The 72,089-nt window shown below is 37.4% G+C and overlaps 4 protein-coding genes across 5 annotated transcripts; 2 read left to right on the top strand and 2 right to left on the bottom strand.

The window, feature by feature from the left end:
- Positions 1-22,116: 22,116 nt before the first annotated feature.
- LOC145113128 (uncharacterized protein At2g39795, mitochondrial-like) lies at positions 22,117-24,045 on the top strand. The gene is made up of 3 exons (XM_079049252.1): positions 22,117-22,434; positions 23,099-23,421; positions 23,579-24,045. The coding sequence occupies exons 1-3, from the start codon at positions 22,192-22,194 to the stop codon at positions 23,736-23,738; spliced, it is 726 nt and encodes a 241-aa protein (XP_078905378.1). The 5' UTR covers positions 22,117-22,191; the 3' UTR covers positions 23,739-24,045.
- Positions 24,046-24,412: 367 nt separating this feature from the next.
- On the bottom strand, positions 24,413-26,582 carry LOC145116774 (Golgi SNAP receptor complex member 1-1-like). Of its 2 annotated transcripts, none has more exons than XM_079053095.1 (5): positions 26,314-26,582; positions 25,855-26,085; positions 25,017-25,184; positions 24,746-24,863; positions 24,413-24,611 (listed from the first exon to the last, which is right to left on the bottom strand). In XM_079053095.1, the coding sequence occupies exons 1-5, from the start codon at positions 26,350-26,352 to the stop codon at positions 24,415-24,417; spliced, it is 753 nt and encodes a 250-aa protein (XP_078909221.1). In that variant the 5' UTR covers positions 26,353-26,582; the 3' UTR covers positions 24,413-24,414. The 2 variants fall into 2 exon arrangements, with proteins under 2 accessions (XP_078909221.1, XP_078909222.1); XM_079053096.1 differs by having other exon boundaries at positions 24,750-24,863; positions 26,314-26,581.
- A 14,247-nt stretch (positions 26,583-40,829) lies between these two features.
- LOC145114756 (glucosidase 2 subunit beta-like) lies at positions 40,830-49,594 on the top strand. The gene is made up of 5 exons (XM_079050843.1): positions 40,830-40,879; positions 40,965-41,024; positions 49,290-49,298; positions 49,383-49,434; positions 49,532-49,594. Exons 1-5 carry the CDS (start codon positions 40,830-40,832, stop codon positions 49,592-49,594), a joined length of 234 nt encoding a protein of 77 aa, XP_078906969.1.
- A 2,893-nt stretch (positions 49,595-52,487) lies between these two features.
- LOC145117518 (two-component response regulator ARR12-like) lies at positions 52,488-55,050 on the bottom strand. Its single transcript, XM_079053804.1, has 6 exons — positions 54,955-55,050; positions 54,678-54,853; positions 54,059-54,211; positions 53,648-53,941; positions 53,013-53,572; positions 52,488-52,767 (listed from the first exon to the last, which is right to left on the bottom strand). Exons 2-6 carry the CDS (start codon positions 54,805-54,807, stop codon positions 52,675-52,677), a joined length of 1,230 nt encoding a protein of 409 aa, XP_078909930.1. The 5' UTR covers positions 54,808-54,853; positions 54,955-55,050; the 3' UTR covers positions 52,488-52,674.
- Positions 55,051-72,089: the final 17,039 nt, after the last annotated feature.

Below are 72,089 nucleotides of genomic sequence, written 5' to 3'. Positions count from 1 at the left end.
TTTCTGAATTTCCCCACGCGGACAGTATTCTCGCATTAACATGGCATTTAAGTTCTCCCAGCTTATCGAGTTAGCCACTACAAGAGTCAGTGACTTAACATGGCCATTCCACCACGTTCAAGCTCTATCCGAAAAGGTACAAGCAACGAATTTGACCTTGCTGCTCTCAGGAAAGAAGCAGATTTCGAAAATTGCTTCTGTCTTCTCAATCCATTCACTTAATGCCATAACTCCCCCAGTCCCGTTAAAGGTCCTGGGTTTGGCATTCGAAAAATCTTTATAAGTGCACTCTCGTGAGTGCCCATGACTCTCGCCATGGTTAGAAGGATTTGTACCAGCTCCCGACCCACTAGCACCAGGAGTATTGATATGAGACATGGCAGCCGCTACAGCCGCCGTGACTGCCGCTTGGAACATAGCAGCATCGAACTGAGGAGGTGGTGGCGGAGGTGGCGGAGGTGCTTCATTAACAGTGTTGTCTTGGATTTCTACGAGGAGGCATCTTTTTCTATAAAAGTCAAAAAATACAAAGATGGTAAGATATCAAGAGTGAATATGAATTTTGATATCTCTGAACTAAAACATATAGTTCAACATGAATCTTGTAATGAATTGGAAATAGAAGTCTACGACAAGTACAACTTGTAATAGAATGATATGAAATTGAATGGTTATTTTTCAAAGAGTATGAAAATGCATGTCGATTAAATTGGCATATTGAATACATAAAGTCTGGAAAACTTGACCCTAAACAGGTCTACAATATACCAAATTCTGGGAAAAACATTGACATCATACTAACCTACTGAAAATGAAATTTCCGTGGTCGTTCTGAAAAGCATGAAAAATAACGCTAGAACCTATCTGTAGACTTAAACTATAACCAAAAGAGTGAACAGGAAACGAGTGGAGCATCTCCTACTGGCGACGGGTATCACTTGGACGAAACCTCAACTCAGCCAGCTGACGCTCCACAGCAAGCAGATGTCTTTCATACACTGTCAGGCGTGCTCGGAGTTCTATGACTTCAGCTCGAGTTTCAGCTAATTCTTGCAGCAGAGACTCATTGTCTCTCGTAGCTCTCTCGCGAGCATCTTCAAGACGACGAATGCGGACTGTATTAACTCCCGCATTGGCATCAACTTCCATGATTCGGTTGATGGCTGTCCTACCTTGTATTTCATTTCGAGCAACCCTGCGGACCAGAATTGGCAGGACTCTGTCTGCTGAGCCTCCTTCGCTCAGGTTGTAAAAGCTTCTGTCTCCGTTGTATGGCATAGGTTGACCCTGCTCTTGACTCCATGTTTCCAAGCTTTCCGCCCACAGAGGCGTCGGGCCTTGAAAAGTCGGACGAGGGTTAGGATTTTGGGCAACTGGTGGTGGATTATAGGCTTCTGATTCGGAATCATTGTCTTCAGGAAAATTTTCTGCAAAATCATCATCTAAGGGAATTTCGTGATTTTCTTCTGGCTCTGCATCTTGTCCTTGACCGGGGAAGTACGGGTCTCCAAGTAATTGAAATCCAGCCATTGTTATCTAAGCGAGAATAGGGATAAGAGATATAGAATATAGTTAGTAACGATAGATTAAGGATACAAGTTTCTACGAGAGAGACCTACAGTTAACAAGTAATGTATTATGTATGACTTGTTCTAGGTAGTACTATAACTACAAAGTGTATACTAATTATATATAACTTGAGTATAATCGACCTTCGATTAAATGACCTGGCTCTAAAGCCACAACCAAACAAGGAACATGAAATGAAGCTAGATCACTTATTCTAAGTCTATATAACTTTTAATTATATATAACTGTGATATACCCTTAATATTTATAGTTCTACCCTCAATCGTTCTATTGTTTTCACATGTTTGTTATTAGTATATAGTGCCTAAAATACCCCTATAGTATTTTAATCTTTATGTTCTGTTCTAGAGTTCTTCTGAATATGTATAGTTGGTAAGTTTTAGACATGTCGCAACACCACTATCACTCCCAAACACATGTTGGTCATATCTCAAATCAATATAGTTGATCAGGCTATATTAATCCCAGATATGATTACATAACTGCTCAGGTTTGACTGTAATGTCCAACATCCAAATACTTTTAAGTTCTTATGACTATGATATTGTACTTGTAGGTATGAGTGTTAGTATACTTCTTGTAAAAATACTTAAATTTTTAAAAAGTATACTTGTAGTCAGAGCTCTTAGCCCCAAATGTATTTATGGTTTGTATATCTTTTATGGATTGATATACTGAGTTCACTATAAACAATGCTCTGATACCAATCTGTCACACCCCCAAACCAGACGGCGGAAACGTCCGGGGGTGGAGGACTTCATTTGTATTATCACAACACATGCATTATAGTAATCAGAGTACAAACAACCACTGTATTTAAAAAGTATAAGTATTTACATGTGTTTCATCATAGTATACTGAAACCAAATAGTTATACAAAATAAGAAGACAAGACATAAATAGCTCCATCTTCTCAAAAGCTCGGGGAGTACTTGTCTACTGGTTCCCTGAGAATACAAGTAATTTGAAAAGAGAGTATCAACATATAGTTGAGTGAGTGCATAAGTATTTATGTTTGAAAGAATGTTTTCTGTTTCTTGAATATGTAAATTGTTCCAGAAAATCCTATATTTTCTGTTGTATATGAAAAGTAGTTTTAGTTACATAAAACTGTTCTATTTGTAAACCAATGTTCTGTATTTGTAATCCTTTTGTAAACTTGTATCTGAGAGTGTGTCTGATTTCATCAACTGTTATTGTAAACTGTAATGTAATACTGTAAACTGTATTTTGTAAACTAGTACTTTGAAAATGTACTTAGGTTTAGTTATTTATACATTAACGTAATGTTAATATCTTTTACATGAGTTATTATAACTATACTGCCTAGATGGCCTGACCCAACGCTATGAATGCGCTGAAAACTATTGATAACAATTTGTCACTTACAGGCGTGTATTCCTGACTGTAGCTAGCAGTCCGAGTGCGGGGTTGTCAATCCCAATATAGATCTATACACACATTGTTTCGATCCCCGACTGGAGATTCTAGTTATAATGTCGGGACTTTACTATATTGTTTAAATGAATTAAACAACCTATACCACTTGACTCATAAAAGCATATATACGTTACATGTATAATAGTTATGAAAACCCAATCATTCTGAAATAAATGATTGATAGTATGTTCTTCAATTAGTATTCTTAACATGTATCTGAAAGATGTATATCCTTGATTAGCTTTGAATCAAACTTTTATTCTTGTAAAACAATGTACTCTAGTATACTTGAATTGCGAATTAATGTTTTGTGAATCATAAATTATACCTATTATAATTTATATGTACTTTCTGAATTGATATCGAGTATTCATGAATGCAACCCCTTGCTCAACATGTTACAAAGGGTAATTGAACTTAATGAACTAACTTTTATACTTGTATACATATACAAATATATATAAGTAAAATTTAAATGACACTCGGACAAATAACTGATAGTTGTAATCCCACATCCAAACAAGGAAAAGGAACCAAAGCGGGTTATCAGTCCTAAGCCTTTTAAATCTTATTTATATAAATATAAATATATACATATATATATATATATATATATATATATATATATATATATATATATATATATATATATATATATATATATACTAGTATGATTTTTGGGAGAAATATAAGTTTATAAAAGCATTTAAAAGAAGTTTAATATTTTGAAATATATTTTGGTGACTTGATGTCATTTTGAAACAATCATTGAAAAACCATTTGAATTGATGATAACTTAAATCCATTTCGAGTAAAAGGTCGAGGTAGGATGCTAAGTGTCAAGTGAAGTCTTGAACACAACGGATCCTATTAAGCATATAATGATACGTATATTGATATAATTAGTGTTTATACAACTAATTATGCTAAGAAACCACCTTAGGGACTAGGAATCACTTAGATTGAAGTGTATCAATCACATGTGATTGCTCTAAAGGGGTTTAAGGCCACACAAAGGTGTGCACGGCCAATGTGTATACGGCCCTTGATGTGTACGTCCATGGAGTGTACGGCCGTACACTCATGGGAAAACATGCAAATAGAGGATGTTTGATCCTTGGGAAAACTAGTGTGACAATTGCACAACAAGAGGATGGACAAAACTATCATTTTGGAAGGTTTTGAGGTGTGTACGGCCACACCAAGTGTGTACGGCCATACACCCTTGATGATCTTGAGTCAGATGATGTTTTAAGGCTTTGAATCAAGTGTTTAACATGTCTAACTAGATGATAGAAGGAATACTCACACTTTTGAAGGCTTCTAAGGAGTTCAAGGCTCAAGAACAAGTGTGTGTTCTTGGTGTTCTTGGTGAAATGGATGAAGATTTGAAGATCTAACCAAAAGAGAAGATTTCATGGATGAAAACATGGATCTTTACTAGATAAAGCCATATATCAACAATTCAATGAAAGGAACACTTATATCTTTGAAGATTAAGGTGTAGAACTTGATGATAGTTGAGAGAGAATCGGTTTTCTTGAGGTGAAAGTGTGAAAGAGTGTGAAGAAATGAAGGAAAAGTGTATATATACATTTGGGTTCATGGCCACCCTTGGGTGTACGGTCGTACACCCATGTGTACGGTTGTACACTCCTGTGTACGGTCGTGCACATGTGTACTACCGCTACTGCTAGAATGCCTTGTTATGTTCTACTATATGTACTATCGACGACATGATTAAGTGATTACACTACTCATGGAGTCGTTACTCTGTCGTATTTTACATCATTTCATGTATGGTATGCCTTAGGTAGGCAAATTTTCATGTACTAAAAAGATTTTCATTAATGAAAAAGGCTATATATTTTTCGCATGATGTTGTATTTTGTTATGTGTTCTCCTACTTTTATTACATATTGATTCTATGCACTCACATACTCACGCACAACCGAACTCTCAAAACCGCTAGTTACTCAAGGATCTCGAAACCAAAATAATCTATAAACCCTATGGACAGACTTAAAAATTCGTGCAAAAACTGCGATTACCTACTACCGTAAATACATCATAGGGATGTAGATGGAAACAATGTGAATCATACGACAAAACGCAAAATTTATAGAGTACAACCAGGAATGACGATCGTTACTTACGATCTGGCTTATCATCATGCAGCAGGAAAATGTCATCCCACGGAAATAACAAGCACACCCGCGAGACACCGATCATGCAGATGAACTCTGCTACATTCCAAGCTGTTGTAACAGCGGCAGTAACCATTGCTATGGCACAACTCAACGCAAACAACACCAATAGAGGTGGAAATAGCATCGACAACTCCAGCCGAAGAAACGAGCATGGAAACCAACGAGTGACAGCTTGTCAAGGCACTCCAAACCCCAAGCTTAAGAGCAAGAAGTGAAAGTCTGGAAGTAAGAGAAAGGGACAGCCAACTCAAGGTTCCTCGAAGAAGCAACATGTTGTTGCTGTCCATGCGACCATGACACCTACTACATCAACACCAGCGAGACCATATGCTGGAAGCCTTCCAAAATGCAACAATTGCAATTTCCATCATAAGGGAGCCTGCCAGAAGCCGTATTGTAATAGATGCAACCGAAAGAGTCACACCGCCAGATACTGTAGAACTTATCCACAACAGAATCAGTAGCCAAACAACAACAACAACGACAATCGCAACAACAGTAACAACAACATCAATGTTGGGGCCAGTCACACCTGCTATGAGTGTGGAGGAACCGTCCATTTCTGACGCAATTTCCCCAAGACTAACAATCAAAGGGCAGGAGGATCAGGAAGGGTCCTAACCCTAGGTCAAGGCGAAGCAATTCAAGACCCGACGGTTGTTACTGGTACGTTCCCACTTAACAACTCTTTCTCTTGCATCTTATTCGATAGTGGAGCTGAGCGAAGCTTCGTTAGTAACAAATTCAAGCACTTACTAAAACAACAACCCCAGAAGCTAAACGAAGCCTTCACGGTGGAGATGGCTGATGGGAAAACCGAATCAACCTAAGATATTTATGTAGGGTGCACCTTCACACTAAACCACCATTCATTTCAAATAGATTTGATGTCATTAAATATTAGGAGTTTTGATGTGATCATCGGCATGGATTGGTTAAGCCCCCACCGTGCCAATATTATGTGCCACGAGAAGGCCGTTTGCCTTCACCTCCCCAATCACGAAACTCTAATAATCTATGGTGATAAACCTGGCACCAATCTTCGTCTTATCTCGTACATCGAGGCACAGAAGTGCATGCGCTAGAAGAACTATGCGTTCCTCGCTTATGTTGTAGATGAAGCCAAAGAAGAAAATCAACATTAAAGACATCCCAATGGCAGGCGACTTTCTGGATGTATTTCCTGAAAACCTTACGGGAATACCCCTAGAAAGACAGGTTGGATTTCGAATCGACCTCATACCAGGAGCCACATCAATTGCCAATTCACCCTACAGGTTAGCTCCCGCCGAAATTCAGGAGTTATCCAGTCAATTAAGAAAATTGTTGAACAAAGGATTCATCGGACCAAGCTTCTCACCCTGGGGAACTCCGGTCTTGTTCGTCAAGAAGACGAATCCTTCAGAATGTGCATCGATTTTAGGGAATTGAATAAGCTCACTATCAAAAACCGATACCCACTCCCTCGGATTGACGACCTATTTGACTAGTTTCAAGGAGCTAGTTACTTCTCCAAAATAGATCTAAGGTCCGGTTATCATCAGCTCCGAGTCCGAGGAGAGGACATTCCAAAAACTGCTTTCCGAACTCGATACGGACATTTCGAATTCATTTTGATACCCTTCGGTCTAGCGAATGCCCCCACGGTATTCATGGACCCTACGAACCGAGTTCTCCCAACCATTCCTAGTCAGCCTTTTTAATTATTTTCATCGATAACATACTCGTCTGCTCACGAAGCAAGAACAAAACACTGTCAACACCTACGACTGGCCTTGAAGGCATCAAAGCCGGAGAATATCGCGAAGGAAGCACTGTGTGGATGGGATAAAACTCTCGAAGTCAAAACATGAAGCTTATTGTTATAAGACTTGAATTGGGCGCTATCTGGGTGATCGTCGATAGGTTAACCAAATCTGCCTATTTCCTGCCAATAAATGAATCAAACAAGACGGAAAGATTAACATGGATCTATATCAAAGAGATCGTGAGACTCCAGGAAGTACCAGTATCTATTATCTCGGGTCGGGATAACGGATTTACTTTAGAATTTTGACAGTCACTTCAGAAGGCTATGGGAACACAACTACACATGAGCATTGCTTACCACCCTCAAACTGACGGTCAAAGAGAACGAACCATCCAAACACTCGAGGACATGCTCTGAGCTTGTGTGAATGATTTCGGCAAGTCATGGGGTACCCAAATGCCCTTGATTGAATTCTCATACAATAACAGCTATCACACAGGTATCAAGGTTGCTCCATTTGAGGCCTTATATGGTCGCAAATGCAGATCGCCTCTATGCTGGGCTAAGGTGGGTAACACCCAGCTGGAAAAAGGGCAATCACCAAGCAGCACACTTGCAGGACCAGAAACCATTCGCGAAACGACAGAGAAGATAATACAAATCAGAACTCGACTTCAAGCATCACGAGACCGACAGAAGAGCTATGCTGACAAACGGCGAAAACCTCTGGAATTCCAAGTCAGAGACCGGGTACTATTGAAAGTCTTTCCGTGGAAAGGAATGATTTGCTTTGGGAAATGGGGAAACCTAAATCCGCGATACATTGGACCGTTCGAGATTCTTGCCCGGATTGGTCCAGTGGCTTACAAGCTACAGCTACCTGCCGAGCTCAGCAACGTACACCCCATGTTCCACGTCTCGAATCTGAAAAAGTGTCTATCAGATGAAACTCTTGTCATTCCCCTAGAAGAGATCGAGATCAATGAGAATCTCTTGTTCGTCGAAGAACCAGTCGAGGTATTGGATAGGGAAGTGAAGCGTACGAAGTAGAGCCGCATTCCGATTGTGAAGGTTCGATGGAACGCTAAGCGTGGACCGGAATTCACATGGGAACGCGAAGACCAAATGAAGCAAAAGTATCCTCACTTATTCTCTTCTTCATAATCCTAGCTTTCAAAAGAATTTCGGGACGAAATTCCCTCTAACGGGGGGATGATGTCACAACTAGCATTTTAGCTAGGAAATTATGTACTCATGTAAACATCATCTATTGTGATACATGTAATTCTTGTTTGACATCATGCACTATACTCAATCAATGACAACTAACCTAATCAAGATTCACAAATAAAGTTCAAAACTCTATGCAAAACATTTCGGAAAGTCAATTGGGAGTTGAAAACCCTAAAAATCCCGGTTTAAGTTCTTTATGGACTAGGATTTTCTTAAATGGGCTCTAAATGGACCCAATTCATAAATCTATAATATTTTGGACCATTTGGGTCTACAATGATTCATTCTAACCCTAATGGGCCTTATTGGGCCATAAATGAATTAGTTAGCCCTAATGGGCCATAAACCCATTCCTTTATACCATATTGGGCCGTGAACCATCCTAAGGTCCCAATGGGCCGAAAAATATTATTAGGCCTATGAAATTCGAACTAAGCCTAGAATGGGCCCAAACTATCTCATTCTTATTTCCTTGGCCCAAATCTCGGCCCAATACATACATATATATATATATATATATATATATATATATATATATATATATATATATATATATATATATATATATATATATATACATATATATATATATATATATATATATATATATGTGTGTGTGTGTGTGTGTTAAAAAAAACAAAAAAACAAAAAAAGAAGATTAAGGGAGGATTAAGGAGAAGATGACAACTCACAATTACATACCATATATCTATAAACTCACATACATCCATAAAACCTATTACCCTCCATGCAAAAATCATTCTTTTTCCCTCTTCTTATTACTCTCGGCCGAGAGCAAGAACAAACACACACACACACATCTTCAAACTTTTCTTTCAAACACTCTCTAAGAACTTCTTCCTCTCCTCCATATTCTCGCAAAGTTTGTGGGTGTCTTCAAGAGAGATTTTCATTTTAAATCATCAATCCTTGGTAAGTCCTTATATATCCAAGTTCTACAACTTCATTTTTATGTTAGAACACTCCTTCTAAACAATTATTTGTGATCATACTCTTAGAAACTTCCTAAGTTCGAAAATCACTCAAGAAAGCTTGCTAAAGGCCAAGATCTCTCCATTTCTTCTTCAAAACCGAGAACAACAAGCAAAGGTGAGTTCATACCCCCCTTGTTTTCGGTTTTATCTTGTTTTTGGGGGAGAATACAAGGCACCATGTGTTAGATCTATATATTTGTGCATGCTTATGTGTGTTTTCTTGATTTAAGTTGTGATTATGTGATGAAACACTATAGATCTTGAAAATCTCTAACCAAAAGTAGTGGTTTTGTAAACTAAAACACTTCATATAACTTACTATAAAGATGAATGTGATATACATGTAAAGATCCTTAAGGAACTTAACAATCTTGAAAAAGGGACCATTTTTGGCACATAAACAAAAAGTTGAGGTTTTTAGTTTATTTTCGAATTTTATAAGGGTCACAAGAGTCATTTTCTTTTTAAAAATGGGTCTTTATGATATTTATGACTTTAAAGGGGCTAAAAATAAAAAATTTCGCATAATGGGCCATAATATGGGCCATTACGGTTTCATTGGGCCTAAAATGTAAAAATCTTGATTTTTATGGATAAAATTGTCATTTGATACAAATTTGAGCTAAAAATGTAAATTTGTGGAATTAGGGGCTGAAAATGACACTTTAATAGAAATTGGACCAAAACTGTTATTTTTATAAAATTGGGCCGAAATTGTCATTTTTATGAAAAATGAGCTGAAAATGTAATTTTTGTAGAAATGTGTCGAAAACAGCAAAATTTATATATTTGGGCCAAAAATATTCATTTAGATGTATTTGGGTTAAAAATGTTAAATTATATTTAGTTGGGCCGAAATTGTAAATATTTATGAATTTTGGGTCGAAAGTAAAATTTTAACCAGAATGGGCCACAAATGGTCATTATATTTGAATTAAGCCCATAAATTGAAGATTTTTAGTCTTAAGGGATCTAAAGTGTCAAATTTTCCAAAAATGTGACTAAAATGTATATTTTCGGTCTAGTGGGCCAAAAGTGTCACTATTACAAAAATTAGATATTTTTGTTGTCTTGGTAAACCTCGAGCTAAAATAAACAACGAAATAATAACGAATGGACGAAATACATCGATAACAATTTTTATTGGGCCTAATACTCTCGTTACATGGCCAATGAGCCTTAAGAGCCCATTTAAGTGTATATTGGGCCTAATAGTTTCCATGACATGTTTATTGGGCCTTGCGGCCCATTTACATGTTAATTTGGGCATGAACTATGGATCACATGTTTATTGGGCCTTAGTGGCCCATTTACATGCCTATTGGGCCTAAATTACCCTTTACATGTTTATTGGGCCTTAGTGGTCCATTTACATGCTAATTGGGCTTTGGACTGAAAATCACATGCTTAGTGGATCTTAGCTATACCTCTACATATTTATTGAACTTCATATATTCATATACATACTTTTGGATTTAAAAGCTTAAAACATACACGTAAACATTATACTTGGTGAAATACATTACTCGTGAACAAGTTGAGAATCTAGTGAGATTTGTCGGTTGACACCTTTGAGTATATGATCGTAGCATGTAGTTATAACCAGAGTTTCCTGGAGGGAGAGCGGGAGTTTGTGTATAGATCTATACGGGGTGACCCCCCACGCCTTAGCTGTTCGCTACAGCTAGACTAGGCCAGTCTAGGGCGACAAACCTTACCTACATCAAAACCAACGCATGAAAACGCCAAGACAGGCGAATTAGTCATTATCAAGCATGGTTGTAACGGCTTACTTAGAGACTAACTTCATCAAAGATTTCGGTATATTTATACAAATCTTGACTATACTAAAAACATACATCGATACACGGTCTTGGGATTACGATACTTTTGTAAGCAGAAAATATTGGATTTTCTGGGATAAATACATTTATACACTACCTTCTACTTACAACAGAAAATACAGGATTTTATCTGGATTACATTTTTGTTTATCTATACATTCCAAAAGCAGCAAACACACATGCATTAATACTTGATTTTGACACATTACTTTCAAACTACTTTACAGAAAATATCGGATTTTCTGGTGTTTTACGAACCATACAAAACTTTTCATTCAAACATGTTTATGAACTCACCAACATTATATATGTTGACGTTTTCAAAATAACTTGTATTCTCAGGGACTCGTTGAGCAGAAGAATCAACAAGAATATGGGATTTTGTTTTGTGTACTGTTAAACATCATACATTGAATGTTTTGGTCATGTAATTTAAAAGATTGTACTCGATGGAAACAATGGCAGTTGTATTATATTATGCATGGTGATGATGATGTTGATGGGTTTTAGGTACAACAAATAAACTAGAAAACAATTCCTAAGTTCACATGCAACCTACTTTGGATCTATGTTTTAACTATTGAACATACAACTTTGAATTGCAAAACAAGAACCCTAGAGGAGAGAGGCTAATTTCGAAATTAACAAACTAGGGTTTAGGGTTTACATACCTTTCAATTGCTATAGCAAACAATTGATATTCCCTTGATCTTGATCTTGATCTTCTTGGAAGCTTTAGCACCACAAGTGTAATGCCTCTAATGGAATCACACCCAAACTAGCAAGAAGGAAAGTAGAAGAAGAGAGGGGAGAGGGAGTATGCAAAATCTCGGCCTTAGGGTTTCTTCAAAAGAAAGAGTACCCCAAAAACATGAACCAGGAGGCTCCTTATATAGCTGAGGGATCTAGGGTTTAAGGGAAACCCTAGTTATCCTTTGCTTAGGGCCTAAGCAAACCCAAGGGCCTTATCCAAGCCCCTATGGACGAAATTATTAGGGTTTCCCCTAAAGATTTCGTCCACCCTCTTCCAAGGGGGTTCTAGAGCCTTCCACTCAACTATTAGATAATTGCAAACTAGTCCCTGCACCTTATAATTAATTCTTTTAACCCCAAAATCAATTCTGATTAATTTCTGGCTAACAATTAATTAAACATAATGATTTCTAATTAATATATTAATCCAATCACATATTAATAAATCATTTATATATATATTAATTTATTAATCTTATAAATTAATATCTCTCCTTTCATAATTTCCTTGTCCAGTTGCTAGGTTGAGGGCAACCCAAAAGGACTGTGCTGCTATCAATTCAAGTACATACCAATTATAGTTATGGGCTTAGACACCTAATCCAACAGTCTCCCACTTGGATAAGTCTGTAACTATAATTGCTAGTATGCCTTCTAAATTAGACCAGCAAATTGTAGCTTCCAAAAAGCTGCTGCCGAACTCTGACCCAGTCAGTTACGTGTCCTAAGATAAGTGATCATATAACCCTTCGTTCTGCTTGATATCCCCAGACAAAAGACATGGAATGTAATCAATCTGTTTGTCCAGAATCTATGTTTCCCGATTCCTGATTTGTGATGATGTAGGACTTCTAATTGAACACATCAATTTAGTCTTGGCTGGGCCCAGCACATAAGTCAACATCAAATCATCGAGGGGCCCACAGATATCGCTTTTCTTGTTAGGGCAAAAGGAACGAATAAACGTTGACTCATATGCTTGTATCTTTTACTCATCAAATTATGCATGACAATACGTTTTATAACACCAAGTTACTGATGCGTTTTCGTATCACCAATGCATAACCGACTTGTAAATTACAACTCATATATCTTCGTTTCAAGATTATAAGATATTATCGTCTCAGTATTACTCGTGATGAATTCCATGAAGTAATACTCTGAGCGAGGGTTTATCCAATACTCAAATCTCAATTTCTGAGTACTCATGAACGTTGCAGCAATTCTATTGCCATGTCTATCCTTAGACAATCTGCAATCCAATTCATGACAGTCTTAATTCACTACTTACTTCCAAGAGTACGAGCGACTGTGGAGTTTGAATAATCTCATTATTCAGGAAGTAAAACATGCAAAAATGAAACACAATAATAAACAATTGACAAAAGGTAGTAGCCAAACTTATAAATAATACTTTATTATTTAATCACCAAAAGTCAATTACATTTACTTTGTTACAAGTTTCAAAAACTAATCTAACTACTAAAACTAATATCATCTTTCAGTCCTATGCTCCGAGCATGCTGAATATGCTTAGCCCTACTCAGACCCTTTGTGAGAGGATCTGCTGGGTTATCTTCAGATGACACCCTCTTTACTATAAGATGGCCTTCTTCTACTCTATGTCTGATGAAATGGTACTTTCTGTCGATATGTCTGGTCTTACCATGATCTCTCGGTTCCTTTGTCAAGGCAACCGCTCCTTCATTATCGCAGAACAGTTCCATAGGCTCCTGGATGGTTGGAACAACTCCGAGATCTCTGATGAAGTTCCTCAACCAAGCTGCTTCTTTCGACGCTTCACTCGCTGCTATGTACTCTGATTCACAAGTAGAATCAGCCACCGTATTTTGCTTGGAACTCTTCCAAGTAACTGCTCCTCCATTCAGTAAAAACACCCAGCCTGACTGAGAACGGAAGTTATCTCTATCCGTCTGAAAGCTGGCATCACTGTAACCATCTACTCTCAAAGTATCACTGCCACCAAGCACAAGGACCCAGTCCTTTGTCCTTCGCAAATACTTGAGTATATTCTTAACTGCTATCCAATGAGCTCTACCTAGGTTTCCCTGATAGCGACTGACCATGCTCAAAGCAAATGCCACATCAGGACGAGTACATGTCATAGCGTACATGATCGATCCGACAGCGGAAGCATAAGGTACACGACTCATGTCATCTATTTCAACATCTGTACTCGGGCATTGAGTCTTACTCAATTTGGTATTGCTCTGGATAGGTAGCTCTCCCTTCCTGGAATTTTCCATACTAAACCTCTTTAGTACCTTATCCAAGTATGTGCTCTAACTAAGTCCAATTAGTCTCTTCTTTCTATCTCTCAATATTCTAATCCCAAGAATATAGGCAGCTTCTCCAAGGTCTTTCATGGCAAAACACTTTCCAAGCCAAGACTTAACTTCTTTCAAGGTTGGAACGTCGTTACCAATGAGTAATATGTCATCGACATACAACACCAGAAAAGTTACTATACTCCCACTAGCCTTGATATACACACAGAACTCATCTTCACTTCTAGAGAAACCAAACTCTTTGACTTTCTCATGGAAGCAAAGATTCCAACTGCGAGATGCTTGTTTCAATCCATAAATGGATTTCTCAAGCTTGCACACTCTATTGGGGAACTTTGCATCAACAAAACCCTCTGGCTGACTCATGTAAACATCTTCAGCCAACTTCCCATTAAGGAAAGCAGTTTTGACATCCATCTGCCAGATTTCATAATCATGAAAGGCAGCTATGGCGAGCAATATCCTAATAGATTTAATCTTAGCCACTGGCGAGAAGGTCTCATCATAGTCAACCCCTGGGGTTTGAGTGAAACCTTTTGCAACCAGTCGAGCCTTGAATGTGTGCACATTTCCATCCATGTCTGTCTTCTTCTTGAAGATCCATTTGCACCCAACTGTCTTACGACCTGGTGCACTATCAACCAAATTCCAAACTTGGTTGTCATACATGGACTTAATCTCGCTGTCCATTGCCTCTTTCCACTTGGAAGCCTCTGGGCCTGCCATTGCTTCCTTATAAGTGACTGGTTCATCTAAGTTTACCAGTGTTCTGTCACTTATGAATGTGTCACCATCTGAAGTAATATGAAAACCATACAACTCAGGTGGCACACTCACCCTAGTGGATCTTCTAAGAGGTAATGAGTTATCGATTGGTTCAACAGGAATTGTTTCCTCTGGTTTAGTGCTAGTGTCATCTAAGGTTCCTTCATTGGCTGACTCTTGAATTTCTTCAAGATCAATAGTGCTCCCACTGTCCTCTTTGAATATGAGCTCTCTTTCAAGAAAGACTCCTCTTCGTGCTACAAAGACCACGTTCTCACTAGGCCTGTAGAACAAATAACCAAAAGACTGCTTTGGGTAACCAATGAAAACACATTTCTCACTTCTAGCTGCTAGCTTGTCGTGAGTCTCTCGTCTTACAAAAGCTTCACAACCCCAGACTTTAATATGTGCTAACGAGGGAACTTTCCCTGTCCACATTTCGTGAGGTGTTTTGGCAACCTTCTTTGTAGGGACAAGATTGAGGATGTGGGCGGCTGTCTCTAAGGCATACCCCCAGAAGTGAATAGGAAGCGAAGCCCGACTCATCATAGAACGAACCATGTCTAACAAGGTTCGATTGCGCCTCTCAGCTACACCATTTAACTGTGGTGTCCTAGGAGGAGTCAATTGTGAGACTATCCCACATTCTTTCAGATAGTCGTTAAACTCGATACTAAGATACTCCCCGCCTCTATCGGATCTAAGTATCTTTATCTTTCTGCCCAATTGATTTTCGACTTCATGCTTGAACTCTTTGAACTTTTCAAAAGTTTCTGACTTATGCTTGATCAAGTAGATATATCCATATCTGCTATAATCGTCAGTGAAAGTCACATAGAATCGATTAGCATCTCTTGTAGTTGATCTGAAGGGCCCACACACATCTGTGTGTATGAGATCCAACAGACCTTCACCTCTTTCACAAGACCCTGTGAATGGTGATCTTGTCATCTTTCCCAAAAGACAAGATTCACACATATCATCTGATTTTAGGTCAAATGATTCCAACACTCCATTCTTTTGGAGTTGGGCTATGCGTTTCTTGTTAATGTGTCCAAGACGACAATGCCACAAGCATGCCTTGTCTACACTATTAGACAAGTCAATATTAAGTACACTATTTCCTAGGCTATCAACACAAGTCACTGTTTCATACACACCATTACAAGGCAAAGCTTCAAACATAAAAACACCATTCTTATAAACAGAAATTGAACCATTCAAATCATTAAAAGAATATGTAAAACCTTGTCTGAACAATGCATGAAATGAAATAATGTTTCTCGTCATCTCAGACGAATAACAACAATTTATTAAATCTAATCTAACATCATTACTAAGCAGAAGCTGATAAACTCCGATCTTGGTTACTGGTGAAGACTTTCTGTTTCCCATGATCAGGTTTATCCTTCCTCGCTCTATCTCCTCACTTTCCTTTAGACCCTGCAAATCAGAACAGATATGAAAACCACATCCTGTATCAAGGACCCATGAACGAGAAGATAATGAGTTATTAGCAGAAATAGTGTAAATACCTGTCGAAGATGGCTTCACTTTGCCATCCTTGATATCTTGCAGATATTGTGGGCAAGATCTCTTCCAATGCCCCTTTTGGTTGCAGTAAAAGCAAACTGCCTCTTTTGGATCAGAAACATGGGGAGTGGAACCATTGGGCTTAGCCTTTGGGCCATTACTAGATGACCCAGCTTGAGCCTTGCTCTTCCAGTTTTGCTTGGGAGGACCTTTCCTCTTTTTCCCCTTTCCCTGTCCAATAGCCAAAACAGGGGCACTCGTAGGTGTGGAGGGTATACTTTTACCCTTCATCCCTGCCTCAGCTGTCTGCAACAAGTTGTGCAATTGGGCCAAGGTCTGCTCAGTATTGTTCAAATGGTAAGTTAGAATAAACTGACCATAACATTCAGGAAGTGAGTTCAAGACCATGTCAATGGCCAATTCCTCATCAAAGTGAATGTTGAGCTTGACCAAACGCTCTATGTAGCGTTGCATTCTTTGCACATGTGACACCACCGACTCCCCATCTTTCATCTTGCAAGCCATGAGTAACTTGACTACTTCAAACTTTTCTTGACGAGCTCGCTTATGGTACTTTTCCATAAGGTCCTTGTTCATCTTGAAAGGCCAGTAGTCCTCATAGTACCTCTGCAGTTCTGGGGACATAGTTGCCACCATGATGCATGCCACTTTGGTAGCATCATCGTAATGTTTCTTGTAGGCAGCAAGATCTTCAGGAGTAGCCTCATTCTCATCAAGCTCTTTGAGCTCCTTTTCAAGAACATATTCTTTGTTCTCGAAACGAAGAGCCATCTTGATGTTGCGCATCCAATCGTTATAGTTTGAGCCATCCATAACGACTTTGGAGCAGATATTGAGCAAAGAGAAGTTTTGGTTGGAGGAGGACGAAGCAGAAGTGTTTCCAGGAGTAGACATCTGAAAAGAAAGAAAGTTTTAGTTAGATTTCAAGATACCTTAATAAAATAACCCAAAGATATAATATCAAGGTTAGGATCCAACTATGAAGATTCACAACTTAGAAATGGGATGCCGAGATCCAAGTGCAAATTTCATAAAGGTAGGTGAATGACGATTCACCAATTCCACCATTAGACGAAACAAACGAAGTGAAATTCCTAATTCTTTTGAGATACATTGAAACTATTCAATGGCATGTTTTGATCTCAGATTATGCTCTTCTATTTGTGACTGGGATGCCAAGGATCACAAACAAGATGTGAATAACCATGCAAATGTGCTTGGTAACCTCATTTTCTTTATCATTAACTATTGATGTGCTGGTAAACCACACACGCTCCATCAAAATGACAATTGTGAGATACCCATTACTACTCTTTATTAGTGCCTTTTAGTGTGCTGGTTAACCACACACGCTCCACTAACGACCAATAAAGCATAATGTGCAATTTCATGGATTAGCATACTTTTCACATTTTTCCTAAAGTAACTAGAGTTGGGATTTTGAAAAATAATGTTCTAGTACTTTCTTTAATATCATTATACTTTTAATGAGAAGTAGTTGTCCTATCAAATCCGTTCTGCTAACGACCCTCCACTAATCAAGGAAGCGGTGGGTGAGAGTGGACACCCATTCAACTACCATTTTATAGGCAGTTTCCTTATACCCCCCTTATAGATTAGCTTCGTGAATGAGGCATACTAGCGATTTGACTGACCATATTCTTATACATATATAATATTAAACTTTTAATTATAATATATATATAAGGTGTGTTTTAAAACATTTTAAAACTTCAAGGGTTTATAAATTTCGAAATTTAAGCTATTAAATTTAAATTTAAATAAACCAATTAACTAGATTTAATATTTATCTTTTAATTAACTATTAATCAAATTATTAAATCTTGTAAGGATTATCTAATTAAATTAATCCATTAATTTAATCCTAATCCTTATCCCTTTAAATTTCGAAAAATAGGGTAAGGATAATTATCCAATTAATCTAATTAAGTAACAATTATCCAAAACAAGAAACCCTAAAACTTCTAAGCAAATTTCGAAATTTACAAGGGAGGAGGCTAGGGTTTTCAAAACCCTAACCCTAATTTCGATTAGGGTTCTTTGGAGGCTAGGGTTTTCGAAAAAACCCTTTGATCCAAAACCCCAGAAATCGAAAATTTGGCCTTTAGGGTTTAATAGCTATAAACCCTAATTTGCAATTCAACAATTGTAGCAATTCAATTTAAAACAACAATGGCTCTGATACCACTGATGGGTTTTAGGTACAACAAATAAACTAGAAAACAATTCCTAAGTTCACATGCAACCTACTTTGGATCTATGTTTTAACTATTGAACATACAACTTTGAATTGCAAAACAAGAACCCTAGAGGAGAGAGGCTAATTTCGAAATTAACAAACTAGGGTTTAGGGTTTACATACCTTTCAATTGCTATAGCAAACAGTTGATATTCCCTTGATCTTGATCTTGATCTTCTTGGAAGCTTTAGCACCACAAGTGTAATGCCTCTAATGGAATCACACCCAAACTAGCAAGAAGGAAAGTAGAAGAAGAGAGGGGAGAGGGAGTATGCAAAATCTCGGCCTTAGGGTTTCTTCAAAAGAAAGAGTACCCCAAAAACATGAACCATGAGGCTCCTTATATAGCTGAGGGATCTAGGGTTTAAGGGAAACCCTAGTTATCCTTTGCTTAGGGCTTAAGCAAACCCAAGGGCCTTATCCAAGCCCCTATGGACGAAATTATTAGGGTTTCCCCTAAAGATTTCGTCCACCCTCTTCCAAGGGGGTTCTAGAGCCTTCCACTCAACTATTAGATAATTGCAAACTAGTCCCTGCACCTTATAATTAATTCTTTTAACCCCAAAATCAATTCTGATTAATTTCTGGCTAACAATTAATTAAACATAATGATTTCTAATTAATATATTAATCCAATCACATATTAATAAATCATTTATATATATATATTAATTTATTAATCTTATAAATTAATATCTCTCCTTTCATAATTTCCTTGTCCAGTTGCTAGGTTGAGGGCAACCCAAAAGGACTGTGCTGCTATCAATTCAAGTACATACCAATTATAGTTATGGGCTTAGACACCTAATCCAACAGATGTTATGTTTCATTTATATTCACTGTAATGATATTTCAAGATGAAGTCACGCACAAGCCCCCGGACGTTTCCGCCGTCTGGTTCGGGGGTGTGACACGACGTGACATATGGGCATGGGGAAACCCTAATTTTTCTAGGTTTAAACGTTATTTGATGGATGTCGTGGCTAGGGTTTTCACACCCTCAGCCTCCATCACCTCCTTTTCACCCTCATAGAAGCCCTAGTTTTCATTGTTGAAGATCTTGAGTTTTGTTGGTGTTTTGGTGCCCTAAAGGAGAAGGAAGCACACTTGCTATATAGATATAGCTTGCAAACCTCACCATCATCTTCTATCTTATATTCTTGACCCTTGTAAGTGTTCAAGATCCAAGATTTATTGTTCTATGTCTCTAGATATTGGTTTTTGTCCCTTTTCTTCAAGGATAAGTTAGTTGGAGTGGTGGTCCCTTGATGAACATAAGGTTCAGATCTGAAGTTTGCTTGTGTATTGAGCCCCATGCATGAGATTCTTGGTGTTGTTTCTCCATTTTTGACCTAGTTTGAACTTTAGACTTGCATTGGACATGCATAGTTGAAAATCATCGATCTTTAGGTTGTATTGGACGATAGGAAGCCTTTTGGAAGGAATTAGTGGATGGTTTAATGGATTGAGAGTTGAATCTATTGAGTTAAGAAAGCCCAGTTTTCACGACGTGGCAGTTTGCTCGCCACGACGTGACGACTGGGGGTTTCCCAGCTGTTTTAGATAAACTCAGTCACGATGTGGTGGCTTGACCATCATGATGTGACGGTAGCTTAGACCGTGACCGAGATTTTGATTGGGACTGAGTTGGATCGTTTCCCACGACGTGACCTCGGGTTGATCACGACGTAAAATTCAACTGATGTTGACTTTGATCGTTGACTATTAACCTTGTTGAGTTTTGGTCAAATTGCTAGTTCTAGAGTATAGACTGAGGTGTGACCTTGTGTGATTCGATAGGTGGGTTGTAGCACCTATTTCGAGACACTGAGTTGGGATTTGTCTGACTTCATGAGAGAAGTGAGTCTTCTCACTATACTATGTAGGATGCTAGCTGTCTTTGTGACTCTTGCATTATATGTTGACGGGACCTGTTTGTTTGTTGGGCGGGGTCCGTTTGTATGTTGGGTGGGGCCCGTTTGTGTCATAGGTGGGGCCCGTTATGATGGGCAGGGTCCGATGTTATGTATGGTTTGTGGTATTTTGGGGAACTCACTTAGCTTTGTGCTTACAGTTTTGTGGTTTAAACATTTCAGGTACTTATGGTTTCAAAGGGAAGGGCCCGGCTAAACTGCATTGCATCCCCCGACGACTTTTCCGCATTGATTATCATTATTTCACTTTGATGTTTAAGAGAAACATTTTACTATGATTGGTTTTTGAGCAAATGTTTGTATGGATTTGATGGGTTGAAAATGAAAAAAAAATTACTAGTATTTGTTGGATGTTACAATCATTAGTGGGTTAAAATGGTTTTAAGTTTATTCACAATTTTAAAGTTTATGTTGTCGTTTCTAGTGTTTTTAGAAACCGGTTTTTGAATAAAACCCAACATATGTAATTATGGTGAAGGGTTATCATCAATCTCCTCAATAACCACTTTTATAGGAGACATCAAATATGTATTCAAATTAGTTGACCCATGCTCTGAATAAACACAAATTTCCTTATTCTTTCCAAAATATGACAAACTAATGACATCTTGGCCACGGCCTAAAGGTAAGAGTCAACAGTCCCAGGAATGCAGTAGTGGTAGTAAATACATTCCGGTCTAGCATATCCTAACTCCTCAAAGATCACATCAAGTTCATGCACTGAGAACTCCTCGATGTCAATAAAGGCAACATACTTGACCTTACCAAGCACATATCTTCTACCAGGGGCTTTTGAGAACATCCCTCCATGTGAAATATACATTGTGAAAATATATGGCAAACCTTCTACATAATGGCAAATAACCTCTGATTAATACCTAATAAAGAAAAAGAACGATCATGAATGTAATTTTGAAAAAAAAAATCAATCCTTACCATACACTTTGTCGACGTCAGTATGAGAATTTATAAGACGTATACTCCATAACGTTAGACCCATTCTCAATCTTCTGACAAAATAACCCTAACGAAGTAGATAAAGAAGAAGGAAGGACAATGAGGTCTTTTGGGATGCTTGAGTAGAGTACACCAAAACGTTCGTCTAGGATAATGTTGAACTGAGGTAATTAAGAGGGTGATGACAAGGTAGAAGGCAAAAGTGAATTGGCAAAAATGCCCCCTCATGTGAAGGGCACGTGATGGTGTTTGGCAGATCAAATAAACGTCGTATGCCTCAGGGAGGGATGGTCAGTACAATTTTTTTAAAGCACACAAGGATGGGTCATATCAAACTCCCAAAGGTTTGACCAAATCTACGAATTGGAACAAAAACCACAAGGACCATTTTGTAATTTACTCTTTATTTTATTTTATTTTTACCAAATCTACGAATTGGAACAAAAACCACAAGGACCATTTCTGTAATTTACTCTTTATTTTATTTTATTTTTGAAGAACGTTACTATTGTCCAATGAACATCTAAAACGCGGAACCATGCTTAAAAGTTAAAACCCTACAAAACCTTCTTGCTCCTCAGGAAATTTGCAATAACCATGGCGGGGTTCATTCGAACCTGTAGAAGATCCCTTTTCTCGCTCTCTAGAGCCCTACTTCCTAACACCCACAACCGATTTCTTCTCCAAACCAACAAAACCATATCTAAATTTCCCCCAAATTTTGCTACAAATCCATTTTCCACTTCAACTCTCCAACACAAATCACCATTTGAATCAAATCTTCTTAGCATGCTTACAAACGAGATCGAATTCGAATCAGAATACGACCCTCCTCATCAGGTAAATTACATACACATCACATTATTGATCATTCTCTACTAAATGTTTCCGTTTTTTGGAACATTATAACCTAGATGAACAAGAAAATGTGAAATTCCTTCTGCTTACAAATCTCATCAATCTAAAACTGTCACGGCATACAGTACAAGTTTTACAGTATAATGTATAAGTCCATTGATGCATCGTTTTTCAAGAACTCATACCTAGCTTTTCATTGCAAACTAACCATCAATATTGTGAAATTGCCAAAAAGCCGCTATATTTTGCAAGAAAGAGCAATGCAAAATCAAATCCGTTGTTCTTTTTTCTTTCTCTAGAATCACTATCTTTTTTCCATTTTTGTTAGATGGTTATTTTTTGCAACATTTCAATACCCATTGAAATGTTAGAAAAAAAAAAATTGAAGTTTTATAATATGTTCCATTAAACTTTGCTAAGTGAAATGGTAAAAGTGGAATGTTGACGTGGCAATACATTAAACTTTATAGAGCTGAATGCATTGTGGATGCGCTTAAGACATAACTATTGAAAGTGGGAAACCCTAATTTCTCTGACTTTCTCTGTTACGTCGTTCTTTCTGCATTAAGTAAAAAAAGAAAAATTCATATATAACTTACCATATAAAGTTATGTCCCCATTAAGTCCATTACACTGCTAAATACAGCCCGACAAAAAGTTCAACGCGTTTATGGTGGAAGATAGGCCCGGAGAGCAATTTGTTACTTTGAGAGGCCGATCTACACTTGATGAAAATATAAAAATTGAAGCTACAATGTTTGATGGTTATGCTACAATGTCAAAAGATGAAAATACTGAGCCCGATGCCCAACTTCACATTAGTTTGTTAGTTGATATATCAAAGGGTGAAGGGGGTGAGATGTTGGAATTCGTATGCTCTGCTTGGCCCGAAAAATTGGAGATTCAAAGATTTTATGTGATGCGGGTTGATGGTGTGTTGACTCGGCCCTACACGGGTCGTGATTTTAGGTAACTATTAATAGCAATGTACTTTGACTTCCATTTAATTGGGTATTAATATTTATAGTATCTTACTTTCGTTTCGATAGTTTTTCATAGTATAAACAAATTCATTTAAAGTACATTGATATTTAACATGGTTTAAATATTTTCAAATCTTTTTCAGGGTTTTGGACAAAACGCTACAAAGTGCACTCATGGAGTTCTTGAATGCAAGAGGAGTAAACAACGATCTTGCTTTTTTCTTGCATCGTTATGTTTGGAATAAAGATAAACTTGAACATATTCAACGCTTGAAGCTTCTCAAATCTTATGTCCAAACATAAACTTTCCCCTTTTGTTTTAAAGTTCAGAAATCGGTATAATTATTGCTTTCCTTATTTGGAAACTTATCCCTAGTATTACCAAAAGCAGTTTTACATGCGTATCATGTGATAGATTAGCCATTTTTAACCCATTTGTGTCATCTATTTGCATAAGCATGATTTTTTTTTTGTTTGAGGATTTTACTAATATACTTTTTTATTTAAATCCTAAATGTGGTGTAGTTTAAATGGTGTTATATTGGACATAACAGAACAAGATGTTTTTTTTTAACTATGTCTGACGTGTATTGGACTGGTTTTATTTTTATATTTATTGTTTTTGGGTATTTGGACATATTTTTGGGAACTTTTTTATACAAAATTGGCACAACATTAGGGGCTTTATCCCCATTTTGTGTCATAGCTCTTTAGCAACTACACAGCCAAGAAATAAATGTATTCACGACTCAATCTCCTTTTTTTTATTGATTCAGTGATTAACATGCAACTCTTAAGAACTAAACAGAACAGAATTGAAAGTTTATCATGTAATAAAAATTATATTAAATAAGTCGCCATGAGGAATATTATTCAGCGATTAAAAGTCAAAAGGTCAAACAGGTAAACAAGGTGAATATGTAACACTTTTTCACATAATGAAACAAAAATGTGACTTAAGTAATAAATATCTTGAATTTCATGAGGAATCTTGTATTTCATTTCTATGTAATGTACAAACAATACATTTTTTTTCTTTCCAATGCTCTACCAATAACTTAACTATTTTGTCAACCAATAAATCCAAATCAGAAATGTACAACATGAGGCAACCATGGAAAGGATAATAGTCTCCATTGATTTTCTCTTCTTTATTGTCGATATAATACTGTTTACCTATAAAACCACAAAACCATACAATTTAGGTTTTATATTCATGTAACAATTTAGAATAACTTTAAATGATTAGTATTCGAGTTATGGAATGGATTTTTATAATAATAATAATAATAATAAGTTCAAATACTCACTTACTGTTGGGAGGCGACTCTTGACATTGCCAATCTTAGAACCAATTCCCCCAAATGTTGATCTTTGAAACACAAGCGTGCCTAGGGTTTCTTGTGCTTGAGATATTACACCTTCCATCTACATTCCCATTTTCCATGTAGATTATTTAAAAAAGTAAAACACACTCCTATTATGTGTTAAATATTGTTATATCATTGGTAAATACTGTAAGTATGTTGCTATTATGAGTAAAGAATTATATAAGCATATTGGTTCATACTTCATACACACCTGTCGTGTATTTCTCATGAGAGTACCACGCTCCTTAAGGAAAGATTGGTCTTGGGACCCACCATCATCTTCTGAGACTAATCTTGATTTCTCAAATTCTCTAAAATCTTCAAGCAGTGACGCGTGGTCTCTCTTTGCTTTCAGGCTAGATCGCAGTTGACCGAACTCCTATAATCAAACGAGTATAGAAACACAGGTTAAATGCAAGAATAGCAACATACTTTCATTTATTTGGCTACTTTTGTGGTTTAATAATTATATTTTAGTTTCTTCAATGAAAGCCACCCACGGTTTGACAGTTTTTCTATGTCGACCACTTTGACCTGCTATGACCTACTATAGCAAGTTAAAGTGGTTACAATAGAAATTTTTCGTCAGAGTTTAGTGGCTTTAGTGGAAGATTTTGTGTCAAATTTTTCACTAAAGCCGCTGAATTTGACAAAAATTTCTATTGTAACCACTTTAACCTGCTATAATAGATCAAAGTGATCGACATAGAAAATTTGTAAAACTTGGGTGGCTTTCATTGACGAATCTGAAATATAGTGGCGTTTATGTATTTTGTCCTTATTATAGCATCCTACTTTACTTTTTTCTATTACAACATTACAATTCGATTTTTTTCTTATTAAACCCTTGTACTTTAAAAATCTACCTAAATGTGACAAAGAAAACTACTTTGTGTTTGGATGACATTTTTATAATAGGGTAATTTTTTTTTTAAATAAAAAAATATACAATGTTGTAATAGGAAGAAAAAAAAAGTAATATGCTATAATATGAAAATCAAAGAGCACAAAGTGAACTATTCTTTCCTATTTTACTATAGAATTTTTACCTTAGTAAGATCATTATGAATTTCTTGATGACGTGTCAATGTATGAGAAAATATTTCTGGTCCTCCAGTTGAAAGCCAAGATTGCATTAATGAAATTACTTGTTGCAATTCTTTCAATAGTTGTTCTATTCTAGATCCAAGATTGTTCTCATTATTATGATCAACTTTTGTAGAAACTAATTTACGATACACGTGTATTTGATCATCCAATTGTGCTTCAAGCTTCCTTGCCTATAGCGACATCACCAAATCAACAAGCATTTTAATCATAATTGAAATCATCTCATTTCTCAAGAAAATCTTTGCCCTAACATCAATTTAAATGTCAAAACTTTCATGTCAATTCGAACTAAAAGTGGAACCACATTTGCACACATCAATGCTCAAAATGAATTGATTTAGATCTACATTAGCAGCAGGACGTAAGAATGTTGAAATTAATAATAATAAAAAACGAACCTGTTTTCGCAAGGAGTCCCAAGAGGTTTTCGAATCCATGGAAAAGTAGAGAAGGGGGGGAAACAGGGTTCCTCCCAATTGTACACGAATTTGTTAAGAGAAAGAAACTGTTTGGAAATATGATTGACCAACAGACGCACGCTTGAAAGAGGAGGAAATTCCTCCATTGAATCGAGTGAATCGCACGAAATCCTGCGAATTGGTATCCAGTTTTGGCGGCCAAATCTAATTAGATCTCTTCCCTACATGCCATGGTAGGAGCTACAAACCACATTTTGACTCTCCAGTTTGACTTTTTAATTACTCGATTTTTTTGTCTCAATATTATATTAATAATAAATCTTTTATTCAAATGAACTGTTTTTTGGAATTTTTTTTTTAAGTTTTATGTTTTTTTCATAATTAGTTATTTAATTTAACAATGTTTTTTTTACTTTCCTAACAAATGACATATTTAAGAGAATTAATAAAACTTTGAGAAGTAGTGTCATGTTTGTTATGGCCACCTAATCTTCGCTTAAACTTTACCATCACAAGAAAAAAAGAAGTGGTGTGGCATTAGAAAAGTGATGAAGAAGATAAAGTGGAAAAAGTTGGATTTAACTCTCTCTCTCTCTCTCTCTCTCTCTCTCTCTCTCTCTCTCTCTCTCTCTCTCTCTCTCTCTCTCTCTCTCAGGGGCAGTGTATGTCGAGTTGGCCACGCCTTTGTCATGCTCGATGTTGAGCCACTCCATTGTCTCATCATTATTTTATGGGTTTTTGTCATAAAAACCCTCAATTTTACTCGAAATGGTCGGTTATGCCCAAAGTCGGATTTTTTCTGCGATAATGCCTCACATACCGGATAAATTGTTCACCTTTGCCACTTTACCTTCAAATGTCGGTCACCACTTGCTGATTGGGCGAAGTTGTTAACTCAGACGTGACGTGGCTGGCCAAGTCATCAGCTTTGCTGACTTTTTCAAGGGAAAAAATGAACAAACGAAAATGGAGACAGTGGGTTTCAAACCCGAGTCTCCACCACACCAAAACACCTCGTTTACCACCAGGCTAGGGGAATTTGTTTGAATTTTAGTCTCAAATACCATACTTATCATCTAACATACTGATGTTATTTATTATTTATTATTTATTATTATTATTATTTATTATTATTATTAATATTATTTATTATTATTATTATTATTATTTATTTTTATTATTTATTATTTATTATTATTATTATTTATTATTATTATTATTATTATTATATACGTTTATTCTTACGTAATTATACATTTTAAACACACACACACACACACATATATATATATATATATATATATATATATATATATATATATATATATATATATATATATATATATATATATATATATTGAAAACGTTTTTATATGTATTAAAAAAGTTTTTAAATGTTTAAATATATATATATATATATATATATATATATATATATATATATATATATATATATAAATATTATTATACATATAAAAACGTATAAAATCTTATTTATACATATAAAAACATATAAAATATTTTTATACATATAAATATCATTTTGTATGGTTTTTATATGTTTTTATATGAATAAAAAAAGAACAAATTACTGAAATCGTCTCTATGGTTTGGTTAAATTTGCGTGTTTGGTCCCTAACTTTTATTTTGCACTCGGACCGTCCCTATTGTTTTATTTGGTTGCGTTTTTCGTCCCTTACAGACAAGAAAAGACTATATCCGTCCCTCCCGCAAGATGAAAAGACTATATTACCCTTTCTATTCTTCTTTTTCATTTTTTTGCTATTTTATTTATTATTTATTAATTAAAGAAAAATAATTATTGAAATCGTCCCTCCCACTTGCACCACAACCACCATAAGCCACCGACAACCACCATAGGCCACTGAAAACCACCACCGGCACTGAAAGCCACCATCCACCACCAGTAACCACCACCAAGCGATTCCAACATCACTAGCATCCACCGATTTTAGCTCTAATACAGACCACATAATCGATTTCATTAATTCACACCCCAACATCAAATCCTGAAAATCAAACTTGAACATAGAAATCAAAACCATAACAAAATCAAATTCTAAAATCAAAAACCTAACCAAAGTCAAATACCAATATCCCAAAATCAAAACCTAAACTGAAATGAAATCCAGATATGGAATCAAAACCCAAAAGCAAAACCTAATCTGAAAATGACGATGAAAGAAAAAACTGATGAAATCCTTGAAATCAAATACAGTTTACCAGAAGAATGGGTTTAAATGGGAACAACACTCAATGAAGGAGATGGTGGTGGTTGGAGGATTCTGGCGGACACGATGCTCCATCTATTCAGGTAGATGACGAAGAAAGAAGAGCGAGGATGGAACAGATGGGGGCGGAAAGATGAAGAGAAGAGATTGGTGATGCAGATCGGTGGTTTCCTGGTGTCTTCCGGTGACGTTTCTAGGTGGTTTCTCGGTGATGCTTCATTGGTGGTTGTGGCTTCCGGTGAGAAATGAGAGGACGAGAATGGGATGAGGGAGATGAGTGATGACAAAGGAGGGGAAAGAGATAATGAGGTGAGGGACCCATATTTTTTATTTTTAATAATAATCTTTAAAAGGTTAATATTAAAAAAATCGAAAATAAATCAAAAAAGAAATGACCAAGGGTAATATAGTCTTTTCATGTCTGTGAGGGACGAAAAACGCAACCAAATAAAACAATAGGGACGGTCCGAGTGCAAAACAAAAGTTAGGGACCAAACATGCAAATTTAACCAAACCATAAGGACGATTTCAGTAATTTGTTCTAAAAAAAATTATATGTATAAAACACATTTTATATGCATAAAAAAAAGTTTTTATATGTATAATTAACATTTTGTATGCTTTTATATGTATAAATAACACTTTATATGTATAAAAAATGTTTTTTCCGTATAAAAAAATTATACATATAAATAACATTTTATATGTTTTTTAATATATATAAATATGTATATTTACATATAAAATCGTATAAATAACATTTTAAAATATTTTTAATAATAATAATAATATATTCTTCCAGAATAGTATAGATTAAATAATTTAACTAAGGGACAAGTTCATGAATATCGTCGTAGCCTAGTGGTTGAAAGCGTCGACCGTCTCCTGTGAGACCCGAGTTCAAAACCCATCCCACTCCTATTTTAGACCTTTTTTGGTTTTCAAAAGTGACGCTGACGTGGCTTAGAAGGTCAAAACCCTCCAAGTCATCCAGCCAACTTAGGTAACCGGCCTTAGAAGGTTAAAACCGGATAATTGGCAAAATCTAACAAGTTTTCCTAAATATTATGGTATTAATGAACAAAAAAATGGACTTTGGGTATAACCAACTATTTCATGTAAATTTAGCAGTTTTTATGACAAAAACCCTTATTTTATTAATTTTGACCTCCAATTAAATAACATTTCCAATTGTTACGTTTTTTCAATAGTTTATTATGAATTTAACTTATTTATTCTCATCTATCTAAAAAGTTTCATAGCACATCCATATTTAATTAGTCATTTTTTTAAACATGTTATATTTTAATACAAAAAAAAATTAAATAAAGATTATCACTAGAGATTAATATGTAAATGTTTAATTAATTAAAAAAATATATGATAGAAATAATTCAATAGTTACAGAAATGGAAAATGTTTAAACTAAAATATAATTAAGAGTAAAAATAAAATATGATAAAAAAATGTTAGATGTTTAAAGCATTCTTTTATATATATATATATATATATATATATATATATATATATATATATATATATATATATATATATATATATATATATATGACCAACTTATTAAATAGTGAACTTCCTGATTTTTTGGCAAAAATGGCCCATAGGTTTTCATATTTTGAGTTGTTCAGGTTTTTGGCACTAAAGTTTGTGGTATTGGAAATTTGGTCCCTTGTAAAGATAAGGATGGGACTGATACGTGTCATTCCGGCGTCTCTCCCCACCGGTTCTGCCTTATCTTCCCCCCACCCGCTTTCTCATCCACTCATATTCGGATTTCACCAAGCTACAGACTCTCCCCACCGGTTCTGCCTTATCTTCCCCCCACCCGCTTTCTCATCCACTCATATTCGGATTTCACCAAGCTACAGACGGGACGACGCAGATGACCATCGACCGGGCTCCGATTTAGGTTCTCACGACGGGACTGGGACCGGATACGTTCCGTTGGGCTCCGATTTAGGTTCTCACGACGGGACTGGGACAGGAAAACTCCGTTATAAAATCATAACTTCTTCATCCGACGTCCATTTTCGTCTGTCTTTTTACCGTTGGACTACTATCGACGAGATCTTCGATTCTTGTTTAGATTGTTTCGGCTAGAAACCACTCGATCTCATATTCGAACTTCGGGTTGCATACCGCTAAGTCGAAACTTAGAAAAATCATAACTTCCTCATACGAGGTCAGATTTAGACGTTCTTTTTATGTATGCTCTTGGTTTAACGTATTCTACGACTTTCGTTTAGATCACTAAGGCTAGATATCTCTCTATCTTAAATTCATATTTTACGTCATTCAGCGTCGTGCCGGTTCTGTCGCGAAACTTCGACAGGTCATAACTTCTTCGTTATAACTCGGATTTCAGCATTCTTTATATATTCGGAAACCTCGTCACGACTACTACACCTTCATGTATGAATATCGGGTTTATCTCACATTTCATTTTTACGCTTATTTTTATCCTTAATCCATTTAAGCCACACAATTAAGCATAAAACACATAATACTCAAATAATACCTTCTTATTATTTCAAAACGATTTACAAAGGTTCACCTAGACTATTACATCAATATTAATGCCTAGTCTAGAAACGCGGGCGTTACAATTCTCTCCACCTTAGGATGATTCCGTCCCCGGAATCACACGTCAACAAACAAATGTGGATAGCTGATGAATCATTGAATCGAATATAAAATGAATCAGAGTATAAAATCAAGTAAGAATACGAAATTGAACACCGGATGTAAATATGATCTTGTTTCAGCTCTATTATGCTTTCGAATGTTTACAGAGTACAAAGACAGGTCTATAAAAACTCTTATCTAACTCTAGTAAATATCCCTATTTATAGGGAACAGAAAGCGTACAAAAAATATACTAAGGCATAGACACTAAAGTTTCGAATAAAAGCGCCTTAGTAAAATACATTACAAAACATTCGAAGAGGCAAAATATATTTCGACTAATTACAACATTTTAACCCTTACAATAGCGACTCATCATGTCACTCTCCGTCTCCCAGGTGAGATTTGGCCCATTTGTATGTTTCCAACGGACAAGCACTAACTCGACCATTTTGCGTCGCAACTTCTTAGTCTTTCGGTTAACGATTGCCTCTGGTTCTTTAATTAACATTTTGTTCTCATCAATTCTTAACTCAGAAATTGGAATTATATTGGGAACTTCTCCCGTGAACTTCCTCAAATAACACACATGGAAAGTGTTATGAATTCCATTCAGTTCTTCGGGTAATTCGAGCTTGTAAGCTTGGTTCCCAATCCTTTGAAGAACTTTAAACAGTCCAATAAACCTTGGACTTAAATTTCCCCTTTTTCCAAACCTTATAAGTCCCTTCCACGGTGAGACTTTAAGCAAAACCGAATCTCCAACTTCAAAAGTCATCGGTCTTCGCTTGTTGTCAGCATAGCTCTTTTGACGATCCTGAGCTGCTAACATTCTCTACCTAATTATTTTCAACTTTTCAGCAGTTTGATGGACTATCTCCGGTCCCATAAACTGCTTTTCCCCAGCCTCAAGCCAACAAGACGGCGTACGACACTTCTGTCCGTACAAAGCTTGATAAGGTGCAATCTTTATGCTCGAGTGGAAACTATTATTGTAGCAAAATTCTACCAAAGGTAAATGTTCATCCCAGTTACCTTGGAATTCCAGGGTACATGCTCTCAGCATATCTTCAAGTGTTTGTATCGTTCTTTCGCTCTGACCATCAGTCTCTGGATGGTAAGTTGTACTTAAACACAACTTGGTACCCAATTCCTCTTGTAGACTTCTCCAAAATCGCGAGGTGAAACGGCTGTCACGATCTGACACAATCGTTAACGGAACACCGTGAAGCCTCACAATTTCCTTCACGTATGAATGCACAAGCTTATCCATATACCATTTCTCATTGGCTGCTATGAAGTGCGCACTCTTAGTGAAGCGATCGACGACCACCCAAATCATGTCGTGACCATTCTTCGTTCTGGGCAGTTTAGTGACAAAATCCATAGTGATGTCTTCTCACTTACCCATAGGCACAGGTAAAGGTTCTAAACTCCCGTATGGTTTCTGATGTTGTGCCTTGACTCTCGCACAGGTCACACACTCCGCCACATACTTCACAATGTCGAGCTTCATCGTCGGCCACCAGTAATAGGGTTTTAGGTCCCTATACATTTTAGTGCTGCCAGGATGAATTGAGTACATGGTTTTGTGAGCTTCTTCCATCAGAAGATCTCTTATTCCTCCTGACTTAGGTACCCAAATACGATCTTGGAATACCTTCAGTCCATGACCGTTTATACTAAACACTAACGTTTTGCCCAAACGTTCTTCCTTCCGGTCATTATTCTCTGAAGCTTCTTCTTGAGCCTTCTTTATACTCTCCACAATTGTCGAGACAACTTATATTCTCAACGCTCTTGGCCTTTTTCTTTCAATATTGACTTTCCGACTGAGATCATCAGCAACAACATTGGCCGTACCGGGGTGGTAAAGTATCTCACAGTCGTAGTCCTTAAGTAATTATAGCCAGCGTCTTTGCCTCATATTCAATTCCTTCTAACTAAAAAGATATTGAAGACTCTTATGATCAGTGAAAAGTTTGCACTTCGAGCCATAGAGGTAATGCCTCCATATTTTCAGAGCGAAAACTACCACTGCCAGCTCCAAATAGTGAGTGGGGTAGTTCTTTTCATGCTCTTTCAGCTGTCGAGACGCATATGCTATCACCTTTTCTCTTTGGGTCAAAACACAACCCAACCCAACACCAGACGCATCGCTATAGACAGCGAAGTCTTCAACTCCATCGGGTAAAGAAAGAATCGGTGCTTCACATAGCTTCTTCTTTAGCAACTCGAAGGCTTCTTTGTGTTTATCACTCCAAGCATAAGTAGCTCCTTTGTGAGTCAAAGCTGTTAATGGAGAAGCGATCGAAGAAAAGCCTTGGATAAACCTTCGGTAATATCCAGCTAATCCCAAAAAGCTTCGGATCTCCGTGGGACTTTTGGGTTGTTCCCACTTCATCACAGCTTCAATCTTTGCTGGATCAACCATTATCCCTTCTTGGTTGACCACGTGACCCAAGAATTGGACTTCTCGAATCCAAAAATCACATTTGGAGAACTTAGCATATAGCTTCTCCTTCTTCAAGACTTCCAACACTTCTCGCAAGTGTCTGCCATGCTCCTCTTGGCTTTTCGAATAAATCAGAATGTCATCTATGAACACTATCACAGATTTATCAAGGAACGGATTACAAACCCTGTTCATTAAATCCATGAATGCTGTTGGAGCATCGGTTAGTCCAAACGACATAACCAAAAACTCGTAGTGTCCATATCGTGTTCTGAATGCAGTCTTCTCGATATCCTGCTCTCTTACTTTCAACTGATGATATCCTGACCTTAGGTCGATCTTTGAAAAATAACTTGAACCTTGTAGTTGATCGAACAGGTCATCAGTCCTCGGCAACGGATATCTATTCTTTATCGTTTCCTTATTCAGCTCTCTGTAATTAATGCACATTCTCATACTCTCATCTTTCTTCTTCACGAATAACACCGGAGCTCCCCAGGGTGATGAACTAGGTCTTATGAAACCTTTGTCCAATAACTCCTGAAGTTGCATCATCAGCTCCTTCATCTCCGTTGGTGCTAGTCGGTATGGTGCTTTTGCTATTGGTGTCGTTCCTGGTAACAAGTCAATACGGAATTCTACTTGTCGATCAGGCGGTAATCCAGGAAGATCTTCGGGAAATACTTCCGGATACTTACACACGTCATGAATGCTCTGCATCTCCTTTTTCTCCTTCTTTGCGTCAATCACGAATGCCAAATATGATGTACATCCTTTGGCCAAACACTTTCTGGCTTTCATTAGAGAAATGATTCCAGAATTTACCCTGCGTTTGTCCCCATACACCATAAATGACTCCTTCCCTGGCGGGTTTACTTTTACTACCTTCTTCCAGCACAATATTTCGGCATCATTGGCGCTAAGCCAATCCATTCCCAACACGATGTCGAAACCGTTAAGTTCGATAGGCAATAATTCCTCGTTGAACTTATTCCCATTCAGGTCGATTAAGATGTTTTTCATACGATGGCTAACAGGTACAAACTTGTCACTAGCAACTTCGACTAATAAAGCATTATCTAGTCTATCAACAGGCAAAGCTAGTTTTCTACCAAATTCATGCGAAATAAAGGAGTAGTTGGCTCCAGAATCAAATAAAATTTGGGCAGGCAATTCGTTTACGAGAAAGGTACCTGAAGCGACATCGGCTTCTTCTTTAGCAGCTTCCAGTGTCATCTGAAAGGCTCTCGCCTTCGGCTTTGGTGGAATGTTGGGTTTTGTTGTCTCCTTCTTTTTCGGACAATCCCTCGAGATGTGCCCCTCCTCCCCACACCCATAACAAACTTTCTTGGTGAGGGTGTATTCGTTGGCATAGTGCCCTGGCTTTCCACATTTGAAGCATGTGGCTTCCCCGCCACATTTCCCAAGATGCTTCTTCTTGCATTTGTCGCACCATTTCGCTTCGCTTCCTCCTCCTCTCGAACTAGACTTCGAGAATTTCTTTTTCTTGCTGGACCCTGAAGGTCCGTCGAACTTCCTCTTTTCTCCACCCTCTGACTTCTCCAGACCTTTCTCCCTGATCTGGGTCTCAACATTTCTAGCAGCCCAGGTGGCGGCTTTCAATGTGGTTTCTTGCTTAACCATTGGACCATAGTGCGCTGGTAGTCCGAGGGTAAACTTGTTGACCTTTGAGAGTTCTGTTGGAACTAAATATGGAATGAGCTTCATCTTTTCTGTGAAACTTGCAGCGTATTCAGTAGCGCTCATTTTTCCCTTCTTCAAATTCTGAAATTCATTATTGATTTCCAGAAGGTCCTGCTCTGAGCAGTATTGCAGTTTCATTTGTTCCACAAAGTCTTCCTAAGACATCTTGCTCGCTTCTCCCTTGGGCATCGAGTCAGCTAACAGCTTCCACCAACTCAACACGCCAGATTTCAACAAAGGGATCGCAAGAGCGGTCTTCTGCCTGTTGCTGCATTTGCAACTTTCAAACATTGTCTCCATTTCGGAGATCCAGTCCATAACTTGTACCGGCGTCGGGCTTCCGGATAGACACGGTGGCTTAGATGCCAAAAAATCCTTGTATTTACATCCTCTTCCATCATTTCCTCCATCACGATTGTTTTGTCTAACAATCGGTGGGTTGGCTTGACCAACAGTCCCACTGAAGTTACCTCCTTCCGACGGCCCTCCATTCACTTCGGGCTCTTCAACTTGAATTGAAAGTTCTTCACGATTTTGTTGAAGCAGACGTCTAGTTTCTTCCATCTGACGATCCAACATCGTCTGAATCATCAATTGTACACCGACCATTGTCACCGGCTCAGGTGCAGCAGCTACAACAGGTATTTGCTCGATTACAGGTGGTTGATTCCTGTTTTCGTTCGCGTTTCCAACTCCGCTTCTTGTTCTTGCCATTCTTGATCTATACACCGAATAATGTGAATTTAGATCTTCAATCACGATAGATAATCAAATCATCCTTATCACTCTGAAACGTTTACATGCTAGTTCTAATACCGTCGTCATACGCTTAGAATCCTAAACACATAAGGTTTCCAAATCTGGTTGGTAACAAACCATAGATCCGAACAAATAATATCATATATGGCAAACATATAACATTTAGCACATAAAAGCATTTTAGGCAACTTTCCTAAAATATACTAGTGCTCGTGTCTTAAATATGGTAGACACTCATCTCACAATCATCACTTAGCACTCTAAGTTTAAGTCTAGAAATCCTACAAATTCCTGGTTCGCTTAAAGTAATGCTCTGATACCAACTGTGACATTCCCAAAATCACGGCCAGAAAAGACCGGTTTCATTTATGCTTTTTTTTAAATAATTTCAGAGTAAATCCATTGATTTAAAAGAGTTGCGGAAATTTGTCCCCAAAACAAAACATGATAAAATAAAGTTTATCAAAGCATTTCTTAAAGAAATGTATTTTCATTATATATAAAAACTTGGGATGTCATGTTCCGATTCAGACCAAAAGCATAAACAATACAAAATAGACCTTACAACAGTTACATATAACTACTGGTCTATAATCCAAAAATATCTTGACAATGTCATCCGACCTATGTTCTCGTGCCACTACCTGTAATACAAAGAAAAACTGAGTGGGTCAGGCTTAGGAGCCTGGTGAGCATATAGGGTTTTCAACCCACAATAAATAATTATATTTAGTTCATCAACCAACAATAACCCGATTACCCATTCCCGTTATCCTCACTTTATGTCCCTAAAACAACAACTATTACAAGGGACCTGATCTACGATTTTCATCAGGACGGACATTACTGCAAAGGGGTTTCCTTAACAATAGATGTCCTAAAGGCAACCATGAGGGGGATAGAATACACCGGTGAACACATTGTTCACAACACCTACGGGTTATGAGCCTGCTAGTGTTCCACTGGACTGTCTAGAAAGAGTCTGTGGTCGTCATCCATACTCCGCTAGATGACTAGATCAACAACAACATCGAGGCCTCTCATCATTTTATTTTATCACACACCAACTATCTACCCATGTTCTACCCAACATATTAGTAGATAAAATATATACATTTATATACAGCTTAAAACCTGTACAAAGCATCCATTCAACAACTAGTTCAAATAAACAAATAATATACAAACACATAGCACGTATTTTATAAGAATACTTCATATCTATGTGTTAGAAGAAAACGAATATACACTCACTTGATAACACGATGATCGGATAGCACCTCGTCTCTTAAAATAATCTCTTCCGATAAAACCGGGATGTTTTTCTTGAAAACCGGGCTTCTCGCGGGCAGAGTTTCGGCTCGGAAACTTCACTTCTCGGTATCTTCGGGTCTTCGAGTCTTCGGGACTCGCTTCGGGTCTTGGGATGATACCGGGGCTTCGGGGGTGTAAATTGCACGTAAAACAAGGCAATAAGGAGTGAGAGAGAGGAAATGAGCAACAAATTCCGGAGACCTTGCATTCTATTTATAGGGGGCTGACCCTCCGAACGCAGCGCGTTCCCTGAACGAACGCAGCGCGTTCCGCCGTGCGTCATTGCTTACGAACTTCGGACTTGACAGGCGACGAGACAGGCTCTGGACTCCGAACGCGGGGCGTTCCCTATTTGAACGCGGGGCGTTCCCCTTTTGGTACGCGTGCCTCGAACTTCAGAAATTCATATCTTTCGCATACGAGCTCCGTTTTTGACGTTCTTTATATCCACGCGTAGGTGAGACTATGGTCTACAACTCTCGTTTAGACTCCGTCGGCTAATTTTGACTTTATTTTTTTATTATATTATTTTTTAGTCGGCCGGGACAGTAAAACTCCGTTATAAAATCATAACTTCTTCATCCGACGTCCGTTTTCGTCTGTCTTTTTACTGTTGGACTACTATCGACGAGATCTTCGATTCTCGTTTAGATTGTTTCGGCTAGAAACCACTCGATCTCATATTCGAACTTCGGGCTGCATACCGCTAAGTCGAAACTTAGAAAAATCATAACTTCCTCATACGAGGTCAGATTTAGACGTTCTTTTTATGTATGCTCTCGGTTTAATGTATTCTACGAATTTCGTTTAGATCACTAAGGTTAGATATCGCTCTATCTTAAATTCATATTTTACGTCATTCAGCGTCGTGCCGGTTCTGTCGCGAAACTTCGACAGGTCATAACTTCTTCGTTATAACTCGGATTTCAGCATTCTTTATATATTCGGAAACCTCGTCACGACTACTATGCCTTCATGTATCAATATCGGGTTTATCTAACATTTCATTTTTACGCTTATTTTTATCCTTAATTCATTTAAGCCACACAATTAAGCATAAAACACATAATACTCAAATAATACCTTCTTATTATTTCAAAACGAGTTATAAAGGTTCACCTAGACTATTACATCAATATTAATGCCTAGCCTAGAAACGCGGGCGTTACATCTGCTGTTCAAATAGGTACGACCATCAGGTAGCCAGCAGCCCTGTGTCGCTGTGTCGGTATTGTTCAGCCCTAATTTCTTCAACTCTTTCGTTCTGCTGGACAAGCTTTTGACAGGTAAGTTGTAAACCCTAAGTATAAATTCTGAAATTACTTGGGTTTTGTTGTCTGCCTGTGGAAATTTGGGTTCTTGCACATCAAATTACCTCATACATACATGTTATGTCATCAGCATAATCATTCATATGCATATTTGTTGATTCTAGAATCAAATATGTTATCTGCACTTTGTAATTTCTGATGAATTATAGATTAGTGACTTCCATTCCTTTTATTAGGCTCAATCCAGGAAGATTGGAAGTTCTTGGGATGTTCACGTTAGCATGTGCTGCTTACAGGCAGATTGGAAGTTCCTGGGACATCATTTTCGTATATTATAAAAAAAATTATCAACAAAAGGCTAATACTTGGTTTTTTTTTATAAAAATGTTTAATGCAGGAACATCTGAAAAAAGGCTATTTCTATTGACGAAATGGTAGTTATAGATATTAAAACCAAGTTAGTATCTTTCTATTTCCCTACATACTTTTATTTTTTATAAAAAAAATAATGATTTTAACAGTTTTTGTTAAAAATGCTCTTGCATATGGTCATAAACAGATGTGGAGATCAAGACGGTGAACCACGAATACAGGACAAGTAATTTATGTTAACAGATTGTAAGCAACTCATGACTCTGGAATTGGTATGTTTCTCAAAAAATTTATTCATTTTATAGGGTTTAGACTCCAATTAACCATTCAGAACAAACGGGAAATCAGTTTACATTGCAGGTTCCTATTGGTTGATTGGTCACTGATTCGTAATACAGATTTTCAAATTTCTTTCTTGATTCATGCAGGTTTCATTCTATCTTTGTTTGACATTACAGGACCAGAGAAGGAGTTTTACTCATTATATGGTCGCTGTTTTGAGATCAAAGAGAACAAGTTATTAACTTTACTTTTTTTTTTATTATTGTAAAGCTTATATTTATATTTGTTTAAATTTGAATTTTTTTTAAACAACTTCAGGTATGTTTACAAAGTTTGTCCCTTTAAGGATGTCACTCAAGTGGAGGGGCATACCACAACTACTTTAGGGTATGTGTTTTTTATTTTTTTTTATTTATTGATTTTCACTGAAAGTTGTGTATTAAATTTCTCAAATGAGCAGGCGAAAAGGGGTTAGAAGCTCCAGTTGGCGGTGACTGCTGGGTTGCTGTCGGTGGCACAAATCAGGAGTCAGTCCCGTCGTGAGAACCTAAATCGCAGCCCGGTCGATGGCCATCTGCATCGTGACCACTTCAACCTTTAGGATGCGTCGATTTCATACACCGATGGTGGAAGTGTCGAATTCACATACCGGAGTAAGTGACGAAAAGGTCTGGATAGGGTTCCGAATTGGGATAGAAGGGTGCCATCGGCGGCGTTTCGATGAGGAAAGCGTCCGGTGGCGGTGTTTGAGAAGCAGTCGAAAAGGGGTTAGAAGCTCCAGTTGGCGGTGACTGTTGGGTTGCTGTCGGTGGCACAAATCAGGAGTCAGTCCCGTCGTGAGAACCTAAATCGCAGCCCGGTCGATGGCCATCTGCATCGTGACCACTTCAACCTTTAGGATGCGTCGATTTCATACACCGATGGTGGAAGTGTCGAATTCACATACCGATTGTGGAAGCATCAAAGAAATTCGAGGTTTTGAAGAGCTCAACGGAACGTATCCGGTCCCAGTCCCGTCGTGAGAACCTAAATCGGAGCCCGGTCGATGGTCATCTGTGTCGTCCCGTCTGTAGCTTGGTGAAATCCGAATATGAGTGGATGAGAAAGCGGGTGGGGGGAAGATAAGGCAGAACCGGTGGGGAGAGTCTGTAGCTTGGTGAAATCCAAATATGAGTGGATGAGAAAGCGGGTGGGGGAAGATAAGGCAGAACCGGTGGGGAGAGACGTGGGAATGACACGTATCAGTCCCATCCTTATCTTTACAAGGGACCAAATTTCCAATACCACAAACTTTAGTGCCAAAAATCTGAACAACTCAAAATATGAAAACCTATGGGCCATTTTTGCCAAAAAATCAGGAAGTTCACTATTCAATGAGTTGGTCATCTTTAATATATATATAAGAATAGGCAATGGGATAAATTTGATGAGTCATACAGAGTCATGCTCTTCTCAAATAGTGACAAATGCTGGAATGGACCTCAAAGAAGCTTACCTTAACCTACCTCAATATTTTAATCTTTTTACATTAATTACAAAATTACAAAATTGCCCCTTTCAACATATCATATTTTCTCAACAGGTGAGATTAAGATGTGGATCAAAAGTTGAAGTTGCCGATATAGATGAACCTAGTCTGTAACACCCAAATTTTCAAAACAATTTTTCACTTTTTAAAACCATATAAATTCATCCACAATTGCTTTCAAAAACAATGTATCAATTTTATCTCACTACAAATCCCAAGATCAAATCATAATAAACTATGCGGGTGTGTGTACAGATCATGCCGGCGCCTTCCCGCGATCACCACTGGTACCTGAAACACATAACACATAACACCGTAAGCATAAAGCTTAGTGAGTTCCCCAAAATACCACTCTAACACATATTAGCCACTCGAGGCTATGACTCTGCTGACCCTCTGGTCAGTGTGTCTCAGTGGGATCCTCCAGTCCCAACTCTCTGTGGGCTCTCTAGCCCTAACTCTATGGACCCAAAGGTCCTAACTCTGATAACTCTGGATCATGCATATCACACATCATAATAAATCTCAACACGTAAATAGCATACAAATACACTGGCACATAACTATAGAACATAACACACATTAGCCACTCGAGGCTATAACTCTGTGGGCCCTTGGGCCCTAACTCTGTGGACCCTCTGGTCCTAGCTCTTTGGACCTTCCGGTCCTAACTCTGGTATACACACAGCATAAATCACATAGAAATAATGTCGTGCCACAAATCACATAGATAGCATACAATAACTCTGTCACATAACTCTGTTACCACTCTAGGTAAAGTATAGTGAGAAGACTCACCTCGGGTAACTCGGTAAAGCTCGAACTCTGTAAAATCTGGTCTAGCCCCCGCCTAATCATATGAAATATACACTCTAAATCAATACATCTCTCAAGGCTAGACTATTCTTCCTCTTAGTACTCTCAGAAGGGTAAAAGACCATTTTACCCCTCCCATGGCTCAAAGGCCCTAAAGTTGACCAAACCCTAAAAGTCAACAAAACTCAACCCTCCGGGTTACGCTGCGCGTACCAAACACGTACGCTGGGCGTACCCGGCGTCCTCACAGAAACGGGGTGCGCGACCCCTTACGCTGCGCGTACTGAGATTACGCCCCGCGTAACTCTCAGTTTCAGTCCCTTAGCTCTTGAGGTCTTAATCAGTTAAGACTCTCGTCCAACTTTTAGATCTGACCGTTTCTAAGCCTCTTAATCCATAAAGTTGATAACTTTAAGCCTTTGCATGGCTGAACAAGTCACTAACACCCAAAATATACCACTTCTAGCCCTAGAAAGCTCAAAACTCTAGCATGTCCTCATATCAACGACCAAGATAGAAACTTTATGGATCTAAAACATAAATATCACTGAAAGGGGACAGATCTTGGACCATGGAGCACCTTACACTCATAAAGTCTCCACCTTTGGGACTTTTAACCCTAGAAATGGCCCATGCAACAACAAACCAAAAGAAGAGGAAAGCTTTGAACTTTATACCTCTAAAATCAGCTCCTTCCTCTGTAGATCTCAGATCCAAACTTGCACTTCAAGCTCTAGCCTCCACAAGCTCCTCTCCTTCTTCTTCACTAACACCCCAAGGCACTTTTAGCTCCAAAATCACACATACTCACTAAGGACGATGGGAAGTTCTCTCTTAGGGTTTTACTCACTGCTAGGGAGGCTGAGAAATGAGCCTTAGCATCCAATATATAGGGCACAAGTCAGAAATTAGGGTTTGCACCTGGACACATTACGCCCAGCGTAACCTTGAGTACGCCCAGCGTACTCAGGCGAGTCCGTGTCCAAAATAAGCGCATGAGTACGCGCAGCGTACTCTTGAGTACGCCCAGCGTACTCATTTGCTACCAATTCCTCTTCAGGGCTTAACTTGACACTTTGAATAAAAGAAGGGCTACATAGTTGTACCTGAATTTCGGGATGTTACAATTCTCCCCCACTAGAACCAGACTTCGCCCTCGAAGTCTCATGCTGCAAACAACTCCGGACACTGCTCCCGCATCTCTGACTCTAGCTCCCAAGTCATCTCGGACCCTCTCCGATGTTGCCACTGGACTTGAACCAGAGGCACCTCCTTGTTCCTCAGAACCTTGATCTTCCGATCCATAATCGCGATTGGCCTCTCAGCATAATTCAGGCTTGCATCCACCTGAATATCCTCCAGCGGTACCACTGCTGTCTCGTTGGCAATACACTTCCTTAGTTGAGACACGTGGAAGGTATCATGAATTTGGCTCAGCTCCGCAGGTAGCTCCAACCGATATGCTACTCTGCCCACCCTCGCGGTCACCCTAAACGGACCAATGTACCGGGGCCCCAGCTTGCCCCTCTTCCTGAAACGGATTACTCCCTTCCAAGGAGACACCTTTAGGAGTACGAAGTCTCCCACCTGGAACTCAAGCTCGGATCGTCGCCTATCTGCGTAACTCTTCTGGCGACTCTGAGCTGTCAGCAACCTCTGTCTGACCTACTGTATCTGCTCAGTCGTCTGAAGTACTATCTCTGTACTACCCATCACACGCTGCCCGACCTCACCCCAACAAATGGGAGTCCGGCACCTCCTCCCATACAACAGCTCAAAGGGTGGCATACTGATGCTCAAATGATGGTTGTTGTTATAGGAAAACTCAACCAAGGGTAAATACGTGTCCCAACTTCCTCCGAAGTCCAATACACATGCCCGAAGCATGTCCTCGAGCGTCCGAATCGTCCGCCGGCTCTGCCCGTCTGTCTGTGGGTGGTAGGCGGTACTGAAATGCAACCTCGTACCCAACTGGAGATCGACTCAACCCCGACCTCTATCATCTGATACTCATCGTTGGACCCTTCGGTCCGGTCTATATCGTTGGACCCTTCGGTCCGGTCTGTACAACACATCACCAGCACTCAACTCAACTCAAGAGTTTGGTCCGCCCGTAGTTGGAATCGCTCGTTCCAATGACTCATTCAACTCATAGCTTGGGGACCCGCAACCCATGAGTACTTTACTTATCCAATCCCTTCGGATTGGATGTCCACACTTACTCAGAATGTAATGATTCCCAATCATTGAGGAGACCCCGGTCTCACCCCTGGTCCGACCACCAGGCTCCCAAAACTCATGCGTAGGGCTTTTCAAGCCTAAAACCCTCCTGTGTCATGCTCAGATCAAGAAGGCTTCCTCATAACAACCTCTCGCTAATTAGTGCGTATTACGGCTCCCCATAACATCACCACAACCTCCTACTGACTAGTGAGTACTACGGCTCCCCATAGTATCACAACAACCTCTCTCTGACTAGTGAGTACTACGGCTCCCCATAGTATCACAACAACCTCTCTCTGACTAGTGAGTACTACGGCTCCCCATAGTATCACAACAACCTCTCTCTGACTAGTGAGTACTACGGCTCCCCATAGTATCACAACAACCTCTCTCTGACTAGTGAGTACTACGGCTCCCCATAGTATCACAACAACCTCTCTCTGACTAGTGAGTACTACGGCTCCCCATAGTATCACAACAACCTCTCTCTGACTAGTGAGTACTACGGCTCCCCATAGTATCACAACAACCTCTCTCTGACTAGTGAGTACTACGGCTTCCCGTAACATCACAACACCCTTCCCTAGTAGCTCCTGAAGCTGCGAGGATAACTACTGCGTCTCTGGCGGCGCAAGGCGATAAGGCGCCTTGGCGATAGGCGCTGCCCCCGGAACCAACTCGATGTGAAACTCTACTTGCCTCTCGGGAGGCACACCCGACAACTCCTCGGGAAAAACATCCGGGGACTCTCGCACTATCGGAACGTCATCCATCGAACTTGGCCTCCCAGCGGCCTCTCGTGTGTCCATCACATAGGACACATACCCGTTGCAGCCTTGCTGAAAACTCTGTCTCGCTCTGGCGGTTGAACAAAACGCCGACCCACATCGGTTACCCTCGTTGTACACCGTAAGTACTCCCCCACTGGGGTTTCGTATCGTCACCAACTGTCGCTCGCAGTCTATGACAGCCCCAAATCGGCATAACCCAACCATGCCCACTATGACACACACGTCCCCCATCGATATCGGGACCAGATCTATCGGGGACTCAACACCGAAGATCTCGAGCACACATCCTCGACTCACATTCATAACATACTCCGCTCGCTCGTCCGCTATGGAAACTCGTAGAGGTCGACTCAACGCCTCTCGTCGGCTACTGATGTGCCGACCAAACGTTATTGACACAAATGATCGACTCGCTCCCGAGTCAAATATCACTAAAGCAGGTACATAACTCATAAGAAAAGTACCAGCCACGACATCGGGCGTTGCACGGACCTCCCCCGCCATCAACTGGAAGGCTCTCCCGCGAGCCTCGGTTGCCTCGGCCCTCGTTGGACTGGCCTCGGTAACTCTAGCAGCAGGTGCGGCTTTCCTCAGATAGAATACTCGGTTCTTCCCCGCTTAGGGTTCGAACCATCCCCAATTGGCGTACCAACAATCTATCACCCCGACTGTCCCCACCAGTAATCATCGCACCTACTCTTGGAAGGTGATATGCAACTCTCGATGATCTCCTGACAGAGATCAAACAACTTCAAATACCAGGATCTCGTATGCAACCTTCAGTACTTACCATCGTGACTGCCTCTAGTCATTTAGGATCTCACACTATACCCTCACCGGACCTCCCAACTGTCCAGTGTTAACATTAACCCTGGATCTGGAAATAATGAACCATCATACCCCTCATCCTTGACTCCTTGCCCAACGTTCCAACATGCCCCTTATCATAAGAGCAGAAACCACATTTCCACTCCTTATACCTCTCAAGAACCATAGGAGTCACTGCCCTGATATACCTCTCTTGATCGCCCAACACTGCGGCTAACACATGCCCTATTATACTCAAATAGGGTGTATCCTGATCCTTGACCATTTCAGTCTTCACTGTCAACCTGCTCAAGCTATACCATTTCCTCGCGACAGACCTACTGCCGGATACTCTGATTGAAAAGTCACCATCAGTGCGATTCCACAGGGCTCACCCCAACTCAGAAACCGAAATCTCAACACCCCTTACGTCTCCCATAAGAAACGGAAATAGCACCACTCGGGTCACGGAAAGTGACATATCTACTATCGGCCGGCTCTCCAGCTCAGACCGTACCCCTCCATAATGCACCGTCCCTACCCATCTCTTAGTCTTGTGACTCCACTGGCATATCACCAACAAATCCCTTAGAGCTAACTCGTTTTCCCTATCAAGGGATGCTCCACTAAAACTCGTTCTCCCTGGCCTTCTGGGCCCATACTCCTTCACATCCAACCTTGGTCTAGATAATCGCTGCGGAATAACCGGCAAAACCAGAAGCACTCACCGCCACATTTCATGGTACTCGAACCATGTCCTCTCTTCTCAACCCGCCTCAAATCATGGTACTCGAACCACAAAATCACCCCTCGATCTGCCACCAATCATGGTACTCGAACCATGACATCACCTCTTGATCTGCTACCAATCATGGTACCCGAACCATGACATCACTTCTCGACCTGTCACCAATCATGGTACTCGAACCATGACATCACCTCTCGATCTGCTACTAATCATGGTACTCCAACCATGACATCACCTCTCGATCTGTCACCAATCATGGTACTCGAACCATGACATCACCTCTCGATCTTGCTACTAATCATGGTACTCGAACCATGACATCACCTCTCATTTTGCCACCAATCATGGTACTCGAACCATGACATCACCTCTCGATCTGCTACTAATCATGGTACTCGAACCATGACATCACCCCTCGATCCGCTACTCACAATCCTCCGGATCGCCACGGTCATTTCGTCAAAATCATACTGCGAATCTCTTCATCGCTAATACTGCTGCCCTCCGGCGTGTGCGGTGTTCCAACCATGATGTCTCTGAAACACAATATGAAGATACCAGAGACTCGATCGAGTATACTCGCACTCGATAACTCAACCCTACTTGTTCCTGAGTACCCAATGGATTCTTACTTAGGGTGTGCGCTGCTCCGGTGTCTTCAGTAGTACGGGCCCTATACTACCGTCCACACCGCATCATTATTCACTCTAAGTCCTCCTCCTTGGATCCCAAGTCCCAAGTACTCTACTCTCTTTAACCATATGCTACTCACTAGCAGCTCTCTCATAACTCCTCGCTGCTATCTAAACACTCTCAAGTATCCCTAGCAGCAAAACTCCTAGACTAAGGCATCACATATCAGGCCACTCTAGTCCTAATAAGAATACCTAGTCTACTCTAGCATGCATAGCATAACTCATCGCATATCATAACATAATATATCTCATAACACTAATTGCAAGGGTATTTTGGGAATTCACCGTTCGGGCGCTGGCTGATCGTACACACGGCTCTGCTCTGTTTGTCTCAAAACTCTTTACTCTTGTGAAAAATTTTGCAAATTTTATTTTGAAAATCTCTCAATTCCTCAGTTTGAGTTCAGATACGCCCGAAGATGTATCCGAATCCCTCAAACCAAGGCTCTAATACCAACTTGTAACACCCAAATTTTCAAAACAATTTTTCACTTTTTAAAATCATATAAATTCATCCACAATTGCTTTCAAAAACAATGTATCAATTTTATCTCACTACAAATCCCAAGATCAAATCATAATAAACTCTGCGGGTGTGTGTACAGATCATGCCGGCGCCTTCCCGCGATCACCACTGGTACCTGAAATACATAACACATAACACCGTAAGCATAAAGCTTAGTGAGTTCCCCAAAATACCACTCTAACACATATTAGCCACTCGAGGCTATGACTCTGCTGACCCTCTGGTCAGTGTGTCTCAGTGGGACCCTCCAGTCCCAACTCTCTGTGGGCTCTCCAGCCCTAACTCTATGGACCCAAAGGTCCTAACTCTGATAACTCTGGATCATGCATATCACATATCACAATAAATCTCAACACGTAAATAGCATACAAATACACTGGCACATAACTATAGAACATAACACACATTAGTCACTCGAGGCTATAACTCTGTGGGCCCTTGGGCCCTAACTCTGTGGACCCTCTGGTCCTAGCTCTTTGGACCTTCCGGTCCTAACTCTGGTATACACACAGCATAAATCACATAGAAATAATGCCGTGCCACAAATCACATAGATAGCATACAATAACTCTGTCACATAACTCTGTTACCACTCTAGGTAAAGTATAGTGAGAAGACTCACCTCGGGTAACTCGGTAAAGCTCGAACTCTGTAAAATCTGGTCTAGCCCCCGCCTAATCATATGAAATATACACTCTAAATCAATACATCTCTCAAGGCTAGACTATTCCTCCTCTTAGTACTCTCAGAAGGGTAAAAGACCATTTTACCCCTCCCATGGCTCAAAGGCCCTAAAGTTGACCAAACCCTAAAAGTCAACAAAACTCAACCCTCCGGGTTACGCTGCGCGTACCAAACACGTACGTTGGGCGTACCCGGCGTCCTCACAGAAACGGGGTGTGCGACCCCTTACGCTGCGCGTACTGAGATTACGCCCCGCGTAACTCTCAGTTTCAGTCCCTTAGCTCTTGAGGTCTTAATCAGTTAAGACTCTCGTCCAACTTTTAGATCTGACCGTTTCTAAGCCTCTTAATCCATAAAGTTGATAACTTTAAGCCTTTGCATGGCTGAACAAGTCACTAACACCCAAAATATACCACTTCTAGCCCTAGAAAGCTCAAAACTCTAGCATGTCCTCATATCAACGACCAAGATAGAAACTTTATGGATCTAAAACATAAATGTCACTGAAAGGGGACAGATCTTGGACCATGGAGCACCTTACACTCATAAAGTCTCCACCTTTGGGACTTTTAACCCTAGAAATGGCCCATGCAACAACAAACCAAAAGAAGAGGAAAGCTTTGAACTTTATACCTCTAAAATCAGCTCCTTCCTCTGTAGATCTCAGATCCAAACTTGCACTTCAAGCTCTAGCCTCCACAAGCTCCTCTCCTTCTTCTTCACTAACACCCCAAGGCACTTTTAGCTCCAAAATCACACATACTCACTAAGGACGATGGGAAGTTCTCTCTTAGGGTTTTACTCACTGCTAGGGAGGCTGAGAAATGAGCCTTAGCATCCAATATATAGGGCACAAGTCAGAAATTAGGGTTTGCACCTGGACACATTACGCCCAGCGTAACCCTGAGTACGCCCAGCGTACTCAGGCGAGTCCGCGTCCAAAATAAGCGCATGAGTACGCGCAGCGTACTCTTGAGTACGCCCAACGTACTCATTTGCTACCAATTCCTCTTCAGGGCTTAACTTGACACTTTGAATAAAAGAAGGGCTACATAGCTGTACCTGAATTTCGGGATGTTACATAGTCGTTGCGAGTAAGCCCCCCCCCCCCCCCCCCCCCCCAATTTATTTATTTTATTATTTTTATTGTGAATTGTGAATAAAAAATTTAATTGCAGATACTCGGCGTTATTAACTACTCCAGCCCTTTGCCAAGAAGGAAGACTCAAGGTACACATGTCTTTCATCATTTTGTCTGTGAAAAGACAAAAAATGCCTTTCTTATTGTAAAAGAATAACCTGAGAAAGATTGTATGGAATGTTTCAGGAGCTACAAGATAAACTAGAAGCAGTGAAAATGGAACAACCACAAGGTCACGATGAGCTTTAAGTATTTTTCATACTATTTATTGTGGAAAAAGCAAAAAAAAATGACCGGTTTGTCCTTTTATTCCATATTTGGGATGAACTTGCTGAATAGGATCAATACAACACTTCCATGAGATATATGGAGTGAGACTTATAAGAATATAGTTGCTTTTTTCGAGGGGACTAGAATTGGTAAAAATCTAGAGCATTGATGCTATAGTAAGTTGTACCTCATGCATTGGAAGTTGAACCTTTCCATGAACTGTATTAGATAATCTTGAGAGGTAGATACAGATGTGTTGGGGGACTGTGAATCTATTCTTTTGCAAAAAAAAATGCTCTTTAAAATGGTGAATTACATAATTTTCTGTTGTGGTTCTTAATTTTTTGATGCAAGAAATATCAATATACTTATATTTTTTATTTTTCTATTATAGCATTTTACTTTCATATCTCCATATTACAACATTGTATATTAGAAAAACTATCTGTTTATGGGAATGTCATCATTATACTAATCAATTTTTGTTGCCATGATTGAGTAGATTTTCAAACTACAATGTGCTAACAAGATTTGTTTTGTAAGTATTTTTAAAAAAAACATTTACTTAATAAGAAAGAAACTAAAAGGTATAATGTTGTAATAGAAAGAAATGAAAGTTGGATGTTATAATAAATAAATAAATGAAATGGGCCATGTGTAATGTGAAATGGTAAAAAAGATATGGTTTTGCCATTTTTTGTAGTGTGGCTTGTGTGATGGGTAGGCACTTGGAAACATATGAAATGGGCCATGTGTAATGAGCCCGTACGAAATGTTTGGCCCATGTGAAATGGATTGCTTGCGAAATCATCAAACAAAGTTTTCTCTAACCTAACTCGTGTATTTATGTATTACCACTTAATATTGATATTAACTAGGTGGGGAACCCCCGAGTGACTAAACTACCCCTATGTAAAATTATTTTGTTCATATTTCAATTTTGCTGAAAGACCTGTTGCATCCGACCCCCGCAACGCGGGGGTTCCCCACCTAGTTATAATATATTCATCACACAATATATATTGAGTAATTAATATAAATATACAAAAAGTTATACACTTCAATGGTATTAAGTTGTGATAAGTGGTTAATCAAATAGTAAAAAACTATAAAAACAAGTCTCTATTAGAGATGTTCTACGTGTCAAACGTAGTGTTAACATTTAAAATTTTATTATTTTTTGACTAATTATTTTGTATCATTTTATATCCAAGATTAAAAACTAAATTTATAATGATTTTCCATCATTTTTTTTTTTTTATAACTATTAAAGATCCTTCATATTTATACATTAAAAAAAAAAAAAAAAAAAAAACTAACATTTATCTTTTTCAATTTTTTTAGTTTGTGACATTTTTATGTTTATAAAAAGAGATAAACGAATCAGTTAAGTCTATTAAAAGAACAAAAAAAATAAAATTTATATATGAAGATATACAAGGCATGACCATCAAACAACTTGTGTGTTATGATATGTTTAAAATTAACAAATTATATGAGGGAGATTTATATAATATTATACAAAGATAAAGTTAAATTAGTTAATTTCATAAAAAGTTTTTATAAGAGGTCAATGATTAGAGATGATTTAAGTTATTAGCATTTTGTTTAATAAAGTTGGTGAAAATATGATATGGCAAAGCAGAAAAGATATACACGAGGGTCGATGATCGGAGATGCTCTAGGGGGTGTATAGGGTTGGGGCAATTCTAATAGGGCATAAGGAAGAGATGGTTACAATAATATAAATGGATGGATGTTTTAACAAAATGATATTTTTTTACTTTTATATAAAAGTAACTAAATAATATGTTATGAATAGATGTGAAACCAGTTTATGTTGCAAAATGAATGTTGATCACAGAGTTCACAATTAGATTTCACACTAGGGTTTGCACAATTAGACCGAAAATGTAAAGAACTTTAGAACTCCTTCAATATCAGCAAAGTTGGTTATGGTTCCGAATATGACAAATGCATTTGTTTTATTAACAACTTGTCAACTACTTTGACCCATGGCATTAGCATTTTTATCATGATGGAGAATTTCCACCGACGATACTCAATGATACGAATGTTGATGTTTGATATTAATACCTCTAAAACAGTTAACTAGAAGGACATTGGAAAAGACAAGAGCATTACTAAATACAAAGATAGTATCCTAGAGGAATTTGAAAAGAATAACAAAATTGTTAGCTACATTTGAAAAAAAAAATCATTAATATGGTGTTGATTTAAAAAAAAAAACAAAAAAAAAAACAAAAACAAAAATATATTACGGTTTGTTCAAGATGAGAACGATGTTTTTGTAATTATCATGGTTTCTATTTTATTTTTTCTATTATCATTAATAAATTTGATTCATAATAACTAACAATTTTCGTACAACGTGTTTAATTTGATACACCTATGCTAGGTTATACCTTCAAATGTGAGTTTCCTAGTTAATATTTTCTAATCCAGTTTGTCTGTCTATATTTCGAATTTTTCTGGTTATTGTTGATTACATAAACTTTTGTAGCAATATTCTTTCAATAATACCAATATAATTTTTCAAAATTATTTTTTAGTTTCGGTATTTGATTTGATTTTATAATAAATCATGTTATATTAATATTACTGACGAAAAAAAAATTTAAAAATTATTATGAATGATAAGAAAAAAAAAGGTTATATATAAAAGAAACCAATAATCAAATAATATGCCATGACATCTTTTTTCTGGTCATTTTAGATATATAAATAGAACTTGCCAAACACTTGCAAACAAGTTATCAACTTGCAAACAACTTATCAACTTATTACATATAAACTAACTTATTACATAGAAACTGATAAACATTTTTATAAATAAAAAACACATAATAAGTTGAAATAAACAATCCCAAACACCCCCTTGCTTTGAGCCATTAAAATAGTTATTTTGTACATAAGTTCTATTAAACATATACACACTAAAATAGAACTAATCAAGTAACATTCGACAAAAATCAGCCACAAATCCAAAATTCCAAATATTCACATCAACTAACACAATCGAGTAACTCCCGAAAACCTCACGTGTAGATGTAATTTTCGCTAGTAGCATAGCAAACTTCATCATAATACCCAGAATGCCCTTCCACAATCACCTTACCCTTGCCTTTTTCCTGCAATAATAATATAAAAAAATGTTTATGATCTATTTTATGTTTCCACATAATCCAGCATCATATAGGACAAGACAAAACAGATTGTACTGTAATTGACATGACATGCATTTCATTGGGACTGATACTGATATCAATGGAACAAAAATGACAATTAGAATTGCAACTTTGTTTTATATGCTCTGTCATGTCATATCATGTCATGTCAAACGCAGTATGCTCTGTTCTGCTCTGTCATGTCATACCTCTCGCATCATCGCAACCGCTATATCTTCCAAGGAGCCAACACCGCCACCATATGTTGTACTATATGGCGGTAGCATACCTTCAACGTTATTCCCCATAGGGATAAAACCGTCATTTGAAACATAACAACTTGATTTGATCGGATGCACCACATTTCCAAGGGCATTTTGGGTAACGGGGTATAAAATTGACTCATCAACAACGTTCGGTACTCCTTGAAGATTCATGGTGGTTGCTAACTTTTGACTATCATTTTCTTGAATCATCGGTAAAGATGAAATACCGAAAATACCCATACCAGAAGGAGTACTCGATTCACCAATTAAGTTGTTTGGTGGATATGAATTTGATCCTAAAGATGGGTTCTCATAACCGATAAAAGTAGGAAGATAAGCAAAATCCAACCTTCCGTTTGGTGAAATTACCATACTACCCTTCTGATTTTCCTCGTGGCTAATCCTTTTTAAGTAACCACGATATTTCTGAAGGTGACTAGCAACGTTTTGTTTAGTAAGATTTTCCACATTCATCACTTTTAGAATGCTTGTTGGAATAGCCTCTGTAAACAAGTGAAAATTTCACAAAAAAAAAACAAATAAATAAATTAATTTACCATTTTAACCCTTAAACTTACTGTCAACGCCCAAATGCTTTACAGCTGCAACAAATTTGTTATGTAGTTCCTTATTCCAAGAAAGCCGAGGCTTCTTTTGTGCTGATGAATCTTTTCTTTTTTTGTTTGGTTTTTCATTTTTGTCTGAAAATACATTTTCCACCTCATCAAGGCGATTTTTCCCAATCTTTCTTCTAATCACATGCTGCCAAATAAGCTTTAGCTCTTCAATTCTCACGGGTTTGAGCAAATAATCACAAGCTCCATGATATATTCCTTTTGTCACATGTTTTGTGTCTCCATATGCAGATAACACTAGAATAACAAAACTTGAATCAGAGAGACAGAGACCTCACTTATGAATGCCACAGGGTCAAAAAATGTCCAAGATTTTGAATAATAATAAAGTTTTGTATTTCATTTATTACTTACTTATGACAGGAAGATCCATCTCAAGTCCCACATGTTCAAGAAGCTTGAAACCATCCATATCAGGCATGCAAACATCACTAATAACCAAATCAAACTTTTCTTTCTTTTCTCTTAGCATCTGTAAGGCCAAAACCGCTTGATTTGTAGTTATCACTGCAAAAATTCGCATATAATCAGATGAGTAATGAGTTATATCATTTTTGTTCAAATTAACTAACGTAAGTAAGGCGTTCTAGATGAGAAGAAGTAAAGTTTGAAGGAGAAAATGATGTAATCGATATGAGATTAGAGGACATGTTTGTGCTTTAGAAATCTTTTTGAATGATTATGTGAAAAAAGTGTATTTGAATGTGTTTTTCCAAAGTAATTACTGCGACTTGAAGAATCATTATATCAGCTACTCGAGATTTGATTATTTTTTAATTTTGAACATAAATAACCTAATCAGAATCATAATCCTATTGACCCACATGATGAAAACTGATTTATGAGATTTCAAGTCTCAATAATTTGTTTAAAACTGCATTTAAACAATCCTGTAACCAACCCTAATTACTTCTTAACATAAACAATAAATCAATTACTGAGGACATGAGAATCGAGAAGAGCAAAGACTGACCATGATATTGGCATTTACGAAGGAGGGCTTCCAAAATCTTAAGGCAAGCTGGATCATCATCCACAGCCAAAACTCGCATGCCCACTGGAAATTCATCCGACTCATTTGCAAATTTCAGTTCCACCCCCATTTTTTCACACCTCCAGAATGATTGATATCGACAAGTCTCTTAAACCCTAGAATTACAAAATTAAATTCTTCAAATCAGTTGAAATTGAAATGATGATCATTCGTCAGCAACTGCTTAAAGTGGTGAGGAACGTCCAGTAGAAAATACCGTGTGAAAGTTACAGTATGCATTTTAAATTGGGTAAACCCTAGGTCTCACGTAGAGGCCCTCTCATAGTCTCATTGCTGATTTTTCCGTGGAATATTTTGATATTTCTTTGAATAGTTAATGCCCTCAAATCTATTTTAATATCGACAGTAAATTAATGAATGGAAATTTTTTTAGTTTATATTGTCCCTATGGAGCAAACTTTGCACATAAATAGTCATTGCCATTAATATCTGTTATATTAATCCGTTAAGCTGAAAGAATTTTAGATAACGACTATTTCTGTAATTTTGTGAAACTTGCTTAAGGACTATTTTATGAAATTTTACACAACGATCATTTGAAATATTACAATTCTAATCTCTTATTTTTTCTTTTTTATATTTTCAGCCCTTTTTTTACAACTTTGTAATTATATATTTTTTAAATTTAAAAATAATTTTTGTTGTCAAGCTTTTATCTAAAATATTTAAATTATAATACATAATTAAATATTTTTGTTTTCTATTTTTTTATCTAAAAATATTTGAAGCGTAAAAACATCATTTATTAATTTTTAATTTTTATATGATGTAATTTTTAAGATTTATCTTTGTTTATCTTATCCAAATATATTTATTTTTATGAAAAAAACATGATGTGTTATTATAAAAAAATACGTTATTATAGAAATAATAGTATGTTGCTATTTTATTTTAGAAATATAAGTATGTTGTTTTGAGTTAAAGATAACATGAACAGACTATGACCTGCGTTTACCAGTTGATAACGTCTATTTTATGCATATATTTATCACATTTTCTTATTATTTTATACTATGTTTTTATGTTATTAAGAACTAAAAGATACTTGATACGCTTTGAAATGTTCAATTACAGTTAAAATGTGAGCTGAAATGCAAAAGGAGGATAAACAAGCTAAAAAGACGCAAATATGATGTTGATGGACAACTTGACCCCTTATCAGTGTTTTGGCTATATCTCATTAACCGTAACTTCGATTAACAAGGTTCAAAATGATCTGAAAACTAGACACAATTTCGGACGATTTTTGTGTTCTGAGAAAATGCTGATTTCCAATTACCACGACGTGGTGACACCACCATGCCGTGGTAAATCCAAACTTCGAGATCGTTGAGACTGACTTGGAGAATACGGGATATACACGAGGACCACGACGTTGTGCCACTACCACGTCGTGGTGATCAGATTTTCGGGAATCTATATATTTTGAGCATTTGGACGATTTTTAGGGGGGATTTACGACTTCTATTGATCCTTGGTCGACAAGAAACCTCAGAGAAGTTGTTTTGAGGGTCTAGAAGGCGGCCGGAAGGCCGTTAAGCTGACAGGTGCGAAGATCTAAGGAATTCGAGAGAGGATTCATGTCGGTAATCATGTGGTTTGTTATCGTGACCATGTTAGCATTCCAGTGTGATGTCATTATGTTTTTACTCTCTGATTTAGGTGTTAAAACCTTCTACTTTATGTTTATAATTGAATGAATCTTTGAATTTATGGTTTAATTGCTATTTGGATTGATTATTCTTATTTAATTTATTTTATCAAGTTTTATTGAAGATCCATATGTGTTAAAGACTGTTGCTTTGTTTCCTATTGCTGAATTAATAGAGTTTAGAGTATTATCTAGTTGTGTTAATTTGAATCATAGTTTTCCAGTAACCATTGGTGATTATGACTAGAGTTTTGACCAAAACCTAGGGTTAGGGAATAAAGTGATGAACTTTAATGTGTGTGTAGCACCTAGTTCTTGGTACGTATCCTTTCATTTAATCTTTTAATAATTTGCATTTTTTTGGCCTTGAACTCGGCGAGTCGAAGGATTAACTCGCCGAGTAGAAGTGAGAAAGATCGCGGGTCTTAAGTGATGGACTCGCCGAGTCGGTTCCTGGACTCGGCGAGTAGACCCTGTTTGAACAAAAACCCTAATCCATGGGTGTGCACCCTATTTAAACAACTTAACTCGGCCTCCTTCGTCCCATTTACTCCCAGAAGACCCCCATAGCAAACCCTAGCCGTTATTGAAGAGTTTTAAGGCATTTAGAGTGATCTTGGTGATTTTGTGGTTCAAGGAAGAAGGAAAAGCTTGAAGGATCAAGAGGAGGCTAGAGGGATTCAGTTGTGAGCATCATTTGCAGTCTTCAGAAGGTATAAAGTCTATACCTTGCTCTTTCATTTGTTAGATCCCTCTTTGGGAAGATTTAGGGCTTTTATGAGCCATTTTGGTAGCCAACCATGTTTGCAAACATGGTTGGGGGTTTAAGCTTCTGAATCACATCATGAAAGGAGTCACTAGGCAGATTTGGGTTGCTTTTGCACCCATGAAAGGTTCCATGTGCCATATGAGCTTGTTTTATGTCCTTTTGAGCTCAAAGTCCCATGCAAGCACGTAAAGGTTGTAACTTTACGTGCTAGATCGATTGTAGAAGCTTGGATCTATCTTTTGATCAAAGGATGTACATCAGAAAGCAAAGATTTAGGGTATGGACGTGACCAACTCGGCGAGTCCATTATTGGACTCGGCGAGTCTAAGGGTTTTGCCCCTTCTGTTGAGGGTCAAAAGAACTCAGTTGAGCGTGGAAAGGTTTTTAGGGAGTCCCAGGGAGTGACCCAACGTTCTGGACTAAGCCATTGTGCTGGAAGTTCATGGGACTCGGCGAGTGCATGAACGGACTCGGCGAGTCCAAGGCAATCTCCTTAGAACTCGGCGAGTTGTTCATCAACTCGGCGAGTTGAGGACAGATCTGGTTCATCAGATAAAGGACAACTCGATGAGTTGTTCATCAACTCGGCGAGTCGGATGAGTTTTCATGGGGCGTTCGAATGAGAGAAGAACTCGTCGAGTTGACGGCCCAACTCGACGAGTAGGGTCACGGATGAGGACGAGTAGAGAGTGAGGGACTCGGCGAGTTGACGGCCCAACTCGGCGAGTCGGGTCAACTGGAAGTTGACTTTGACTTTGACTTTGACTTGACTTGGTTGGGGGGTAAATGGTCATTTTACCCTAATTATAGAGATCAGTTTCTAACTGAGTGTTTATGGGGTTTGTAGCCGGAGGATTTCCGGAGCAGCAGCGGACGGAGGTTTCCCGCACAGATTATCAGCAGCCACTTGTGCGAGGTGAGTTACCTTCCAGTAGCGGTGGGTCTACGGGCACAATGTCGGCCCACCAGTAGGGATCGTATGATAGATGTTTGTCTTTGTGATATTCATCTGTGTTACTACTACCTGTTATGTTATATGCTAGCGTGATATGATATGTGATAGTGATAGAGTTCGGTTGTTAGGACCGAAGGGTAGGTTAGGCACCCCAGATATGCCTAACAGTATGTTATGATATGTTTAGCTGCTAGCATGATATGTTGTATAAGATAGAGGTAGTAGGAGGGAGAATAGTCCCCGAGATTCGGTCGATAGGACCGAAGGGTAGGTCAGACGCCCCAGATATGTCTGACAGTAGATTATGCTATGATATATGTGACAGTAGTAGTAGGGGGTGAAATAGTCCCCGAGGTTCGGTTGCTAGGACCGAAGGGTAGTCAGCACCCCAGAATGGCTCGACATGGGTAGGTCAGCACCCCATAATGGCTTGACACGGGTAGGTCGGCACCCCAGAATGGCCGTACCGGGTAGGTCGGGCACCCCAGAAATGCCTGGCAGTACGTATGTTATATGATTGTATGATATGTGGACGATGGGGGAACTCACTAAGCTTTGTGCTTACGGTTTACAGTTTTGTTTTCAGGTACCTCTTCAGCGAAGGGGAAAGAGCTGGCGCGGTAGCGGCACATCATACACACACGCATTGGTTTTCCGCATTATGAGATGTTTTGGGATTGTAATCTGACGTTACTATTATTTTTATGATTTGGTTTTCAGGCACGAGAAATGTTTTTATGAAATGATATGATCGGATGATGTTTATTCACAAATGTTTTCCAAAGTATTGATTTAAAAATGAAATTTTTGGCCTGTATTTTTGGGACGTTACAGTGTGTGCATGAGTAGAATGACCATTCTCTGCATGATTTAACTCCTATTACAATTAGGGTTAAATAAGATTAAATCTTGTTTAATATGAACTAAATACTAATTTGCATGATTATTTGTTCACCTGATCAATGAATTAATAGTTGTGTTGAAATCAAAGGATTAGTAGTCGTGACTATAACATTAGTCATATTAGGAATCGGTGAATAATGAATAAATATCCATTGTATCAGTAGTTAGCCATTAATTTGAGATGTAATTTATCTAGACCAAAGTACCTAAAGAAATTTGTCTTCCAGTCAGTTTAACGATATTTGATGTTAAGTGGTATTTAAAGTATTTAATAAAACTTTTCTTATTTCTTATGTGTTATGTGTAACCTATAATCAAGCATTCTAAAATTAATTCACCACCGTTCCCCTTGTGTTCGATACCTGTTCATACAACAACTATACTATTATACGATTAGGTTCACTGCTTAGTGTGTGTGTTAGTCCGGTTACGATAAATTCAGTTTTATAAATTTAAAACTTAAGTAATTAAATTATTTATATAAAAATCACACATCACCAGTACCAGCGTTCCATTACTAACCGATCTCAATGATCGCCCAACTCCTGAAATCCAGATAGATACTCCCGAAATCACAGCAACCCGATAACCCCAAGTGATTCCTTTGATACAGCACCAACCCTGAAGTCCTTTATGTCGGTGACTAAAGACCATATCCCTTGCTCGGAACTGGGGAATCTTCACCCCAACTCCCATCCTCAAAAGAATTTATGTATTCTAACCATCTATAATCCCTGCGATAATAATATTCCCCTGGCACTTCTAATGACCAAACAACTCATGCAACTGTCGCCACCACCTTCTTGCTACCGCTCCTTCCCTAGCAACGGTAGTGATTGAACCCAAAGGTTCTTCCATGGACAATTCTAACATGACTAAACTCTGCCTTTATTGGAGAACTAACCAGCTAATCCAACCATAAATCTTCCAAATGATACCCCTGAATTGACACCATCAACGAATTGGAACAACAACCGAACAAACGGAAACCCACTCAGCAAGATACGAATCACTAATGACTCTTGGCATGCAAGAATTGCATATAACAATTCGCGATGATATAATCCTAGACAATAGCAGAGAACCAAGCCAAAGACAATGATTACCAATACCAATACAACATTCCAAAGTAATATAAATTTTGATAATAATCAAGAGGACGGCAAAAGATAATATACCTGCAATAGCATCTGATGAAATCCAGACCTCCCCCCTCCTGTCGAGGCACCTGCGATGGAACCAGAGCTGCCCTAACCACCAAGCGTGGCCAATTCGCCCTAAAATGGCCAGGATGATGACAACGATGACAATATTCTACCTCCAGGGTACATTATTGGCTTAAGTGACCCTTCCATCCGCACCTGCTTCTTTTAGACTTGTCGCGCACACGCTCATGTGCTCCTTCATCTTTCATGCAAATATTGTGGCTCCCGGGGTCTCTAACACTAGCCATGGCAACATCCAACTGATCAGGTAGCTGAGTCGGACCATGAGTCTGCTTTCTCTTCCCCAGTCGCCTACCCAAACCAATCTCCTGCTCTTGGGTTACCCCGACCACCCCGTCAACCGCCTAAATAGTCGAGGTCCAGCTCTCGAACCTGGCGACCAATCTATCAGTGACACGCCCAATGATGTCGGGTAACTCCTCGCGTAAGACTAGCGAAACCTACGCGGTAAGCCAATCGTGGGGTCGACCCTCCTGAAAACATGGTGCATAACCCACCTCTGATCCCAATTGACGAGAATTAGCAATAGGATCTCGTTGAATCTATATGCCCAATAATCATTATGGAGTGATATTGCTAATAATATATGATCCTATAGGGTCACACCTTTATCAAGTTGGCACATTTTGTATATTTATTATTAATATGATTATTAATAAATAATATCAATTCTTGTATTATAATTAGGGAATAATTATTGTTTTGTGAAAATAATAATTATAAGAGAGTATTACTAGTTAGTATTTCATATGGTATGAATTAGTAAGTCATGCACAACATTTTGGACTAGTTGGATTCTTTTGTCTTTTACCTAAAGACAAAGTTTATATTTTATAAACTTAAAGTTTATAAAAATCAAAGAATCTTTCTTATTTAACTAGGCATGGCCGAAAGTTGATGATGATGTGGGAGGTTGCTTGTCAACCTTCCTCCCTTTGTCTCTCATGCTTTTAAAGACTACCATTATTTTAGATTATTTTAATGGTTAGGCCTTACTTTGCATTGTCTATATAAGATATGCATGAGGGTTGCATTTTTGTGTGTGTGAAACACTTATTCTTTTTCTCTTTTTCTCTCTAAAATTGTGGGCATGAAAAGGGCTTGGAGCTCTCATTCTTTTAAAGACCATTCAAGTCTTTGGTGGTTCAAAGTGCTTCTCCTTTAGTGTTTATTTGAGTTAAGCACTTAAAGGCTTAAGAAGTACTTTATACAAGAAGGAACTAGCATTCCAAGTGTCTTAATCTTGATGGTGGATACTTGTAGAGAAGATCATGTTCTTTGATCTTTACATCTTCATCAACACCCCAAAACCAAGTGGGTTCAAAGGCTTCAAAGGTTATCTCTAAAACATCCTATGGTTGTTTTTTCATTCTAACCTCTATAAATGGATCCATGATGGTTTGATTTTGTTTTGAACTAAAAATAAACTTGTTATTTTTAAAGTCTTCCGTTGTCGGTTTTTGTGAAAAACAAACTTATATTCCGTATCAAAACCCAACAGTGGTATCAGAGCCATCTTTTATATGTTTGAATGATTTTTTATGTTTGATAATCTTTGTTTTTTAGATGTTAATAAATGGATATTTATAAAAACGTTTTACCGGTTACCGGTTAAAACTCAATTTTTGTTTAAAATAGTTTTATTGTAAAACTTATAAATACCCAACTTTAAAATATTTGAAATGGTTTAAAAGATGTTTAAACTTTATATAAACTCCATGTCTTTATAATAAATAATGAGTTTTTATTAAAAAGACTAAAATTGGTTTATAGCGTTATAACGACAAATAATAAAACTAGTGATTATTTTTGCGTCGAAACTTAATATATGATATTGGTGTTTTAAACATAACGCAACATGTTGATATTGTGTTTTATGCATGCTAAATAAGATTTAAAACATAAGTATCATTACCCAAGTTTTGTTTATCAAAATATGACTTTTATCATAAGATGCATAAAATTGAGTTTATAAAATAAAATGAGTTTATTCTATAAATTCATGAAGACATAAGTTTTTTATTATTAAAAGGAGATTTAAAATAGTGATTTCATAACTCATCCAAAACTCCAAGTCTTAAGTATAAAATAAAGTTTTATTAAGACTATTACCGGTTCTTAAAACCGATCTACGACTAAACTTTAAAATACCAGATTTTAGTTTATAATCGATCGCGGTTAATGACAAATAAAATGAAGTTTCATTTGGCACCAAAAGAACCTCATAACAAGTGATATGAATTTTACGAAAGGGTAGATGAATTGTTGGATGTATGCAATATTCATGAGACCATACTTTTTATAAACTATAATTGTAAAACATATATAAAACTTTTTCTAAAAATGCAAGTCATTGTCGTCCTTTTGAAGAACACTCGTTATCATTTGAGGGTTTTAGCGTCACGGGGTCACCTGGGCCTAGGATTGGATTTTGATGTTCGGGGTAGTTTTGTAGTTTCTGGTTTCTAAAGGGTCACCTTGTTACTGGTTAGTTACAATGCTACAAGTTGTTTCAAGTAGGATGACTTGATCGGAATCTTATGTGATAAAGGTCACCTAAGCATGAGAGGTATGAGGCATAGATGAGATAAACATGTCAAGCTAAGTAATAGTTGTTTAGGATCCCATAATCTAGGAGTTACATATCATATGCAATTGTTAATCGCTACCTACCGAGTTTGATTAAGTTTATGGGATAAAGGTCACCTAACCATTTACTTGTTTCGTTACTTGGATCCTAGACTTTAATAAATTAATGTTTTAAGAAACAATAAAAGGTATTAATTTTTAAAGACTAAATATTGAAAATACTAAATGAAACTTTGTTAAATTATGTTGATAACTGTTAATAATTTTTACGCCCTGCAAAACCTCTCTCTTGTTGAGTTTAAAGAAACAATAACATTTGATGGTTATAATTTCTATAACTGGTATAATATCTTGAGGTTCTACCTTTAAGATAAATAGAAATTATATATACTGAAAGATCCCATACCTGAATAACCTCTGCAACTAATTAGTCTTATCATGATACTTTGATGCAAGTATTATTGTGATGATATTGATGTGTCTTACATCATACATAAGAAATTAACCATGACTTGCAGAAAGTCTTGGATAATTATGAAACATATAAGATGCCTCTTCAAGTAAAACATATATTCAATCAGAACACTAGAAATAGCTTGAAGTCTGTTCAAGAATTGAATAAAAGGAAGTCTAATAGATTGTGCACTCATATGGACTTATAGTTCAGTTAAGGGAAATACAACATAAACCCAGAAATCAAGAAATGACAAAATGATTAGTGTTGTTTCTATTGTAGAAGAAACTGGACACTAGAGGAGATCGAGCTGAAGAAGTCGGACTTGGACAAGACTTCTAGTATCTATATGATAGAACTATTTATTTTTCCATCATTCACTTGAGTATGTAATACTTCACGTAACACTAATAATTGATGTTATGTGTTGATGATTGGAAGAAATAATCAATTGATTACAAACGAATGATATTTCGTGTTGAAGATATAACAAGTGTTGTTGTAGTCTTTTATTTAAACAATAAATGTATTGTACCTATCCTTATAGAGACATGTAAGAATTGTAATTTATGAATAAATCTAGATTTACTTATCGTTTAGTGGATTTTCACATTCTTGTTCTGAAACAATGTATTATGTGTTAAAGAATATTTTCTCGTAATGTTATTTATGAAGTAAATCTATAATCTTTCACTAAATTAATAATTCTGATCATAACACCTATATAATCAAATGATATTTGATTGGAACTTATCTATGTCATAATCATCATGATAATATAAATAAGAAATACATATACCAACTTCAAAATGATTGAATTTTGAAGGCAAATGAGCTCGATTCATTTGATATATGTGAATCATATTTATATGGGAAGATGATTCACAAGTGTCTTTATCTATTAATAATTAAAGAACAAAACGCTTGACAAAGAGTTATACATAACTGATGTATGTAATCTTTTTCAATCCATGAATATATTTGGTGATAGATACTTAATCAATTTCACTAACGACTTTTATTCGTTATTGTTGAAACCTTTGATTTGCTCAAATTGTTTCATAGTGGAGACTGAAATACAACTTAATGAGATCATCATTAACCTTTCGTTGTGATAAATAAAATGAGTTTTGTAAACCAAGTCTTCTTGGAACATCTTAAGAGTTGTGGAATCGATTCACAACTCATTCTGAAAAAAACACTCACTCGTCATTAGTATGGTTCTTGTGGCACAGGATCACCTGGTCGCTTGGATCTATCTTTTGATGTTCGAGGTAGCCTTCAAATTATCTAGTGGGATAGGGTCACCTAGCCACTAGCTGAATGTCGATAGTACAAGTTTTTGAAGAGGATAAAAATAGACCTTTAGTCTATCACATGATGTTTATTAAAAGAACTATTTACTTTATAAAATTTTAGGAATTATACTCACTGCAACAAATATATATTGAATATATATATTTCTGGATTAAATACTTTCATTAGACTAAGGATGTAATGGTTTGTCCTTATCTAAAAGGTATGGAGTTATAGAGCTTATGTTAGACAATAAACTTAACTACTCTAGCATCTACTAACTGCATTTATGTAGATTATCCTAAATGATTGTTTAGGATGAAGTTTCTACTAATCCCGCTAATTGTCATTCCATAAAACAAGTGATTAGAAAGTTCTTTTTCTAAGTGGGAGCTATATGGAACTTTAAGATCTTAAGAACCATAAACTAAATGCATCAAAGTTTGGAACTAGCAAGTTTTCAACTGTTGTTGAATCTGCTCAATGGTTGATTAGAAACTAATAAAACACATAGAGATGCATTCATGTATGATTATCAAGTATGGGTTTGATTAATCTTGCTCTATATATTGCGAATATAAAGAGTAAGTGAGTTTTCAAATGAGAAAACATACATGAATGAAAATCTTTCCAAGATTTAAGCTAACATCTCAAAGTAAGAATCTTATTTCTTATAAGTTAATTAGATGTGATTTAATTATGAATCTATATGACTCTTGTGTTTTCTACAAGCCAGTGGGAGCGCAGTAACATTCCTAATGTTATATGTAGTCGACATATTAATTAATGGAATAAGGATCTATATCGATAGATCATGGCAACTTAAAGGATTAAGTTGATGGGTTTTGAGCATTCTAACACTCCTAAGTGTACATGCAACCCTAAATACCTTAGATCTATGTTTTTCTCTATTATACATGCAATTATGAACTTTCCAAGGTATTACCCTATCTAGCATACAATACTTGATACTTGGGTAATCAAATGGATAGAATACATACCTTTGTTTGATGTAGCTTGTCTCCATGAAGCTTGAGTGCCTAGTGCCCCAAGTGTGACACCTCAAATGGTTCACACAAAACCAAATGCACATGGAATGACTTGAGAGAAATGGAACACTCCTTGAAATCGTCTAGCCCTCATATTCACACATTAGTGCACGATTTCTTGAGCCATGAGATTCTTTTATATGGTGGCTATTAGGGTTACACCATGTAACTCATAACTTTACCCATTCCTTATGCTTAATGGATTTTAACCTCCATGGAGTATCCATGGGTCACCCCATGGACTTAGTCCAACATAAGAAATCTTGGATCACAAGCCCACATATATAAGAATGAATGATTTACACAATCAACCCATATATTTAATTAGTCTCCTTTTGATCACTTAATTAATTCCAAATTAATTCTTGATCAATACTAATTAAATAACCTTATTAATATATTAGAACTTATAATATATTAACCAACCTTAAGTGTTATTTCTCTCATTATAGTCTATCCAAATGCATGATGCCATGCAACCCAAATGGACCATGCCGGGTCGGGTCAAGTCTTACCAATTATAGTTATGGACTTAGACATTAATCCAACAGTCTCCCACTTGGATAAGTCTAAAACTATTATTGCGTATGACTTCAGGAACCGATCAGCAATCGTAGCTCTCAAAAGCTTTTGTCGAACTCTGACCTTGTCGATGAACTCTGACCTTTGTCAATGACTTGTCCATTAGATAAGGGATCATATATTCCTCCATTCTAGATATCATATGGACTGAGACATGGATTATCAATCATTCTCTCTGTCCATTTGTTGTTTCCCGATTTCCGATTCATGATGACTGACTGATTGAACAAATCAAATCAGTCCTGGCTTGGCCAAGCACTCACATGTATCATCTTTAAATCATCGAGGGGCCCACAGATATCGCTTTTATCCCCAAGGTAAAAGGAATGGATGAACTTCGACTCATATGGCTTGTTCTACTACTTGTTGAATCATACACAAAGGCACGTTTTATAACATCGAGTTACCGAATGCGTTTTCGTGCAATCAATGTACAACCAACTCATAGTAACAACTCATATCTCTAGGTTTGAAGAATATAAGATATTATTGTCTCATGATCACTCGTGATAAAATCCATGAAGTGATTCAAATGAGCGCGGGTTGAATCCAATACTCAGAACTTATGAGCACTCATGAGTGTTGTAGCACCACTTTTTCCACCAACTTGGACCTCTACAAGCCAACTCATGACAGTCTTGATTCATATCTACTTCCAACATATGACCGACTGTAGATGGTTTGAATAACTTAATCATTCTGGAAGAGCGAATTAGTTATTCTGGAAGTCAAAACATGCAAAGTGAAACACAAGAATAAATGAATCAAATATGGTATCAAACCCTATGAATATAAATAGACCACTTTTATTTATCACCATAGTGATTACTCATTATTCATTGTTTCGGTTTTATCAACTTTATACTTGAATTAAAACACTAGGTGTCCCATGCTCCAAGCATGTACACTATGTTTTTCTAAACAATAGCTTTGCAATACATCAAGTATGCACTCTATGTTTGTCTATGATCCTTACTTTGTGAAATAGATCGATTGAACGTACTTTCAATTATTCTAATTTCACACTCCCAAATCCTTATCGAAAAATGTGAGAATTTCAAATTCTTATCATTTATCGAAATCTGTTTAGATTTTAAACTTATATGCACTGACCCTCCTGTAATGAATATGTACAAAGTCACAAAGACTTGTCAACAGTCATTATAAGGTATTCCACTGGAGATCAACTCCATGGAAACTAAGTCTCATATTCAAAGTACATTGCTTTGGACATGCTTCTTGCATTAAGTTTTCTAATCTTACACAGATAACTTCCACCCATGGAGACAACTCCATATTCTCATTTTGACTATCACTTCTGAACAAGGGATGCCTCTTTTTAGAATATGTCAATATGGTCCTTCCAAAATTGGCACTATACTTCCAACTGTCCCTGAGCAACCAATCTTTGGTAAACCTCAGATTGTCCTCGACAATTGCTTAATCATTTTAGTCATATCCAATTCTAGACCTTTTCCCTTCTTAATGCCTCTGGGCATTTGGAAAAATTTAGAAATGACAAATATTATAGCACATGCAATCGATCATGTACCCAAAGCAAATGGTACACGATTCATGATGTCTCACATAAAGACATGATTCTAGACCAGTCTTTTGCTACAATATTTTTATTTGCCATGTTTTCAAAATTTGACTATGAAGAGGGATGCCGTAACCATAATCGAATTTTGAGAATGCAATATATAGAATTTCCTTAAGTTGAACCAATCCAACATGAAATTCATATATATATTCTTGACTAAAGATGATTAAGGTCTCAATCTAAGCCTTTAGAACTGAAATGAAGTATATCCTCTCCCTTAATTATAGCAAAACAACTTTTTCAATCCCTACAGCCTCACGAATTGAAACTTTTGTTTTCTATAATTAACATTGCTAACTTGCAACACTAACAATAAATATCATGCTCCCACTAACATGATGATTATTAGCATAACACTTATGCTCCCACTAGCTTTAACATGTACTCAGAAATCAGCTGGACTTCTAGAAATCAATACTTTATTGACTTCCTTACCTAAGTTCAGATTTCTGATACGAGATGCTTTGATAAAACTTTATCAAAATCATACACCTTTCCTTAGATAGCATGCATGTGTGTCTAAACAATTTCAGAACTATGAAAAGGGATGTCGTAATCATAGTCTCAATTGTTTAGACCTTTTGCCATCTGCTTCAAATCTACTTGGTGGAAGTGTTTCCTCACCATCATTTTCATGAATCGGAGAGAAACCTTATGACCCTTAGATTTTATGGTGTATGTGTTCTTATCCATGTGAATCGTCAAAACCATAGTCACAAGACAAGGATAATGACAAATCCAAACTCATATGGACTGAACTTATGCAATCTTAACTTCTTGCCACCTGGCAGTACAGGGCTTGCCATTGCTTCCAAGTTGTTATGCAACCAATTGAGAACTTTCAGAACTCCTATGCAAAGCCAACTTTAACTGGAATGGGCACAGAATATGTCAACATGATAGGTTATAAACCTCAAGTCGTGTGCTAGTGAAGAACCTCAGGTTTTATTCTTGATTAGTTCTTGAAATTCTTTTTAGGATCTTTAAGACTCCCACTGTCCTCTTGACATATAAGACTATCTTGCCAAATATTCAAGAGATAGTGCGGATTCTTTATCAAGACAAACACTTCACACAATTGGCCTTAGTTGGTCTTTGTTTAATCCAAAACATCACAACTTACCAACTTCAAATGTACAAGAGTAGGACACTTTTACTCTTACATTTGACAAGTGTTATAAACCTTTCTTTAAGATATGTCACTCAACTTATAGTCTTGGAGTATGACTCTAAGACTTGTTTTGAAACGAAGTATGACTCATCTTCTTGATTTAACCATTTCAACAATTCATGACTCCTCTTCTTAGTCATAAGAATGCACTAAGATGTCCTTAGAAGACCAATTGTGATGTGGTTCTTTAATCATTAAGATGATCACAAAACATGATACTAAAGTACTCTCCCATCTTTTCAGATTTGAGAAACTTTTATCTGTCTGCCTAATTTGATTCTTCCCATTCGTTCTGCGATACATTGAGACTTTTCCAATGTTTCAGAATTATACTTAAACTTGTAAGTATAACCATATTTACTAAAATTTAGTAAATCATGACGAATAGTCTTAACGAGCTTTGTGGTGGACTTGACCAGTGCACAAGAATGTGTACTCGATCCCTTTAGTCCTTAACTTGACTCACACATCCATGTGAACAAGTCTTAATTTTCCAATGCTTGAAAGTTCTCATTCATCATACTATTCAACTTGCATGATTCCAAGTTTCTATCCAACTGAAGCCTTGGGAATGAGAATCTTTCCTTATTTGGTAAATTATGACACTACCACAAACGAAAGAATCAAGTCCATTTTTTTTCAAATATTGCTATCAATGGAATCATATAAACAACCATTTTTCACAAATGCCACTTGTAAGGATATTTAAAATAAATATAAAATTAAAAACTTTTATTTTATTTCAAAACTTTGCGGAAAAACTTATCCTTATAGTGCAAATGCATACGGAAAAACTTGTTGTTATCTATTCCTAAGCAATATATCATAACTCCTAAGTAACAGCTTCAAAATTCTGATGCGATCGAAATCCACCTACGCGATCAGAATCAGCATATACTTCCTTTAAGCTTTCTCTATATTCTTTGATTCTTAAAACATCAACATGTGACCCAATCACATCATGTAATGAGGATCTTAGAATAGAAACTTAACAGAGTTAGATAATGGGCTCTACCTAAAGTAGAGTCAGACTTATTGACTTTAACATCCTTAGGTAAACTTGGCAGCTTTGCAATCAACGCCCCTTCCTTTGGCAAAATAAACATATGGACCCTTTAGTAATGGGACTATCTCAGACTTAGCCTTTCTCCTTACCATTTGGTCAACCGGGTTGACTATGGCCAATCCCTTTCCATTGGGAAGAGAATGCTTTTTCTGGATTTCCATTGTCACCATTGTCACTGTCCATAAAGTTTTTGGGAAGTTGATCTTCTAATCAAATTTGCTTTACTATCGTTCCAAATCATTGCTGATTCAGCAGCACCAAGCAAATAGATATGATCATTAAGGTTCATGTCATAGTCTGTTTCATAGTAGTCCCAAAGGAACTCACTATGTGACTTAGAAAGTGATTGAACATCCAACTTTCTCAAGACTTTGACACCCAACTCTCCCAGCTTGTCAATATGTGACTTCATCTCTAAGATGTGATCACACATAGACCTTGCTTGCCATTAGGGCTTGAGTGACCTTGAACTTGTGGGTTAGGGAGAATAATTGGAGGAGGTGGAGGAAGTAAAGTTCCAAGAGATTTGGGAAGATCATAGATGTCTGAACTAGACATCTTTTGGGAGATATTCAAGATAGTTGATCTAAAGTCCTTAATATAACACCCAATATGAAATATTAAGGCTAGGATCCAACAACCTATTTATAACTGGAAGAGGGATGCCGTAATCCGAGTTATAAAATAGTTGAAGGTAGGTAAATGACGATTTACCAATTTCCACCATGAAAAACGAAATAATGTAATTAGGTTTTTAATTGGATTTGAAACTCCTAGATCTTTTGAGATTCATTGAACTTTTCAATGGCATGTTTCAATCTCGAGTGCGCCCTTCAGGTTTTGTGACTGGGATGCCGAGGATCACAAAACAAGGTGTGAAGTAACCATGCAAATATACTTGGTACCCTTAATATTTACCCCTCAATCGATGTGCCGGTTAACCACACGAGCTCCACCGATAATATGATAAATATTAAGTTACCCTTTGCCTACTTTGTTAAATCCAGGTTAATGTGCCGGTTAACCACACACGCTCCACTAACGGTTTAAACAAAGTGCAAAGTGTAATTTCATGGATTAGCACCTTATTCACATTTTCCTAAGTAACTAAGATTGGGAATTTATAAAAAGTTTAGTTACTTAGTATTTATCATTAATACTTTTAATGAAGGGATAATTATAGTCCTTATCCTACCCGTTCGGCTAACGACCCTCCACCAGTCAAGGAAGCGGTGGGTGAGAGTGGACACCCATTAAACTGTCATTTTATAGGCAGTAACCTTATACCCCCCTTATAGACCGGCTTCGTGAATGAGGCCTACTAACGGTAAGACTGACTTGCTTTTATACATATATTTATTATTAACTTATAATACTATAAAGTATAAGGGTTGAATTTTAACTTTTAAAATTCTAAGGGCTAACTTGGAATTAAAGTATTCATGGGGAAAACTTTACAAATTCCAAAACTTGAGGGCAAGTTTTGAAAATATTCAAAACTAATTAATTCCATAACTTATGTGTTTAAAGTAGTTTTAATTAAAAAAAACTCTTCAAGTTCCATAACTTGAGGACAAGTTATGGAAGACTTTAAACTAATAAAAGAATGTAACTTTTCTTTATTTTTGTAACTTATGGAACTAATTAAGGTTACACATTTTATCATTTAATGAAGTGACTCTTGAACCTCCATAACTTGAGGACAAGTTATGGAGTCATAAAACCATTTAATGAGGACAAGACTCTTCATTTTTGTAACCATTGCTAACTTTTTATGAGTTTTATGAAACTTAAATGTGACTTTTCATATAACTTGAGGACAAGTTACAAAAACACATTTTAGAATCAACTCTTAGATTAAAATGGATTGAAAACACATAATCAATTAACTTTTCTATTAATCTAATAAACTCATATGAACAAAGATAATTCACATCAAATTTTTTTCAAGTAATTAGCATAACTTTTAAACTAATACAATTCGATTTTTCAGCTAATTTTGCAAGTATAACAAGAA

The sequence above is a fragment of the Lactuca virosa genome, chromosome 5 (genome assembly GCF_052849685.1).
Source record: "Lactuca virosa cultivar CGN04683 chromosome 5, Lactuca_virosa_CGN04683_v6, whole genome shotgun sequence".
NCBI lineage: Eukaryota > Viridiplantae > Streptophyta > Magnoliopsida > Asterales > Asteraceae > Lactuca > Lactuca virosa.
Note: the sequence above shows the minus strand (reverse complement) of the source record. Positions and strands in the feature narration are given on the sequence as shown.

What these genes read in the sequence shown, in the direction of transcription:
- LOC145114756 (XM_079050843.1), top strand. Translation starts at nt 40,830, where the DNA reads ATGCTCTTCTCAAATAGTGACAAATGCTGGAATGGACCTCAAAGAAGC. An exon ending in AATGGACCTCAAAGAAGCTT is followed by an intron (nt 40,880 to 40,964) that starts ACCTTAACCTAC and finishes CATATTTTCTCA; the next exon opens with ACAGGTGAGATTAAGATGTG. An exon ending in GCCAAGAAGGAAGACTCAAG is followed by an intron (nt 49,435 to 49,531) that starts GTACACATGTCT and finishes GGAATGTTTCAG; the next exon opens with GAGCTACAAGATAAACTAGA.
- LOC145116774 (XM_079053095.1), bottom strand. Translation starts at nt 26,352, where the DNA reads ATGGATTCGAAAACCTCTTGGGACTCCTTGCGAAAACAG. An exon ending in GGGACTCCTTGCGAAAACAG is followed by an intron (nt 26,086 to 26,313) that starts GTTCGTTTTTTA and finishes ATGTCGCTATAG; the next exon opens with GCAAGGAAGCTTGAAGCACA. An exon ending in GAGTCGCCTCCCAACAGTAA is followed by an intron (nt 24,612 to 24,745) that starts GTGAGTATTTGA and finishes GTGGTTTTATAG; the next exon opens with GTAAACAGTATTATATCGAC.
- LOC145117518 (XM_079053804.1), bottom strand. Translation starts at nt 54,807, where the DNA reads ATGGGGGTGGAACTGAAATTTGCAAATGAGTCGGATGAATTTCCAGTG. An exon ending in TCGTAAATGCCAATATCATG is followed by an intron (nt 54,212 to 54,677) that starts GTCAGTCTTTGC and finishes GAATTTTTGCAG; the next exon opens with TGATAACTACAAATCAAGCG. An exon ending in AAAGCATTTGGGCGTTGACA is followed by an intron (nt 53,573 to 53,647) that starts GTAAGTTTAAGG and finishes ACTTGTTTACAG; the next exon opens with AGGCTATTCCAACAAGCATT.
- LOC145113128 (XM_079049252.1), top strand. Translation starts at nt 22,192, where the DNA reads ATGGCGGGGTTCATTCGAACCTGTAGAAGATCCCTTTTCTCGCTCTCT. An exon ending in AATACGACCCTCCTCATCAG is followed by an intron (nt 22,435 to 23,098) that starts GTAAATTACATA and finishes TGCTAAATACAG; the next exon opens with CCCGACAAAAAGTTCAACGC. An exon ending in TACACGGGTCGTGATTTTAG is followed by an intron (nt 23,422 to 23,578) that starts GTAACTATTAAT and finishes AATCTTTTTCAG; the next exon opens with GGTTTTGGACAAAACGCTAC.